At 38.0% G+C, this 72,089-nt stretch overlaps 2 protein-coding genes across 2 annotated transcripts; one reads left to right on the top strand and one right to left on the bottom strand.

Moving 5' to 3' along the window:
• The first annotated feature begins 7,900 nt into the window (after positions 1 to 7,900).
• Positions 7,901 to 26,802, top strand: Cldn16 (claudin 16). Its single transcript, XM_052159076.1, has 5 exons — positions 7,901 to 8,029; positions 18,788 to 18,890; positions 22,186 to 22,350; positions 25,492 to 25,683; positions 26,669 to 26,802. Exons 1-5 carry the CDS (start codon positions 7,916 to 7,918, stop codon positions 26,800 to 26,802), a joined length of 708 nt encoding a protein of 235 aa, XP_052015036.1. The 5' UTR covers positions 7,901 to 7,915.
• A 19,093-nt stretch (positions 26,803 to 45,895) lies between these two features.
• Positions 45,896 to 66,338, bottom strand: Tmem207 (transmembrane protein 207). Its single transcript, XM_052158237.1, has 5 exons — positions 66,264 to 66,338; positions 64,419 to 64,456; positions 56,644 to 56,688; positions 55,485 to 55,627; positions 45,896 to 46,026 (listed from the first exon to the last, which is right to left on the bottom strand). The coding sequence occupies exons 1-5, from the start codon at positions 66,336 to 66,338 to the stop codon at positions 45,896 to 45,898; spliced, it is 432 nt and encodes a 143-aa protein (XP_052014197.1).
• Positions 66,339 to 72,089: the final 5,751 nt, after the last annotated feature.

Raw genomic sequence — 72,089 nt, 5'->3', positions numbered from 1 at the left:
AATAAAGTATACATTACATACTAGATTTTTTTCTTATGGAAGAATGCTTGATATTATATATATATTCAATTTTTTACCTTTTTCCTCTCTATCAGGTACTAGAATTTGACTTTGGGACCTGCTAATGGCATCTGTCAGGGAAAAGTTGAGGCAAATGATGTAGTACTGATATCCCCTCTCCCGCAGCTTAGTTTAGAATCTTCAAGTTTCAGCTCTGGAATGTAGTGTGCTTGCTACATTGCTGCTGCTTGGTTTGTTTCTCTGAACCAGTCTCTGAAAGCATGAAGAGTTTATATTAAGCACTGATAAAACATGCATTCCTGGCACCCACTTCTAATTTCCTGAATCCAGGTCTCCGGGTGTGATACTTCCTGGTCTGTATTTATAGCCACTGGCCCTGGAGATTCCAGTGTCCACTGAAGCTGAAGAACCACTGCCCTAGGGAATGCAGTTAGCAGGAGAAATACCCTGTGAAAAGTCCCCAGGCAGGAAGCTAGCAGCTGAAGCCAGGCCTTTCCTGTACGGGGCACACATTTTTGGAATTAGTTTACTCCCTCAGATCAGTAGAGCATGAGCATTCAAGATTTTGGGGCACAAGGAAAGATTCATTTGTGACTCACCAAAGCTGCATGGTTTGTTGTATTACACAATAGGCAATCCCTTCCTGTTTGGTTGTTAAATGAAATAAAACAAATAAAATAAATAGCATGCAATAAGTAGAATAAACGACAGCTATAATGCACTTAGGGATGTGTGAAAATCACCATGCACACTTCCTATTTATGACAAAGAACTATATTCTGTTAGGTCTTCACATCGAGCTTTGCATTTAAATTAAAATGTTATAAAACAGAGTAAGAAGAATTAAATTAGAAATAATAGTGTTTAGTGTTGAGTTTATCATTCATATACCTTTTCTGTCTATCTTTTATTTTTTATTGAAAATTGTTTTGTTCATATACTATATTCTGGTTATGGTTGCCTCTGTCCCAAATATTCCCAAATTGTCTCCACCTTTTTTTAATTTGATATATTTTTTATTTACATTTCAAATGATTTCCCCTTTTCTGGCCCCCACTCCTCCAAAGTCACATAAGCCCCTTTCCCTCCCCCTGTTCTCCCATCCACCAGTTCCCACTTCCCTGCTCTGGTTTTGCCCTATACTGCTACAATGAGTCTTTCCAGAACCAGGGGCCACTCCTCCATTCTTCTTGTACCTCATATGATGTGTGGATTATGTTTTGGGTATTCCAGTTTTCTAGGTTAATATCCACTTATTAGTGAGTGCATACCATGATTGATCTTTTGAGACTGGGTTATCTCACTTAGTATGATGTTCTCCAGCTCCATCCATTTGTCTAAGAATTTCATGAATTCATTGTTTCTAATGGCTGAATAGTACTCCATTGTGTATACATACCACAGTTTTTGCATCCATTCTTCCATTGAGGGACATCTGGGTTCTTTTCAGCTTCTGGCTATTATAAATAGGGCTGTTATGAACATAGTGGAGCACGGATCCTTATTACATGCTGGGGAATTCTCTGGGTATATGCCCAGGAATGGTATAGCAGGATCCTCCGGAAGTGACGTGCCCAGTTTTCTGAGGAACCGCCAGACTGATTTCCAGAGTGGTTGCACCAATTTGCAACCCCACCAGCAGTTGTCTCCACCTTTCAATCCACCTAAAATCATATCCTTTCATGGTCTGTCTAATTAGAAAACCAAAAATAAATAAATAAATAAAAGAAACAATAAAATAAGACAAAAATAAAAACAAGCAAACCTAAATAACACAAAACAAGGTATTTCTTGTGCATTTTCTTTGTTTCTTTGTTTTTTTTCTTTTCATTTTTCTCTTTTGTACATTTACTTTTTTAAAAATAAATTTTTTTCAGACAGAACCCCATCTATCACAGACTGGCATCCAACTCTCCCAGTAGTGAGGATTACCTTGAACTCCAGATCTTGTCTCTGCCTCCTAAGCCCTACAATGACAGGTGTGTGTCACTATGAACAGTTTATGTGGATGGGCATCGTACCCAGAGTTCTGTATATATTAAGCAAGAGCTCCACCATCTGAGCTATCACCCTAGACCTATTTTAACATATTCTTGAAGACCTTTCTCACCAATTCTTGTTTTCCCTTTTAGCCTTTTAGTTTTTACGGAATTAACACTATTAAATGAGAAATAAGGTAATCCAGCCTTGAGGTGTTATCTCAATATTCTGGCATCTCAGTGACTGTTTACATGACCTGTTGAGAATCATTCTCCACCCTTCCTTCACTATCTCTTTCCAAGTCTCACTTACAATTGCAGTGTAACTATATATAATACAGCTTCCCTATCATAACTCAGAATAGAATTATGAAATGTTTCTAAAGTTATTTTTAAAACATAATGACTATAAATCACTGAAAACCATATAGGCTACCCACTCAGATACAGGTAAAACTCCACTTGTCCCCACCTCAGCAGAATGCTTTTCAAAAAACAAACAGACATTGTTCTTCTGTGGTTGATTCAGTAGACACATTTTCTAACATCAATACATGAGATATTATAAGGAATTTTTACCACTATTGTTATCAATCTCTATTCCTTTTTGGATTTATCATCTGAATGAGAAGAGACAAAATCATTGTAAATTCCCTTCTCTGTGTGTGGGTATTCTGCCTGGTATGTTTGTTTACCAAGTATACATCTGGTGTTGGAGGAAGTCAGAATCGAACTTCGCATCACCTGGGACTGGAATCATTGTACGCTACCATGTAGTTGCTGCGAATTAAACCCTTATCCTCTGGAAAACCAGCCAGTGCTCTTACCCTCTGGGTAATCTCTCTAGGCACCTGTAAAACAATCATTTACTCTTAATTACCGTGCATATTATCATGTGTGCTTTATTTTTTAAAAACAGGCTCTCACTCTATAGCCCTAGCTGGCCTGCCCTGCAAAGTACAAAGTTCTTCCTGCTTCTGCCTCCTGCATGTTGGGATTAAAGGTGTGTGCCACCACACCTAGTCCAAACAGTAATTCCCCCCCAAAACTTAAAAATATAGAGCAAGATATAAACCTGTTATTGGTACAAGTAATATGGGATGGGGAATACAATATTTCTTCAGGATTTATATAAGTCAGTATTTATCCCTAAATATCTTAATGGGTATGGCTGGAAGTATGGCTCTTATGGAGAAAAAATGAGATTAGGAATGAGAACAGAAGAGGATTCTTGCAAATATATTTTGGTGGTATTGTTTATATTGTCTTTCCAATTTGGCTTTCTGAAAGTCAAATTTCAATGAGACAAATTCAAACCATCCCTAAAGAACTGATTAATGAAAGATAAGAAAAGGTGTATTTATCACATTAACTTTATCATTGCAAATACATATGTCTGTCAAAAAGATTTAAACCTTAAAAAGGTTTAAAGAGAAAAACTCTCAATTATGAGGGCAAAAGTCAAATAGATTTCGGGGAGTGGGGGGGCTAGAAAAGGGGAAATCATTTGAAATGTAAATAAATTATATCGAATAAAAAAAAGAAAAGAAAAAAATAAATTAAACAAAACAAACAAACAAACAAACAAACAAACAAAAAAGAACTCAAGAAGTTAGACTCCAGAGAACCAAATAACCCTATTTAAAAATGGTGAACAGAGCAAATGAGAGAATTCTCAACTGAGAAAACTCAAAGGGCTGAGAAGCATCAAAAGAAATGTTCAACCTCCTTAGTCATCAGGGAAATTAAAATCAAAACAACCCTGAGATTCCACCTCACACCCATCAGAATGGCTAAGATCAAAAAACTCAGATGACAGCAGATGCTGGCAAGGCTGTGAAGAAAGTAGAACACTCCTCCATTGCTGGTGGGATTGCAAGGTGGTACAACCACTCTGGAAATTGGAAAATTGGACATAGTACTACCTGAGGACCCAGCTATGCCATATACCCACAAGATGCTCCAACATGTAAAAGGACACATACTCCATATTCATGGCAGCTTTAGTTATAACAGCCAGAAGCTGGAAACAACCCAGGTATCCCTCAACAGAAGAATGGATCCAGAAAATGTGGTACATTTACACAATAGATTACTACTTAGCTATTAAAAGAAATGACTTCATGAAATTCAAAAGCAAATGGATGGCTCTAGAAAATATCATCCTGAGTGAGGTAACCCAGTCACGAAAGAACACACATGGTATACACTCACTGAGAAGTAGATATTGGGCAAAGAGCGATGAATACCCATGATACAACTCGTGGACCACATGAAGCTCAAGAGGAAGGAAGACCAAAGAGTAGATGCTTCAGTCCTATTTAGAAATGGGAACAAAATAATCAAGGGAAAAAGGGTGGGAGGGACTTTGGAGAAGTGAAGAGGGAGGGGGGAAAGAGGTGAAGAATCAGGTATGAGAGGAGATGGAGGAGATGTACAGAGGGTCAGGAAATTGAAAAGAGGTATGTAGCAATGAGGGTAAGGATTTGGGGGTAGCATTCAGAAAGTCCCAGATGCTAGGAAAGCAAGAGCCTCCCAGGACCCTATGGGGATAACATTAGGTGACAAATACCCTACAAAGTGGAGGGAGAACCTGTGGAGACCTTACCTAGAGGGTAGGCATGGCTCTCCACTGAACAGTTGGGGGATGGGGCCACCCACACATCTCTAAAATTTTACTCCTAAAGGAAATACAGGGACAAAGAGTGGAGCAGAGACTGAAGGAAAGGCCATCCACAGACTGCCTCACCTAGGTATCCATCCCATATACAGACACCAAACCTAGACACTATTGAGGAAGCCAAGAAGTGCTTGCTGACAGGAGTCTGATACAGCTGTCTCCTGAGAAGCTCTGACAGATCCTGACCAATACAGATGCAAATACTCACAGCCAACCATCAGACTGAGCACAGGAACCCCAATGGAAGACTTAGGGAAAGGACTGAAGGAGCTGAAGGGATATTATCTGGTATCAATGGGAGGGGAGGCCCATGGTCTATGAAGGCTTGATGCCCCAGTGTAGAGGAATGCTAGGACAGTGAGGCAGGAGTGGGTAGGTGGGTGGGGGAGCACCCTCATAGAAGAAGGGTAAGGGGGATGAGTTGAAGGGTTTGCAGAGAGGAAACCAGGAAGGGGAACAGCATTTGAAATGTAAATAAATAAAATATCCAATTTAAAAAAAAGGAAAGAAATGTCACAGGACAAGCAGGATGGCTCAGGAGGTAAGAGCAGTTGCAGGGTGAGTATGGATACCTGAATCCCACCCTTAGGAAACCCATGTTTGATGGTGGAATTGGCTCCTGAAAATTATCTACTAACTTGCACACACACACACTCAAACCTAACCATGCACACATACATACAGCACACACACATAGATACACAACAAACAACACACACACATATACACACAAACACAATCATATACAACACACATACATACATACACACAAACCACACATACATGCATAGACCCGACACACATAGATACTATACAAATATACATACAACACATACCTATACTGAACACACACAGACCCAACAAACAATGCACATAGAGACACATACAAACAGAGACAACACACATGGACACATACAATAAATAACATGCACAGAGATACATAGAATATACACGCTCAAAAATAGACATATGCACACCACACACATAGAGACACATACACACTCATATATACATATACACCTCACACACATACACACACAAAATCACATACACACAATAAACAACACAGAGACACATATAACACACACATGAACACATATGCTCAAACATGTACATACACACACCACACACACATATACACAATTCTCAAACATGTGCATACACACGCATACACAGAGAGACATACACATACAACGTAGACACACATGCACTCACACACACTATTAAAAGTAAAATATTTGAAAGAAAAGTTAAAATAACCTCTAATGCTCACATCTGAGTAAGTACCACGGGCACGATACTCAACAGTCATCATTTTTCTGTGACAAGAACCCTAAAACAACTCATTTCTAGGTATTTTGAAATATGTGTTACTATAGCTGTAGTCACTCTGCTGTACAATAGACAACCAGAATTTATTCCAACTGTTTGAAGCCTTGTCTTAAACTCTTGCAAACTTCCCTGCTGCGTTGCCAAGCCTGGATTACTACCCATCCACTTCTCCCATCTTTGAAAGCCACTGTTTTGGATCCCTCGAACAAATGTCATGCCGCGTCATGACACTTCTCCTTCTGAACCAGGATTATTTCACTCAATGCCCTCCTGTTCTATCCGTGCCACTGCAAATGGTAGGATTTCATCGTTTTTGGGCCCGAGGGGTAGCACATTGTATGTGGATAGCACAGTTTCTCTACGTAGTCACAAGCTAGTGAACACTTAGGCTTTATCCATCTCAACCAAAATGAAGGAGCAAGTGCAAAAGTCAGTTCAAGATCTTGACCAAATATTTTTTTGATTGTATACCTAGGAGTGAGGGTACAGGATTATAGTCTTATACTATCAGTTTTTGAGGAACCTCCATTGTCTCCCACAGTGTCTGTACTGACTTATAACTGAGCATTTAAGCTAGACAAAAAACATGTAAATTTTCTAAGGCAACAGCTCTCACCAGTTCCTCACACTGCAGTGAGCCCCAACCATAAAACTATTTTCATTGGTGCCCCATAACTCTAGTTTAGCTACTGCTATGAATTACTTAATGTAAATATCTATGAGGAATACTTCTGAGGAAGAAAAGATTATTTGATAACGCTCCCCCTTGGGTCCTGACCCACGGGTTGAGAGTCGCCACTCTAAGGTTTCCAGACTAGGAGCCCCCAGCTATGGATCTGAGTACAATGGGAACTTTAATGTTTTCTTAAGATTTGATGGCCTGGTATCATATCTGTGAGTCATTTAATATGACTTTATGACTATATTTTAGGGTAAGTAAAGAGTAGACCAGTAAAACCAAACACACACACACACTCACACACAACTCACACTTACTCAGGAAGACCCTATCTTGCATTAAGAAAGAAAATCCTGAAATACTTCAATTTTGTATTCATTGTACATTTGGGAGTTACAGAAAATTGTTAGGGCTTTACTTCTCGTGATTTACACATGTGCTTGAGGTTTCATTTAGCTGACAAGTTAATGAGCCACGCTCTTCTCCATAATTATGTTCAAATGTTATATGTCAATAAAAAATAAAACAATAATTCACATATGCACACTTGTTCCCAGCCTGGATCTGAAAGGTTAGGGTCCTTGGCCCTGCCTCCTGCCAAGTGTTCTGCCCAACACTTTGGAATGTGAACTTGCTTGAGCTAGTACTAGTTTAGCATAATTTCACTGGTGGCTTGTCTGTCTAAGGTAGTCAGGGGATATTAAAATAGTCTAACAATAAAATCGCAACCAGTCAACCATACAACCACCTTCCAAGGGGGAGGAGAACAGCTCCCTCTCCCAAGGGCCTGAGAGAGATCAGTTTACAGGCTCCAGCCCTGCCTAGGATCCTTCCCCCGTCCTCCATCTTGTTACAGCCACAGGCCTCTGCGACTATCATTTCACATTAGCACACAGCCAGGGCTGTTTCTCCCACGCACCATGATATGCTCAGTTCATGCCCTGCCCTGGCTCCCGATTGGGAGCCTGGCCGCTGGGTAGTGACCTCCAGGACCCTCGCTCTGGTACAACCTGCTTATATAATTCTTTTTGCAATTTAAGGTGCCTGCAAGAGGTGTGCGAGGAAACGTAAAAGACTGGGCACTATCATCCCCAGGTACCAGCAACTGAGGCCGATAGCAACAGAAGCCAATAGCATCAGAAGCCAATAGCATCAGAAGCCAATAGCATTCCAGCTGAACTGGCATCTGCCCATGTGTCCCTTCCCAACAGGCTGCTAGTTACCATGAAGAATCTTCTTCAGTACGCTGCCTGCTTCTTGGCCCTTTTCTCCACTGGGTTTTTGATCTTGGCTACCTGGACGGACTGTTGGATGGTGAACGCCGATGACTCTCTGGAGGTAAGAGGCCAGAAACCTCAATTTTGCTGTGAGATTTACAGCCAAACACAGACTTCAGTGCTGCCGGACAATGGCAGCAAAGATAGCCAGCAAGGGAGTAAACTGATCCTTAATGAATCTTAACACTGTTAGCTTATTTAACCCTGACACTAATCTATGAAGTGAGTACTGTTGTCCCATTTCACAGATGAGGTAATTAAATTATCTATTTTTCTAAGGTAACATTTTCAAAATTATGTAATGCCTGCCACAGAATGTTCCAGGAGTTCACTGCTTCCCTTACTACATATCATGCAGAGTCTTGGTAGAGTCATAACCTTTCTTTTTAACATAAGTGTGTTAACCTTGATGGCAGAATCCAGAGTTCTGTTAGACATTTTAAAGCTAATCAGCTGAGGAGTGTTGAGCAGTTGGACTCTGGGAAAGCCGTTCTAAAAGACAGCTAATAATCCCAGGCCTTAGGGAGAGTGAAATCAAAAGTATATAGAACCTACAGGGCTGGTGTGTCAATGGGGGATGTATGACTGTAAATGGGAGAAAACACTCAGGCCAAAAGTCTTCCAAGAGCACCTCAGCGCTCAGGAACCGGCATGGACTTAAGAACTCCAGTTTTAATAACGGGTTATACAGCAGGACTGCTGCTCATGAGGGAGGGACACTGGGTGAACTTACACTTGAGAATGCAATGCAAGTCAATGATAAAAATTTAAAAGGTGAAGTTCATAATCTTTTGCTGTGGAAATAATAGAGATAGGAGTCAGACAGAGCTGAACAAGATTCAAATCTTCAGAATTATCTGCTGTTCCTATGTAAGGCTGAGAAAAATGCAAGTCAGATAAAGATCATGGAGTGAGCAATTCAGAGGAGTCAAAGACAGCTCTATCTCTTCGAAATAGCTTGAGTGAATGGTCTCCACACACTAACGCTGTAGTATCTAGGAAGGTTAAGGAAGATCTGAGGAGGCAGGAAGCTTGCCATCTTTATTATAACTCTGTTTACAAATTCCCAAGTTGTAGTAGAAGTGAAACTCACAATTTTAGTATCTTGTTCTGGAATCTTTTGCAATTTCTGTGTGTGTGTGTGTGTGTGTGTGTGTGTGTGTGCTTAAATTTCCTCTGACTCCTACATAACATTTTAAAGGTAATGGAGTTATAAATTCCTTTGTAATGCTGAGAGTTTATATTTCTAAAAACTGTTACTGAATGGAAGTACTCTGGATTATCTGTTTTGCAGTGAGTCTGGGGATGGGACTCATCTAAGCAATAATGCATATATATATTCATTATATTATTATTTATATATAAATCTAAAACTGTGCCCCTTGCACAGTGCTCAGGGAAAGTGTGGCTCAAACCCTGTGAAGCCATTAGTTTCTCATTATCCAGGCTGCCAGTCAGAAGTGATCAATATAAAATAATGTTGCACTTGAGCACACTTTAAATTGAGTTTTCAAAAATGTTTTTTTAAAAAAATATGTAAAAACCTATCCAATGTCATTGGTTAAATATTTTCTAAGACAGCTTGAAAGTCTTCTTGCTTCAAGTGACAGTTGTCACTCAGTCAAGGAATAGAGTTTTAAGAAGAGCCGGGCTTGCTGAGAGGGTAGGAACCTCAGCCTGAAGCACCATGTTCCTTTTATTTTAGCTTCTCAATCAATTTGCTTCCAAACAGCACAAGAAAATCACTAGTTGAGATGAATGAAATGAATACTAAAAATTATTCACTTTAAATAAATTCTTCCTAACCTCACACAGATATTTTCTTTGTCCATTTTCTTTGGTTAGTCGGTTATTCTCAATACATCCCAACTGCAGTTTGCCTTCTCTCAGCTCCTCCCAGTCTACCACACCCTGTCTCCTAAACCCACTGATCCTTTTCCTCCCTTCAGAAAAGAGCAAGCCTCCTAGAGATATTAACTGGACATAGCAAAACAAGATGCAGTCAGACTAGACATAAACTCTCATATTAAGGCTGGATGAGGCAATTGGAATAGGAGAAAAAGAGCCCCAAGAACAGGCAAAAGAATCAGAGACAGTCCCACTCCCACTGCTAGGAGTCTCACAGAAACACCAAGCTCAGCAAACACAGCCTGCTTGCAGAAGAGCTAGGTCACGCCAATGCAGACTCTGTGATTGCAGCTTCACTCTCTGATTCCCTATGATCCCTACTTAGTTGATTCTGTGGGCCATGTTCTTCTGGCCAAGCCCTCTGGCTCCTACAATTTTCCTCTTCCTCAGGGGTTCCCTGAACAACAAGTGGAGAGAATCAATAAAGGCCTCCAATTTGGGTGCTCTCTCTGCCTAAGGTTTGGCTATGAGTCTCCTCACCTGTAATACCTTGTCTATTTCATCTCGGTGAAATGTGTTCTCCAAAAAGCCTGCTTGTGGAAACTATCCTGTAAGCATTAACCCCCTCCTGCCACTTCTCTTTGAACAATCTCCATCAATATGTTTTAAAAGGACATCAATCTGTTATAATAATTTCTTTAATTAGGATAAAAATTTATTATTTTGTGCAAAAGATTGAAGGTTTTCATAATCACTGGCCCTTTTTTAGGCTCTTTTGCATGTCACCCCTATCTACATTAGCAATTCACTTTCCTTAAACAATTGTTGGGGGAAAAGTAAATGAAATAAAAATGTGTAAATAACAACATTTGAAGAGGCAGAATTATTCTGGCTCAGATCTTTGTTAATATAAGCATATAGGTTGGAAAATTGGTTCTTTGGTTGAGTTCCACTTGGCAAATATGTAGAATGTAGGTCACAAAGAAACACTGTGCCTACAACACTAAAAGAGGCAAGGAAAAAGAAGGAGTGCATCTTGTCATTCAGGAAGGGACATTGAGTGCATAAAAAAATGATGAGCATGAACTATAACAAATGACACAGATCAGTTCATATTTGAGGAGTAAATGAGCAGAATATCACTAGAGCAGAGATGATAAAGCTGTCATTCTCCATTAGGCGTATTGAAATAGGTCTCATCGAAGAAAGGGCTGTCAAGCTAAGCCTCCAAATGATGCAATTTCAAAGGGTAGAAATGGCAGCAGGGAGTTTGGATGAAAAGACACTGAGTCAGAGAGAGAGAGAGAGAGAGAGAGAGAGAGAGAGAGAGAGAGAGAGAGAGAGGTTCTTGGGTTTTTAAAAGGATATAACTCAAAGGAAGAGGAATAAAGAATTCAGATACTCTAGCATTTCACTTTCTTTGAACAATTCTTGGGAAAAGCAACTGCAATAAAAATACATAAATAAAGCATTCTTAGGTTTTACTACCATATACCTGCCTTGAGGAGTAAAATCCTTTGTATTTAGTAGGGGTATTGAAAGAGAAAGACACACACACACACACACACACACACACAGAGAGAGAGAGAGAGAGAGAGAGAGAGAGAGAGAGAGAGAGAGAGCACCTTGAGAGCACCCTTAGTGGGCATGACCCTAAATAATAGGCTGAGCAGCTCTCCTGTCCTCACTGTCCTTGAGTCTGTTGCTCCTGGGAAGATTTGGGTGCTCAAGAGAATGGGTTGGACGTTTTTAAAGACAGTGGGTAATCAGCTCTTAGTCCATGTTAACTGACTTCTCTGGGGGTGGTGGAGGGGGCTCACATCCTATGTCTTCTATTCTCTTCCCTCAAGTGTAAGAAGGAATTTGATTCAGTTGCACTTTTATCACCTCTAACTTTACCATCAGGGTGCTCTGAGTGCCTCAAACCCCTGAGCAATGGCTACTTGTTGAGGGATCAAGGACGCTCACAGCTTCCCAAGAGAAAAACTTCCACTGGGAGTTTCATAGGAATGTGCATTCACTTCATTCTTGTTCCGTATACTCACCCTCCTGTCCTCAAGCTTGTCACCATCTCCCTTTACCTCCCCCTTTACCTCTCCCTCCCTCCTTCCTCCTTTCCTTTATGTTCTTATTCTTCTCTTCCAACCCCCTTCTCTTTGTTCTTCTCTCCTCTCACCCCACAAACACTCCTTAGCACCCACAGTATGGCTGTCACAATGGTGGGTTCCTGGTTATGTGAGTTGTATATTCTGAAACATCTTGAGGTGATTCTCAGTATAGTAAAGGATGCAAATTGGTGAACACACAGCCACAGTTCAGTGTCTCAAGTCCTATGCCTGCAGGTGAGCAATCATAAGTAGACATCTTACTCTGTCTTTGGTAACTAGTGGAGTCTTCCTAGAAGTTACTGCTAGACTAAGATTTGAAAATCAAGTGAATAAACAGAAGCAAAGAACCAAACTAATAAGTGTACAGAGATATAGGCATGATTGTGCTGTATGTTCACTGTATTATAGATATTTTCTGATGTAGACAGGAAATTATAGGGGCTAGGTAATCAAAGGCTTAAAGTATTATGCAAAATATAGGTCCAACCCCATAGGCAAGAATGAGACAAATACATACATGCCTTTTAGAAATTTCAGCCTTTCTGGCTGCTCTTGGTGGGTGGCTCAAGGGGGTAAAATGATATGAAGAGACATTTTAAAGGACATTTGCATAAACGAGGAGGAAAAATGCTCGTGTAAATGATAGTGTTAGTAAGCCTAGAACAGTGCAGATAGAAATGGGAAACTAACTCAGATGGGTGGGGGTGAGTGATTGCCTGCATCCAGAAGGTTATAGGGAGAGGGAAGCCAAGAATAAAGCCACCTCACTGACTTGGGGTGACTTGTGAAATCACTCATCCAGTGGTCAAATGGAAATGGGAATTTCTATACTAAACTCCCTGGAGCATGCTCCCTGGAACAGTTTAGTAGTAGTAGTAGTAGTAGTAGTAGTAGTAGTAGTAGTAGTAGTAGCAGTAGCAGTAGTAGTAGTAGTAGTAGTAGTAGTTTTGTTTGTCTATTTTTCCTAGTTTAGCTTAGCAAGGTGGCAGAAACTGTTCGTCAGTGAGGAAGTATATAGACTATACCTTAATCCAGAGGCTCCTGGCTAAATTTCATTTGTCTCCCCTATACAAGGAGAATGGTAATGCATATGACCTAGCTTTCTGTGAGAATTGAATGATCTTGTGTACACCAAGTATTAACCACAGCACCTGGTGAACAGGAATCAGCCAATAAATGTCAGATATATTATGATTAATTCATAGTCCATTGTTTTGTTTTGTTCTGGGGGAGGAAGTGACATTTTGTATAATGCACACCAATTTGAGAGATTGACGAATGAAGTTCCGGTCTTATTTTTGCTATCGATCCTCTTAGAGAAATGTTGTTTATTTCTCTGGGCAATGATTTGACCAGCTTTGTACTCGTGAGTGATTATTGCTTGACTCAAGGAGCAGAAAATGGAGTCCCAGAGCAGGAGTTATCTATCTACCAGTGGACTCTCACAATGCACTAGGGTTAGGAGGCTTAATCACATTATTATGACACTAACTAGCTTGTAGGATATGTAGTTATTTATTTTTCTTGCAGGGGTAGAAACAATACTTACTTATGAGCGTTGCTGGCCTCTCCATTATTAGAAGGGAAAAAATGTTTGCTTAGGATGATTCAATTTCCAGTTAATTTTTTGTTAATTATTTCCTGGAAATTGCTATACTCTGAGCACCATTATGATTAAATTTTTATTACCTCAAAAGAAGGTTGTTCACAGTAGAATTTATTTTATCCTCATAATCAGGTTTTCTCCTAGGATTTCTATTTGCCTTACTCATGCTATAATTCTCTCAGACATAGAGTATGTATTAAGATTATTGTGTATAATATGTGCTCTGATTATTTATGTACCAATTTTTGGTTCTGTTTGATTTTAAGTTCTTTTAGCAAACATTTGAGACTGTGAGTGGACTCCAATTTGTCTCATGATTTCTTACTGCACCGAGGTCCATGTCACAGGAGCTTAGGATGCATTCAGGCACATGAATTCATGGAGAAGTTGTTACAGTATTTTCCATGCTGCTGAAAGAATGAACAAAAGATGATCTTTGAAGATTCATGTTAAACCCTGAATAAGAAGTATGATATAGTGACATAAGTGACCATCTTTTAAAAGGCCTGATCTCATACCTTGCTACAATATAAAGAATTAATACATGCATTTGACCATCTTTTTAATTAGAAAAAAATTAAAAAAATATCTAACCCCCTAAAGTGTTTAATAAAACTAGTGAAAATGTGCACTTGGTCTAAATGGTGAGGCTTTTCTGCTTTGTTCTTTAAAGAGAAAAGCTTTTATAAAGAAAGGCAAAGGCATATGATCATTATTGAAATACAATTTGTGACCTCTGACCTGGGTCAGTTAGCACTACTGACTGTGATGCTCTGCTCTCTTATGACAGCATTGTAATGCATTCAACAAGAGAATTATATCAAAATCTAAGTGTTTACATAGGTTCTGCAGTGTATGTCAAGTCCTTTAGCCACAAGAGTTCTGGTGGCCAGTGTTGTAGAAGACAGAAGTCTTAAGGGGCAACTGCTTTGAGATTCCAAATAGACAATTCCAGGATTAAGTACTAGTTTATGACACTACAGCTCCCTGAGGAGAGTCTTTATTGATATGACTTCTAAGAGATTTTAGAGTGATGTCAGGGCAGTATAAACTCTCCATTTTGAATAGTTATTCCAGCTCATGGAATTTGTAATTGTTTGATTCTGCTTAAAAGCACATGCGCACGCAGGCATTATGGTCCATCTTTGTAACGCCAGAGCTCATGAGTTTGAGACCTGAGAATTGATACAGGTTCTAGGGTAGTTTGGGCTACTGATTCTCTGTTGCATGTAACCAGGAGAAAAAAATTAATTAATAACTGAACATACAGACATTTGAAGCAAAAATTCATAGTGTCATATTGACCACATTACACTTCAAATCAAAGCAGAGTTTATGTGGATTGACAAAAAATCTATAGACTTTGTCTCCAATAAGTAACTTTTGAGCATCTATTGTTTATCAAGATGGGGGATGATGAAATCCTTAAAGCAGAGAGCCATATCTACCCTGCTTGCTGCTGTATTCTCAGCATTAATTGGCATACAATTTAAAACTCGACAAGCATTCAGTGACACAGATAAGAATATAGTGTTGAAGACAAATTCCTGTCGCATCACACGTTGGAGAAGACAAACTTCTGCTAGAAAGAGTGTAGAGAGATGTCTTACAGAAGAAGGAATGCCTTTGAAATGAGTTCCAGGTAGAAATTTAACAAGTTAAGAGCAAGAACATTGTTTTTAGTAGACAAGGTTTGAATAGCTCAGTGACCTGTATGTGCATGTATGAAGTGGTCTTTGCAGGGGTAGTGAGTGATATAGTGAAAACATCCACATCTAGATGCAAGCAGACACTCTGTGGCTAAGGGTTATCATCCATTAAGAGATCAGGAGACAAAGGTGACTAAGTAGACAAGGGAAGAAGGAAAGCCAGGTGTCTGGATTGTCTGTGTTATCTCTCTACTTGGAGTATCAGCGAGCAGTCAGGAGATGTGCTTTAGGCTTTGTTGATGTTTTGGAAAACTTGTGTGGGGAATGATCCATGTCTCACTCTCTGGTGAAATGACATCACTGGAATATAAATCCCTTCAATATTGCTGGCTGTGTTATTCATACACATCCCAATTGCATGCTAAAAAACAAACAAGCAAAAACCTCAAAATTAGAATTTTCTATTTTAAATGGCTCTGTGAGATTAAAATTATGAGTTCTCGTTTTACAGTTTTTGCCCTTTCAGAAAGGTTAGCCACACTGCTTAAGCACTAGTTAGCCTTTAAAGAACCTTATTAAGACTTCCAAGAACTTCCGTTGGCTTGCCTTGCAAAACAGTTCCTAATAAGCCATTTTTATCACAGGCAGCAAGGTTGACCAAAAGCAATAGATTATAACATGGGGGACTTTCCGAAAATGACAACTTAAAAATCTTTTAACCTTGTATTTTGTGCACAAAGGCACCTTTAAGGGTGTCTACAGTAAGTGCTGTATTAAACACAGAAGTTGAGTTAATTACAGCCACTCGTCTCACGTATCTTAGCTGAGTGTGAATACCAAGCGATTTAATAGTGTGCCCCTGGGCATTAATACCTAATGAAATTGGATTCCTTGTTTCCTCTAATGACCTCATTGCTTTTTGAAATATGGTCATGGCAGGTAAATGATCAATAGCCTTGAAATTGACACCCATTTCGTCTGGACCATAGCGGAATATCCTTGTTATTAAGGACTGTGTATGAGTTACATCATGTATAGCAGGAATGGTCACTGATTGTAATGTAACAAGAACAAGAAAATATGAACCATCATTGTTTGATTAGAGAGCCACGGTGCACCATTCTAACTAGGATAAACTGGATTTATGAGCTGAGAGACCGAGGACATGGGTACTAACCAACCCTGCTTTTCTTCATAGTATAGTGGATCTATATGTACCCTAAGTTTATCAGTTTCCTAAGACTGCCATATCAAATGACCAGAAGAAAATTATTCTCTCATAGTCCTGAAGGCCCGAACTTTAAGATCAAGATCTCTGCAAGGTTCCATTCATTGTCTCTGATGCTCCAGGAAGAACTGCTCTGCTCCTTCCAGATTCTCGTGACTGTGGGTTGTCCATGACTTGTGACTGTGTGACTCCCAACACTCCAGTGGACCTATGGCCCCATTCCCATCTGCCTGTGCTTTTTCCTTGTGAAAATATCATGATCTATTAGTTCAGAATCCCCTTGTACAGCTGATGTGATGCCCTCTTCTCAGGCCTGTAACTCAGGTGTATCTACAAACAGGGCCATAGCCACAGGTTCTGGAGATTAAGATGGGCTTGAGACTTTCAGAAGGCTGTCATTCATTTCATTTTGTCCTTAATTTTTATCACCATCACTTTTAGTGAAATCCAGTGTGCCAGTACTTAAGTCATGGTATTTAGAAAGTTACCATCATTTTCATTTAAACTAATAATTTATAGTATAATAGCAATTTTTAATATTTTAAACCACCCTGTCATTTTCTTCCTTATACAGATGAGGAGACTGAAATTCAAATCAGGGAAGATCTTGCCAAAGGTTATTACATAGCCATTAAAAATGTCAATCCGTGTTTTAAATTATGATCACATGTGTGTATGTATGTGCATATCTTGCTTTGAAAATCAATGTGTCAGGCAGGTTATATAAGATGGATTTTCCTCATTAGAGTTTTGACCTCTGTATTTTTCTAGGGCTGATAATCTTCCATAAAATCAAGAGCATTATTTTCAGATTTAACAGTAGGGATAGTCCGCCAAAGTGGTGATTTAAATAATAAGAGCCTAGGCATGAGAATTGAGTTAGGACCACGTCACTGAAGGTTGTCTTCCAACATCCAAGTACCAAGTACAAGATACCTTAGCCTGAGATAGAGTTCTGAAATGAGTTGTAAGTACACCATGAGCAAGACTTGGGGATACACACATGGATGGCTTCGTTGGAGCCTTGTCTTCTGCATTATTATTGACTGTGCTGTAATAGTATTTTTCCTTCCTCATGCCTCTGTTTTCTTGTTTGTAAATAGATGATAGCAGTTCATGAATGATCTCTAAGAAACAAATGACATAATAACATACTTAGATGGCAGGTAGTTCAAAGTATAGACTCAATATAATGGGTAATAATTACCAATTGCAAATATTTTACATGCAAGGCAATGATGAGAGTATCAGGAGCGAGTCGGCAAGCCCCAAATATAGCATAAGGGATTCGGAGCACTCATGTTACTATGTTCATGTTAATATGATTTTCTCTTTGAAAAGTGTTTTATTCTCCTTCCCCCTCCCTCTGGACAATGATGTAACACCTCTCCCTTTGCAACTCTTTCCTACTCTACTATCTTATTTTTTCTTTGGGTATGGGGTTTAAAAATTGACTTTCCACAATAACTGGGAAGATTTTCTAAGCTAGCTTCAGATTTCCAAGGTAATGAAATCTGTCATTGAGTCTGAAGAAACAATGATATTGCCTCCGCTCCATATTCATGAGCTCTGTCAAAAATATTTGAAACTATTGTTTTCTGAGATGTTTACTATTGCTTTTAAAAAGGTTGTAGTGACTTACAGCCCACCAATAAAGGATTAGAATGATCAAGACACTGGTACCTTTTTAGCTCTAAGTGGACATCGTCATCTGCATGCCAATTCCAAGCTTTCCAACTGTCTAATTATATTAGATTACTTCTCAGTCCCTTTACGCTCCTGTCATAACTTAAAGGTTTGTAATATGTCAGTATAGCAGAGAGAAAGACAATTGGAGATGCTCCGTCATTTATTGCTGCCCCTTTTCATTTATTGGTTTTCTTTGCTAATTTTAAATTTATGAACCTCATATAAAACAGCATTTTTCTTCATGAAAGTCAATGTCTGTAATGAAGATGAATTAATGTGCACTGCTGATAGACTTGAGACATTAACATTATCATCTATTGTTTTATAGATTTATTTATGAGTAAATGTTAGCACAGGGAAGTGAAATGGATCGCCTTTCTGTTGAAGCATGACTCAATGACAGAAGAATACATTCAGTTCTGGTTTTATCCCTCTCAACAATGACTTATTTTTCCACAAGCCCCTTCCAATCATGAAGTAAATTTACTTCTTGGCCCAGAAAGCCTTTAATTGTCAGTGTCTAAGAGAATGTATCCTACTGTCATTGCTTTATATAAGTAGACTTCTATCTATGCTTGTAACCACTATACTTTATCAAAACAAAACAAACATAGCTGAGTGTTCATTTGACTAAGAGGAAATGGAGTCGATTTTGCAAGGTGTTTTACATGGTGTCTTTTCCAACTTCCAGGTGAGCACTAAATGCAGAGGCCTGTGGTGGGAGTGTGTCACAAACGCTTTTGATGGGATTCGAACCTGTGATGAGTATGACTCCATATATGCAGAACATCCCTGTATGTATACTGTAAACCTTTCTGTTTGCCAGGAAGAGTGTGCCAAGATATACTGAGCTCAGATATCCATTTGTCTGTTGTGTGGTGTTAAGGTTTTTAATGTGAAGTGTTGGCAATTAGAATTGGGTATCATTTTTGAAATGTGAATTGAAATATATTGTATTATATTTCACCTTTCCTCCTGATTTTTCAAATTCCTTTATAGTAAAAGTATTGTCACAAGGGACCGTACAAAATACCTTATTCATAGTAGGCTAATAGTAAATATTTCAATAATTGGAAACTTACCCTTTGGTATTGTGATTTTATCAATAGAATTGATAGGCTACACGAATAGCATTCATTGATGTGTTTCAACTGTGACTTAGCTAAAGTAGAAAGGTTACTACTCTTTTTTCATTTGAAGATTTCCTAAGATAGAGTAACAAAGGCAGAGAGGGAGAGAGAGAGAGAGAGAGAGAGAGAGAGAGAGAGAGAGAGAGAGAGAGAGAGAGAGAGAGAGAGAGAGAATATGGGATCCATAGGTGAGAACGCCCGCACATGTGAGGAATCATTAGCCTCAATGTTGGAGACAACTCCTTCATCTTTCTCTCATTTAGCTCTCAATCCCACCTAGATATTAGCAAAGCCATGTGCCTTTAAATAAGGCAATCTTTTAAATTAACAATCCATTGTTAATACCCTCAACCCTTCTTCACAGCACTGACTTATTTATTTACTTAGACCTTTGAACCATACCAAGAAATACCAGTCATGCTATTAAAAGAAAATGCTTTTATGCTTTTCAAAGCCAGTGATGGGTGCTAGTGCCACACAGCATCAAGATAAATTAAAAGGGGGTCCTGTGGAATGTGCCTTTCCCCCAAGACATCTATTTTTAGTTCAGAAAAAAACACACTATAAAACAAAAACAATCTTCAAATCATCTTCATCTGCAATTTGGGAGTTCGGTGTCTGAGATAATTTTTGCCAAAATTTATAAGGACTTTTAATTAAATTTTTGCTTAGAAATTTTTACAACTTTCCATTTTCCTCACTATATTCAGCTCATTCTATCTACACACACACACACACACACACACACACACAAGATATCCTGATTTGATGAAAAGGATAAAATATATGCCTGGTTCTCATTGTCTTTTATAAATGTAATGTGTAGACCAAGCTAGAAAATAAACTTTATTTATTTATTTTCTTATTTCTTTGTTTACTTATTTCTGTATGTATATGTGCGGGCATGGCATGCCCAGGTGCAATTGTGGAAGTCAGAAAATCAGTTCTTTCCTTCTTCCTGGGTTCTGGAATTTGAACTCAGATCTTCTGGCTTGGGAACAGAACTTTTTGTGCTGAGTCATCTTCTGGGTTTAGGAAGTCAAACAAAAGTTAAAGTTTTTGAAATGTAAATATTGCTATACACAGTCACAGAAGAAGAACTGGAACTATTCGTTAGGGAAACAAATGTCGATATTTTAATATGCTCCTGTTAAGGCTTCACCTGTACTATCCCATTTGTCCATTGTTTTTACATATTGCTTTCAAATAGTAAAGAACTTTCTTTTGTATGTAAACATACATTTAGAGACAACAATAATAAGGATGTGTTCTAGAAAACAATATATCTCTAGGTCCTCTTAGTTACAAGGCTAGTTCCAAGGTGTAGAGATTTCAGTTTATTTTCTACTAAATTCATAGAACCAATGTAGATAACATTTGCGATTTCTCCTGTATACCCAGGGTGTGTGGCATCTAATAGATATTTGTGCTATGGAGCTTCTTTTCTTAAAAGTAGTTTGAGCAACTCCAAGTAAGGATGCCAACTCTGTTCTGAAGTCAGAATTCAACCCTTGGAAAGAAGAAATTCTTCTATAAGTTACTTGAGCATTTTGCTTGTAACAGATCTGCCCTCCTGGAACCAGTCTGAAAATGGGGCTCAAGTCCTAGGGCTTCATAGAAACCGTCCATCTGAAACAGAACATGTAAGCCTCTATAGGAAGAGGAAAGCAGCGCCAACATAGATATGCATGAGTATCTCATCCTGACAGCATTAATGACTTTGGGTGTGCCAAAGTTTGCTCATTAGTAGAAATCCCACTTATGTATTGAATATTGAATTAAAGAAAAATTAAAACAATCTAGTATATAAAGTTTAATCTTCATAATGTTTCTTTTATATTATTTTTGGAAAATATATGTATACATTTGATTTTTTAGAAATAATGACAATTTTTAGATAGATATTCCAAGACTTAGGATAAATACATACTCATGTATTGATAATTGTCTTGGTTTCTATTATAGTTGCTGTGAGAACAAGTTCTGAAAAAAATACTGTAGAGGAGAAAAAGCTTTCTTTCGGCTCACAGTTAAAGGGTTCAGCCCATGGTGGCAGGAAAGTCAAAGTAACAGGGACTTGAAGCAGCTGCTCACATTGGGAAGCAGAGAAGGGTGAATGCTGCGGTCAGACCACTTTATCCTTTCTAATATAGACCATGACCCAAGCCCAGGGAACAGCACTACACACTTTTAGCATGGGATTTTCCATCTCAATTTATTTAATTGATGAATGCTTCACAGGCATGCCTAGAAGTCTAACAATCCCTTGAAGATATGTCTAGGGTCTGTATCCTAGGTGCTTCTCGATCCTATCATATGGACAATTAGCAGTAACATCATAATAATACATGGACCTATACAGTGTATTCACCTGCTGATAAGATAGGAAGAATTTCAAACATTAAATTATTTTCTTCTGCAAGTGTATCATAAATCTTAACATTTTGAACAGGAAAAATTGCCTATATTTCTCACAAACATAAGCCAGAATTTTATCTTCTCATTGAAAAAAAAAACATAAAACCAAGAATGTCCCAGACTATTATGAAAATAAAATATAATTAGTATATAATGAAAGAAAGATACATCAATATTTTCTATGACCTAGGTAATATAACAGTAGTTCATACTCTATGATATAATTTTCTTTCTTTTTAGTATTTTGTGTCAAACCCCAATCCTTCTTCTGTAGAACTCTGTGTAACTGCCATTCGGAGTTTTAATTTCACAACTATAGTTGCATTATGATAGTTTTGAATTTCATGAGAAATTATAGCCACCCATATTGAAGCTTGTATAGATATAAATTGTGAATTCTATGTATGGCCTTATGTTGTTGTGTCTAATCTTGTCTTCTCTGACCTTCCTGAGGGAGTTAACATGTCTGTTCCTCCTCCTTTCCCCATTCCTCCTCTGTCTCATCCTCCTCCACCCCTGCTCTGACTCCATGGTCTCGCAGTGAAGCTGGTGGTGACACGAGCACTGATGATCACAGCTGACATTCTAGCTGGCTTTGGATTCATCACGCTTCTCCTTGGTCTTGACTGTGTGAAGTTCCTACCCGATGAGCCACACATTAAAGTCCGCCTCTGCTTTGTTGCAGGGACCACGTTACTCATTGCAGGTACTGGGCTTGCTTTATTTTATTCAATAACCCTGAGTCCCTAATCATCCTCAGGTTGTGCTGCACAAATTTATCATGTCTCCTCATTTAAGACAGTCTATCCACATCCTTCTTCCTAACAGTGTACGGCTCTTATATATACCAATGAGTTTATTTAACGAGCAATATATACATTTTTATAGAAAAGATCTTGAAGATCACAGAATACTTTTTTATAAATCAATAAACAAAAATTTAAATTACTGAAGGAAAAAAATCCTTGTGGGTCTTACAAAAGAGATCATCAAATTAAGTGACTTAAGATACCTAAAGGCTGAAACCATTATCTGCAATTACTCTGCCATACACAGAATTTTAAAACATGCATTCTGTTTTGTAGTTTTTTTAAAAAAAAGGTTTTGCCAAATTAGTTGGTAAATGTAACAATGTTATAAAAAGGGATGGTAACATATCTTTTTTTGTAATGGTTACATGTTTGAATACCTTAGATGAACAATTAGACTTATAAATCCAAATAATATTTAAAATAGATATTACCAATTCTCCAGAAATTGGTGACATACACTGTCCTGAGAGCATAAATATTTTTCAAGACACCCTCTCAACATATTTTATTGTCTCCTGGTTTTCACTTTTCTCTTTTAGATCTGGCCTATGTTATACAATATTTTACTTAAAATAGTGGAACCAATGTGTTATCATTACAAGTGAGTCAATCTTTGCAGAGGGTAAGCTGTGGGCTTCAGTCAAATTGTGAAAGGAATGTCACTTCTTGGCCTATGCTCAAATGCTGTGGAACATGGTATAATGAGTGTTAGAAAAGACACAGTTTTTACATAAGATTTATCTCCCTTCCCCTGACCCCAGCATACTGAATTGCACTGTACTGGACACAATTTACATGTAGATACTGACCTCATTCATAAGATAACCCAATTTACATGTGAATGTTGACTGTATGTCTGAGACAGCATGTATCGCCGCAGTTAGGCTTGCTATTGTCATGATGAAACACCACAACCGAAAGCAAGTTGGAGAGGAAAGTGTTTATTCGACTTACACTTCCATATTATAATCCATCACTGAAGGAATTCAGGACAGGAGCTCAAACAGGGCAGGGAGTTGAATCAGGAGCTTATGCAGTGATTTGTTCATAATGGCTTACTTAGTCTGTTTTCTTAGAGAACCCAGGTCCACCAGTACAGAGAGGGCACCCCCACAATTGACTGGCTCCTCCTCTGTCACTCACTAAGAAAATCCCCCAATGGAGGAGTTAGGGAAAAGACGGAAGGAGCTGAAGGGGTTTGCAACCCCAAAGGAAGGACAACAGTATCAACCAAACAGACTCCCCAGAACTCCTAGGGACTAAACCACCAACCAAAGAGTACACATGGAGGTACCATGGCTCCAGGTGCATATGTAGCAGACAACTGCCTTATGTGGCATCAATGGGAGGGGAGGCCCTTGGCCCAATGGCAGTATCAATGCCCCGGTACAGGGGGATGCTAGGGCAGTGAGGCAGGAGTATGTGGGGGGGGGAGGGGGTGGTGAGCACTCTCAGAGAAATATGGAGGTGGGAGGATGGGATAGGGGATTTGTGGAGGGGAAACTGGGAAGGGGATGACATTTGAAATGTAAATAAATAAAATAACCAATAAAAATAAAAGAAAATAAAAAGGAGATGCCCCACAGATCTTATGGAGGAATTTTCTCATTTAAGTTTCTCACTTTCAGATGACTCTAGTTTCTGTAAAATTGACATAAAACTATTTAGCATAGCATCATTACATGTTGGAATTGATTTTGTATCTAGAACAGCATAGTGCACATGTGAGTGTTAACTGTGTATTCAGGACAACATTGTATGTGGCTATTGGCCATTTATCTGGGACAGCAGCACTTATATGAAAGTATCTGGGAAACACAAAATAGTTGTGTTCTTGGAACACAAAATAGTTTTAAACATCATGTACTTTGGATAAAAAAATTAATGGAGAAAGCCCAGTCTGTGGGGGTACATGCCTTTAATCTCAGCACGCAGGATGTAGGTGGATCTCACCAACCTAATCTACATAGTAAGTTCCAGGACTGACAGTGCTATGTAAAGAAACCCTATCTCAACAAAACAAACCAAGACAAGACAAAAATGAAAAAAATAAAACAAGACTGCCCCACAAAACTTAAAATAGAAGAAGATTAATGTAGGATAAAAAAAATGTTCTATGTTACTCATGTTTCCAAGGTACTTTGTTTTCAAATTTGTTTTCAATATTTTCACTTATAAAACTGTCATGAGCCATGTACGACATTCTGTTGAGGGGCAAGCCATATATATGATGGGAACCTCATGACATCATAATGGAGCTGATGATTTCTTTTACCTGGTAAGGCAGCAACTGTCATACCATTATAACATAAGGCATTACTCATAAATTTGTGGCAATGGTGACTCAGATAAAGACACACAACTTCAGCACATGCTTTATAATGGCAATGGATGGTATGTTGCAAGAGAGTATATTAAATAGAATATATTTTATCATTTTACTTTGCATTTGATCTCATCCAAAAGGCCGAGAAGTGGTATCATTTCACTTTAAAAAGCTGTTTTCTGTAAAGCATTGTACCCTATTACAGCAGACTCCTGTTGCTCATTGGTGCTACATTTCTTAACTGCATTGTTTTTCTCTTGATATTGACCTTAATTTCATATTGTTTTGTTCACTATAGCCTTGGGAGAAATGAGCCATGCTATTTTTATATGTGTGTGTGCGCATGTGCATGCCATGTAGCTCAGGTGTACAGCATGTCAACCACACGTATTTCTCTGTTAAGTGATAAATGGCTGTACAAAAATAACTTTGGAAAAATGGGAAAGGTGTAAAGAGATATATCATAGCGATTGTTTTAAAGTTTTACAAACAGATGAACACTGTGTTGTTTCATCTCAGGGCTTTGTTTTGTGGAGAAAAGCTGGAAGGCAATGGTAGAAGCTGTCCAAATGTCTATTGTCTATGAATCACCATAGCAATATTGCTGATTTATCTGGCACCGTGCACCTTTAACAGTAAGCAGATCCTTGTGACTTAAGCTTGGAGAATGCTCTGCATCATTCCTGACCCACCCCCATGTTTCCTTCAGGTACCCCAGGAATCATTGGTTCTGTGTGGTATGCTGTGGATGTTTATGTCGAACGCTCCTCTCTGATTTTACACAATATATTTCTCGGAATCCAATATAAATTTGGTTGGTCCTGCTGGCTTGGAATGTCTGGGTCTTTGGGTTGCTTTTTGTCAGGAGCACTCCTCACCTGCTGTTTGTACCTCTTCAAAGGTAAGGACAAAAGAGAAGACGGGTCCCTTTTTTACTGTCATCTTTCCCAATCCAAAGGTAACATGTCACAACAGACCAAGTAGCTCTGACACCCTTCGCATTTTCAGTTGTTCAAAGACAACTAAATGATCAACTTGGGAGCATTTACTCAGACTGATTCTTTAGTAATAGATATCAGTGGAAAAGGAAAGCCAGAGCTGCCTTTGTCCAGTATTCCAACATGCACTTGTAGTTTATGTACAATGATCATTGTCATGCATCTAAGTTCACTAAATCAACTAAGTTTATGTTTAGGGTTAAATGAACAACTTGGCTGAGAGCCACTCAATATTTGGTGGTAAAGAATGTAACATATGGTATTAGTTTTCTAAAAATCTACCTAAAATACTAAGATCTCTTCATAATAAAACAAAGGAAATTATTCACCACAATTTCAGTATAAAGATAATTTTCAGGTTGAAATACTCAGAACTTCATCTGAGATTTAGGAATCCTACATAATTCCAACAGAGATGCCTCTGTGTGCTGTGTGTGTGTGTCTGTGTCTGTGTGTGTGCACATGCATATATGTGAAAAAGAGAGTATGTATGTGCATGTGTGTGACTCTGGGTGCATGTATACAGGTCTTTGTGTGTATGAATGTATATATGCATCTGTATGTATTTGCATCCATATACACATGCATGTGAGAGTGTGTATGTGTCTGTGTGTGTGAAAAAAGAGTGCATGTGTCCATGTATATGACAGCATGTCTTTGTGTGTGTCAATGTGTGTTTATGTATATATATATGTGTATATATATATATATATGCATTCATGCATTTGTATGAATGTGTGTGTGCACATGCATGAACATGTCTGTGTACATTGGTGCATGCATATCCTTTTCTGTCTTGGAGAAGAATATATAAAAAGACTACTTTTTTCATTGTTGAAAGTTAGCTATGTTATATGTATTTTTTCTGCATTTATCTCTTTCAAACAGATATTGGGCCTGAGAGGAACTACCCTTATGCCATGAGGAAGCCCTATTCAACTGCAGGTGTATCCATGGCCAAGTCCTACAAGGCCCCTCGGACAGAGACAGCCAAAATGTATGCTGTAGACACCAGAGTATAAAATCTGCCAAGTATTAATCTGTGTTCCTGTATGTTTAATTACTCAATCAATATGTTCAAGTTAAAAAAATAAATGATCAACTTTGGAGCATTTATTTACATTTCTGATTCAAATTAATTAATTGCTGGTTCAATCAAAATGTTAGATTCTGCTGTCTTGTCTCCCACGACTCTCTCTCCTGCATCCCCAACAGTCTCCCTGTATTTTAAGTTGACACTGATAAAATTTAGAAACATGTTTTAGGTGTCTTTATTGCTTTTGGAGATTATGGCATAGTAATATTAAAGTGAAGTGATGCTTCAGAAACACAAAGCAATTTTAAGCAAGTCCAAGGTCCTAATTTTGAAGGGATAGAGAGGCTCTTAGCTCTCCGTGACTCAAAGCACAATTTTTTATTCTCTCAGGGAATTCATCAATAACTTGAAAGAAGGTTATTGTTCTAGATTTAAACTTGTATATCAAAATCTAACCTACTCAAATATTATTAAAATGGAAAAAAGAAAATATCAGTCTCGTGTACTCACTTCCAGTGGAAAGCTGCAAATGGGAACTTCCCCTTCACACTCTAAATGTCAATGGTGAATGCTAAATTAACATTGGAGTCATGGGCGATTTCTCCTCACTAATGCAAGAGATCAGGATATAATTTTTATTGCACTCCAAATCTGCCCATGCACTGATAGATTCTTGTTTTATTGTATAATAACTTGACCAGGGAGTCACTCACAGGTAGATTGAAAGTCCAAAATGCACTACATTAGAATTTACCTGTTAAGATGCCCACACATCTCCAGATGCTCAGAATCCAGCTGCTTAACACCAAGCATATTACAAAACAGAAAACAAATATTTATTCTAATATACCAGAGTTGTTCCTCAAATCTACTGAAGAAATTTCTCATAAAATATACACAGTCTGTTTTTAGGAAAATAAAGAAGAATATAAAAACATAAATTAGCCAGTGTAGACTCTAAGTGAGACACATGCGTACAATCAACTTGAATATTCTAACTTGTTGAGTTCTTGAAAAACCTAAAAAAAAAAAATAAATCTCAAATCACCCGATTTCTTCTAATTTAGGCAGATAGCATTAATACTCTTGTACTATCCTAAAAAATATAAAATAAACTAAAATTTATCTCTTTGTAGAAAAAAAGGGGAAGGGAAGTTGTGAATTTCTGGACCCCTCCATAGAAGTGTGAGAATTCTAGGTACTACACATCTGTATAACCAAAGGCCAGAGGAAGATGTCAGTTAGAATAGTTAATTCTCAAGCTGACATAATTTAAGATCATCTGGGAGTGGTTCTCAAAGAGGGGTGGTGTAGATCAGGTTGGCCTATGGGCAGGTCTGTTGGGGTTATGCTGACTCTATTGATGGAGATGGGAAGACCACTCACTGTGGGTGACTTCATTCCCTCAGCTGGGGCTCCTGGACTGCAAAAGAGATGAGAACCAAACTGAGCTCAAGCACGCATGCACTGATTGATTGGCTTCTGCTCTTGACTATGGATATCCTGTTTCTAGCTACTCCATGATCCTCAGTCTTTCTTTCCCTACAGTGATGCACAGCAAACTTGAATTTGGAGCCAAATAAACCCTCTAATAAACTCTTTTTTTTCAGGATACTTAATGACAGTAACAGAAATTGAAGCTATGGTATCAGGTGTTCTTTCTCCATCCTATTGCATTGGAGCAGGGTCTCTTGCAGAACTTGAAGCTGGTAACCAGAAAGTCTCATCAATCTCCCCATCTCCACCTCACACTACAACACTTCCTCACTGGGGATATAGACCTGTGCGACCAGTCCCAACCTTTTACTTGGATATTGAGGACTCAAACTCAGGTCCTCATGTTTGAGCAGCAAGTGCTCTTAGCCACTGAGCAGTCAGTCTCTCAGGCCTTCAACCTTGTCATTTTTGTTTTACTTTAATTTCTTTCACACTATCTATTGTGCTTTAGATGGTGTAAGAAGTATCCTGCAAGTCTTCTGAGGAAAGAACTGGAAATTAAAGAATTCTCTAGATTATGTATGGTTTTGAATTTTACGAATTTCATTTGTATGAAACTATTTCAGAGACTGGTCATAATTCATATGCATAATTATTTTAAATTTTTTTATTAATTAAAATCTTTTGTATGGCCTAGAAGTAATATCTGCATTTTGAATTTTGAAAGTTATTAGAAATATGTGTTCTTAATATACTACACTTAAGAAAACATCACAAAACTGAACATAAATTATTTTGTGTAGTTACAAAATTAACACACACATTAAATAGTTAAGTATTAATGTGACAGATTGGTTCCTCAAAATGCCAAGAAAGAAAAGGATAACATAGGCCTTTGTGTACATACATGATACTAATGACTCAGGCATGAAAACAGTCAAGAAGATGCTGAATTCTAGCATTCAGTTGTGGCTGCTCATCACAGTAGAAAGACTGGGATAAAACTGCAGTGCTTTTCACTTCTCTCTCCACAGCCACACACACTGAAAGTAGCCTTTTATCATTATACACTTATATATATATATATATATATATATATATATATATATATATACACTATAAGACAATGTAAACTACATAAAAATTGAGGATACATTTTATTTAAATTCTGTTTTGGAATTACTTTCATTATAACCAAATAACTGAGAAAAACCACAAAGAGAGGAGCATTGTTTATCTTGGTGTTGCTCCGTGTTTATAGGTGTCAGTCTATCCTCACAGTGAAAGCAAGTCAGAGCACAGAGCCTTCATCCTGACCAGTAAGCAAACACTAGAAGGAAGGATCCAAGACAAGATGTAGATGCCAAGGAAACTCCCCGAGGGACACAATCTCTGAGACACGCCCCTTGTGATCTTCCAACAACTCATCATCCAAATTGGTACACTTTGACAGGAAACATGAATGTTGCTTATACTCAGGTGAGGATGACATGGGTAACACAGGAAAATTTGTTCTTTCATCATCTGAAAAGAGGGATGTGTATGGGGTTTCAATAATATCCATTTTAAAATATCACTGGGCACACAGAGTTTTTTTGATTGAGTCTATTTGAATTATTTTTTCTTAAATTATTATTCTTTAGTTAGTAGGAGCTTCATGAGCTACCTCAAATTTTTCTATTTATATTCCAGTTATTGATTTTTTTCAATAGGGTTAATACTGGATCACACACATAAAGAATACTTAATGGCCAGATAATCACATGTGAGTTTTCCTGTGTAGTCAAGATGATATTATGTTAGTCACTTTCATCTGAACAACAAAATACCTGAAAACATCTGTGTGCAGGAGGGTTCATTTTTGACTTTCAGTTTCAGTCCCTCCTTGTGTGGGAAGCTTCCTGGAGTGGAGTAGCTCTGGAAAGGGTAGACAGACACGTAGGGGGCAATTGCAGTATCTAGCTTTCTCCTTTCTCACCTATAGAGTAAGCCTGCCCAGATCCAGGGCAGGGTCTCCCTCCCAGTGAACCCTCTTAGAAAAACATCCTCACAGGCACACCCAGAGATGGGCCTCATGATGTCCTTGGTGCTTCTCAGTCTGATCCAGTTTCCATCAAGATAAACCATCAAGGGCCCGAGAAGAGACAATTACCCAACAAGGGGTTCTGACTCTGCCCTCCAGTCATTACAGTCTTCATTCCTGGGGTAACAATTAACCAGTTTCAAACACTGTAGAATAGTTTTATCAGTTTTTAAATAATTGTCTATCTATCACTCCTTTCTGGCTTCTTTCCCTCACTATCATACTGTGAAGTTTACAATAAATCCACATGGTTGCATGTAGCTATGTACCTAATGTAGTTTAGGCTGTTAGTTTAAAGTTGTACATTGCTACATGAACATGCTCACAAACTCCATTTTAGTAGTGAAAGATATTTGATGTGCTACCAGTATTTTCCTTCTACAAATGACGCTTGCAATGAGCATTCACAAATATAGTTTTGGCAGATGTCTGCATTCACTGTTCTTGGACACATACCTGGGAGGGAGGTTGCTCTAGCACAGGTATGTTGCATGTGCATCTATAATAAGTGAAGTAGTTTTCTAAAGTGCTGGTACCAACCTCAATTTGACAAGGTGTGAGAATTCTAGCTGCTACACATCACTATGAACACCACTGCTATCGCTTCCTATAGCCATTCTAGTGATTATTTAGTGCCACTGAAAATTAAAATTAACATTATACCTAATTTTAGTCTCCCTAGTAAGTAGTGGATTGCTGTATGTATACTTTGTAAATTTATTGGTCACTTGGCTATCATATAAATTAATTTAGTATTTAATATGTTTCCAAGTCTTTCTATTGTGTTTCTGGGTTTTGTTTCTTTCTTTAGCAGCTATTAATTTTTTGTGTTCTACTTAATTATTCTTGACTTTCTGAGGCCATTCTCCTCTGCTTTTGGATAGTCTATCTTAATAATTTTTTACTTTTTATTTAATCAAACTGCAACATGTATATAAATGTGTATAAGTCTGAAGTTCATTAAATATTACTTTTAATAAACCTGGCATACTATATAATTAGCTTTGAGATATAAAAACAATAATAGCATAAAGCTCCTGGCTTATTATTTATATATATTCTGCATAATTACTCTGTAATGTGGTTAACATCTGACTTAAATTTGAAAACTGTGTTAAATAGTTGAGAGAAGATAATTTTCATAAAATTGCATTATGCTGTACATAATGCACACTTTTCTTCTTATATTCATTGCTTTTAATTTCTGTGTTTATAGATTTATGAACATTACATTTTCAAATAATCTGAATTACAATGTAATGATGACATATATTTCACCTAAACATATTATTTAAAAAGGTGATTGACTATAAATGCATACATGCAAATGTATAAACATGCCTGTGTTACTTATTTATAATAATATTTTAAAGTATTAAGACTATACTATGAAGACAATTTCTTCAGTGTCCAGTGTTAATGCATTGATACTTTGCATTGGAGAACTTCATACATCATAGGGTCAATGTTTTATATTGTTTGAAAACACAGCTGTTTGATTTTTAAATTTTCCTTGCTATTATTACTATTAAAGGAGGAAGCATGCCATGCCACATATATGAAGGTCAGAAGACAACTTCGTAAAATCCATTTTCTCTGCCCAATTTTATGTAGGTTCTGGGTCCAAACTCAGACTGTAATTTTGCCAGTGCTGTCTCTGTTTAAGTATAGTATAAATCTCAACCATGTATTCTTTTTAACACTCAAGTATTCTGCTTGATTTCAGCATGAGTACATTTTAAAAACTTTATTTAAAGAAGAAAATGAGTGTTTCTGTGGTGGTTTGAATCATTATAGCCCCCCCATAAGCTTCTGTATTTGAATGCTTAATCATCAGGGAGTAGCACTACTTTAGAAGGATTAGGGGTGTCCATGTTGGGAGAGATGTGTCATTGGAGAGTGGGCTTTGAGGTTTCAAAGCGCACAGTAGGCCAGTGCTGCTCTGTTTATTGATAATGATGTAATTCTCAGCTTACTGTTTGGTGCCTCGAGTGCTACCATGTCCCGATATGCCCCCATGAAGATGTAAATGAACTAACCCTTGAAAACTTCACCTTAGCCCCAATTAAATTGTTTTTTTTTTTTTTGTTGTTGTTGTTTTTTTTAAAAGAGTTGCCTAGGGCATCGTGTCTCTTCACAGCAATAGAACAGTGACAAGGACAGGTTCTATAGCTGAGAGTATAGATTCTAAAATTACCTTAATCTTTTAGCTTACAAGATGGAAAAAATAAGAACATAGAAATATATAAAAAGGAAGGCACAGTTATTCTAAAACTTTTCTAATAAAAATGTAAAGGCTGAGGAACATGTGATGTGTTTATTGTCTGTTGTGAGATAGCTTAGCATCATGGCGCCTATTGTATTAAATATTTATAGCACATTCACATGATGCTTACTTAGGAAAGAAGTGATCTTCAGAGTAGGAACAAGCATCATAGGGTGCTTAACGTTCTCTTCACCGATAAACAAACAAACAAATAAACACAAATTATTAATATACATATTAATAGCATAAACAATAATAGCCAGAAATACAACTTAGAAGTATTAAATAATATTAATACAGTGGTGGGCAGAGGTTTGAGGTTCTCTTATTTAATACCCTGATTTTATAAAGGTACATTCTTGATATTTTTACAATACGATAAAATTATACACAAGATTTAAAAATCAGTAATATTATATACAATAATACTATGTCTAAATGTATATGAATCTGAATATTATAAATGAGTTACATCATTCTGTAGGCTAGAGTGCAGATACATTGTGATCAATTGGGAAAATCCAGATGTACTTCTGAATTCTGCTCTGACCTTCGTTGTCATTAACCAACAATATGGTACTATGGTGGTTTGACTATGCTTGTTAGAGGAAGTGTGTCACTGTGGGCATGGGCTTTAAGAACCTCATGCTAGCTTCCCAGAAGCCAGTCTGCTTCTGGTTTCCTTTGGATGAAGATGTAGAACTCTTAGCTCCTTCTCCCCTGCTATGCCTGCCTGGATGCTGCCATTCTCCAAACTTGATAATAATGGACTGAACTTTTGAAAACTGTAAGCCAGCCCCAATAAAATGTTGTCTTTTATAAGGGGTGCCTTGGTCATGGTGTCTGTTCACAGCACTAAAACCTTAACTAAGACAGCTATAGATTCTAACTCTATAAAATACCTACTAAATCATTTCCTAAACTCATGTCATGTTATTATTTGCATACAAACCCCAATCTTTTTCTCTTTTGTGATTGTATGCAGTAGCCTCTTTTTTCTCCCTTCCTCCAACATGCTAAATGTTGCATACAGGTTGCGTTCCATTTTTTTCTTGGCGTAAGGTAACAAAACAATAGCCTGTTCCCTTGCCTGGTCAGAAGTGGTTTAGGAGCCTCATCTGCTTCTCCCTTGACCTCTCAGTACCATTTTGCATTCCAAATGGGAGGTATATCTTCTGCTTTCCTTGTTTCTTGCTCCAGAACACCTCTCCCATTTATCTTCCATCTAACATCTGACTCATTTTTTAGTGAGTTTGCCTTCACTGGACTTGGTTAAGCAGCCACCTCTAATGGCCAAAGGCTCTCTTTGAACTTATGAGTAGCTTATTTGTGTTATATTTCAACTCTGTAATATTGTGTGAGTTTCAAGAGGACAAATCACTTTCCTTATCACTCTGTTTCATACTGTGTCTGGCATGATGCTTAATAGGCTTTCAAAACATATTTAGAATAAATGGGTAAATGAATCAATAATATACTGACTGGGATCATCTACTCTATGCATAATGACTTATTTGTTTAACGGATCATTCCTTTACCCATACATATACTTGTGAAATTGAATTGAAGCATCTATTTCTGTGTTTTCAAGCAGCCTAAACTATTGATAGAACAGAGGCACAAGCTGATTGTCATAAAGTAATTGTACTTAGATATATACAAGCTGCCACAAGACTATTCTACATGTGCTTATGTAGAAGAAGGCTTCAGAAGAAAGAGGGCTTTTATTGAACAAAGGAAGATTATAAATGTTTTCAAGGAAAAGAAGATATAGGGAAGAATTCTATGCTGAAATAACAATGCACACAAAGACACAGAAACAACAGAGGCAACTTAAAACTTATAAAACTGCCAGCAGGTCTTTTTTCTCAGAGTACGGGTAAGGGGAATGGGCTTGCCATGCACAATTAATTTGCAATGAAGACTGTGACAAAATAGTATTCCCATTCCTTCCAAAAATAAGAAAATTGAGTATTTATGTAAAACAGATCAATATCACTACCTGAATACAATCTAGAATATGTGTCTGTATTATCCATGTAGCAAATTCTTCTTAAGCCAGGCTTTCCATCAAGGATGAAACTCTGATTCTCTAGTGCCTCACTTCACTATATCCATTCCTTTCCAATTTAATCTTCTTAGAAATCAATTGTTTTATTTTTTTGTTTGTTTGTTTAACTTAACATTCTCCCAGTAAGTGAATAGCCTTGGGATTCGGCATCAAACCACCCCTGGAGTAAATTTTGAAGCCCTTTAGCTCATCAATTATTGTTCTTGTATAAGATGGACCATGGGAGTCAGTATTATACACAATCAGCATTGTTCATATTCTTATTTTTTTAAGGCTGGTGATTTAGTCATTATTAGACTTTTCTTAAGTTCTATTTATTTCCCTAAAGTAGAAAATGATAAAACACAAAGTAAATTAATCCCACCATATCAGCCTCATTAACAGGAGAAAAAATACAAACATAAGGTTGCTTAATGAGGATTGGGGCACTACAGGAGGATTATCTCTTTTACCCATGCCAAGTTTCTCCCTACACCTCTCTCTTAAGAGGTTTGCCTAGTTCTATTTTCTTCTATCCTCCCAAGAAATTGAATAAAATTACAGGACTATAGACTCTTTGAAATTGCAAATACCATATTATTACTCTATATTACCTTTAATGATGAAACTCCTAATTAAACACTTACTGAGGTCTTTTCTATTATCTTCTTTGGGGTGTGAGGATCTCTCACTTCACCTTTATTACCATTACCTATTCTGTCTACTCAGTATCTCCATCACTGAAGGATTTTACTGCTGCAAGTAATGTCACAGCAAATGTAATTTTTAATATATTCCTTCTCTTTTAAACATGAACTATGGGTCACATATTATTATATTATAATTTTTATATTTTCCATTGGAACAAATCTTTCTGAAGATCGAAAACATATATATATTGTCTTAGTCTGTGTTCTTTTGCTGTAAAGATACACTATTCCCATGCCAATTCTTATCAAAGAAAGCACTTAAATGGGGCTGATCTACAGTTCATAGGTTTAATAAATTATCCTCATATCATGCAGAGCGTAGGGTGGCCTGCAGGAAGACATGGTATCTGAGAGTTCTACATCTGGATCCAAAGACAGCAGAAAGGGAGAACAAGCCATTGGGATTTGAAGTAGAAATTTCTGGTTTCCTTGGCGACTTAGTTGTGTCATGTGATGTCTGCCTGGAAGCTGTCTTATGAGACAATGTTTTGCTGAGGCAAATATTGAGAGGATGTGTGATCTTTGGAAAGACTATCAGTAGAACCCAACAAAGAATGAACAACACTCTTGCTTGGTTCTCCTTGCAAAGCTTTGCTTGTCTTTGCTTATCTTTTAATGTTGTGACTTTGTAGAAAGAAAAGCACCAAAGAACTTCTCATGGTATTCCATATGTTCTTGGCACTTCTGTGGACTCATGCCAATTTAGCAGATTCTAGCCAGTTCTGGATTGAGGTGCTGCTACTGACTCTGGTTTGGTGATTGCAAATTAGACTGGACTGCAGCTACTGATTCATTGTTGGAATTGGCTTGAGAACTTCTTCCAAGCAGGTTCACATCCCCCTGTCCTATTAACCACCTTCCTCCACTACCTTTGGTCAGTGAGCTGGAATATAAGTTGAAGCATTTGAGAACCCTTATTAAAAATGGATATTAGCCTGGAAAACTGGAATACCCAAAACATAATCCACACATCAAATGAAGTACAAGAAGAACAGAGGAGTGGCCCCTGGTTCTGGAAAGACTCGGTGTAGCAGTATAAGGCAAAATCAGAACAGGAAAGTGGGAAGGGGTGGGTGGGAGAACAGGGGGAAGGAAGGAGGCTTATGTGACTTTTGGGGAATGGGGGGACAGAAAAAGGGGAAATCATTTGAAATGTAAATAAAAAATATATTGAATAAAAAATAATAAAAAAAGAATATAAATGAAAAAAAGAACCCTTCTTAAAGTGGGCTTTAAAAAAAATCTAAGCCTTTATAGGGCTTGACTTGATTTTCTGAAATCCCAAAGCCCAGCACCAGGAACACACTTCCTTCTACAAAGCCACATCTACTCCATTAAGACCACATGTCCTAATCTTTTCAAATAATGTCAGTGCCTATGGGCCTAGGGGAGCATCAAATCACCACATTTTTCCTATTTTTATTTCTACTCATTGCTGTGTGTTTAGTTTTAAAACATTGATCACTGAACTCTGAAAACATGTATGGGTACGGTGTTTAAAACATGTTCAGGTTGTGAGGTGTTTGGATTTTATATTCACCTATTTATTTCTATGTAATCTGAAAGAACTGCCAGGGTTTTCTTTATGATATGGCTTAGAGTCTATCTTGAAATGTATTAAAAATTGAAATGTATTAAGATATCTTTCAGTTTGCTTATGAGCACCTGAATGATGAATGTTTATTGGGTTATTTCATACTATTCTTATAAAATAACCTCTCTACAAAAATTAAGAGAGTTCATTAATTTCCATTGCTCAAATAAAGAAATACACATTAAGATTAGTATTAAAAAGTATAAAAGAGATTTATGCTGAAATTCAATGCATATCAATTATTAAGAGCCAAGAAGTAGAAAAATAAGAATATTTATTTGGTTACTTAAATCTGTTCTCAGAAAGTGTTTCATATCACACATAAATATGCCCCTCTCTTGTAGGAAGTAATAACATAGCTAGAACTTCATTGTCACTGTTAATAATGCTAACATTTAGCATTTCCTTACAAGCACTCATTTTCTCTCTTTTGTTTTTCCAAGACAGGGTTTCTCTGTGTAGCCCTGGCTGTCTTGAACTCACTCTGTAGACCAGGCTGGCCTCAAACTCAGAAATCTGCCTGCCTCTGCCTCCCAAGTGCTGTGATTAAAGGCGTGCACCACCACCGCCTAGATAAGCATTCATTTTCTCAAGTGTTTGTTCTAATCTTGGTATCTGAAAAGTACCCTTTTCATTGTATGGAAAAGTCTAATATCTAACATGGCCCATTCTTTGGAATTGATTGTATTCAAACAGTACATTATAATTTTAATCTCTGTGATTTAATTGAACTGAGACATAGTTAGCCAATTTAATGAATGCAGTGGAAAGTGAAATTTACTGAAAATAGTCACAAAAAAAGGTGAGGAAAACTAGGGATCTGTGTAGAAGAGGATGCAGAAAGATCCTAAGAGCCGAGGTGGTTGTGCAGGAATCAGCTTCTTCCAGGCATCACAGGACTGATGTACACATGAACTCACAGACTGTGGCTGCATGTATAAGACCTGTACAGGGTCAAACCAGTCAGAAGCCCAGCACAGCAAAGAGGACATTTTCCCAAAATCTCACTCTTGATAACACAATTATTTGCAACTACAAACTGCTATGAAAGAGAAACTCAGTTTTCTCCAATGGATGGCACTGCAGGCGGACAACCATGCTCCTGGAGGCACCATGCTCAGGCATTGTCGGCCAGCACAAGATGGACTCCGGTTTTTTAACATGCGTTTCTTCTTTTCTTTTGATATTTTTGTCTTACTGTCTTTGTGTGCTTACTTGCTTACATTTCTTTATCTTTCTTCTTTTTTTTCCTTTGGAGATATCTATCATATATAGATAGAGATAGAGATAGAGATAGAGATAGAGATAGAGATAGAGATAGAGATAGAGATAGAGATAGATATAGATTAGATATAGATATAGATATAGATATAGATATAGATATAGATATAGAGAGATAGAGATAGAGATAGAGATAGAGATAGAGATAGATATAGATATAGATATAGATAGATATAGATTAGATAGAGATAGATAGAGATATAGATATAGATATAGAATCTTGGTATATATATATATATATATAATATATATATATATATATTCTAGTACGACAAACTGAAAGTCTTAGACATTTGGACGCACCCTCAAGTCTGCACACAGTGTTCAGACTTGCCCTTATCAGCAATCATCTATTGTTAACCTAGAGTGTCTGTGGATGGCTATCCCTTCCTTTAGCAAATTAGCAAAATATACCTTTTATCTTCATACTCTCCTTAAGGCAACAAAACTACCATTCTAGTGTTATATACTTTTGGCACTAAAGAGCTTGGCAGAACTCTCCTAACCCATATTGCCTCATTAGTATACTTTGTTGTCCACTTTACAGATGACAATCACCACACAGACAGGTAAACACACAGTTGTCCATTACTTATTTTGGATGAAGCACTGAACGTTCCTACATTTGTCTCTCAAGATCTTATTATGGAGCATACTAGTGACAGAACTGAATGCAGAAGGCAATTTGTATAAGCTAAGACTTTGAACATCATAAATTTATCTGGATATGCATGCTTATTTTCCTACCCAGGAAAGGAAGAAACCAAGTACCATCACCACTCTTTAGTTAATATAAGTATATATTAATTGTGAGAGAAGATAAAAGTATATGACTTTGCTTTCGTACTCTCTAAATAGATTTTCAGAGTAAGACCTTCCCAACAAATGCAAAACGAAAAACAAAAAACAAAAACAAACAAGCAAACAAAATCCAAGCAACATGCATGCATTGATGAGTTCAGCAGTCCTGAGCATTGTTACTCTTCAGCTTGCTATTTCAAGATCTAACATCTTTACTGATAGGCAGTGGTTCTAAATCATCAGGCCTACTGATGTAATGGGGAAAGGCAAGAACTATTTTCCAAATCCACAAATAAATAAGTACTTTGTGTTTATCATGAAACCAACCTATTTTGTAAAGGGAAACTATTTTTATTACATTTTCTTAGAATTTCAGTAAGTGGAATCTCATGAAAAATGATATTATATTACCAAGACATAACATTGAAAATTTTTAAGTGCCAGTTCGGAGGTATTTTATATATAACCACAGAGCAAAGTTAATTTCCAAGTGAAAGTTTGTCTTGTAACATGAATTCTATCTCCTTCTTTTGTTCCTATAGAAAAAACAAAATCTCTACCACGACTAGAGTCTCGCAGCAACATGTTTTTCATTGTTTCCTTAGCTCTTACGCAATTCTAAAGGATTCCACACATTGCTTTAATGTGAGATTTGAGGCGACATTCATTTCTCAGCCCACACAAATGCTATCCAGTGCAATCAGGTCTCTATTTTATTTCCGTGAAAAATATTGAATTTTAAGGTTGCCTTTTACAAAAAGTTGCACTTCTAATACAAGTGACACAAACATGAAATTACAGAATGGAAAATGAGGAGAGTGTGTGGTCAAGTGAAGGAGGAAGGGGCGGACCCACAGTCTCATGCTGTGGTTATTGCACTGCATGGGCAGCGTACCGAGCAGTTACCCAGCCTAGGCTGGAAGCCCACACTCTGGGTCTGGCCCTCTGTGACTATTTCGAATTCTTTACTCTCTCAGCTGGCAAGCACCCACCCATACTTATTCTCAGTTTGGTATTACTCAATGTATGGCATACCTCTTATTAAATCTGAGCTTCAATGCTATTCCATTCTTTGCAAGTGTTAAGTTCATTGTTGATTCATTTTTCTTAGACTTATTAAAAGTTTTGTATCACAGCAGAATGAATGGAAATAGTAACCTAACTTCAAACTTACCGGAAAATTAAATCCAGCTAATTGGCTGCTGATTGCATGCACAGATTTTTGCCCTCTGGTGGATGCTTAAGGAACAAGTTAAACCCTTTAAGCAAAAAGAAAAACTTAACATGGGAAGAAAAGCTAAAAATATAATTCTATCCAAATTAATTATATTAATAATTAATTTAAAACGTCTATTACTGTATGTCTCAAATTAATATCTAAGACATATAGTAAATAGGCATTTTAAGGAGGCATCAAGCAATCACAATACACGGACAGATAAGACAACAGAAAAGCAATGGGGTTTTCTTTTTGAATGCTTATTTCAGGTGTTATCCCTGGTTCTAAATTAACATTATCATTTTAATGGACACCACTTTTCTATGGATCATAGAGAATATCCATCTGGAAGTTAGAATAATTTCCACTAAACCATTTGTTGTTGAAAGGAGCAGGTTCCTTCAAATTGCATTATTATGATTATACAAAGTAGTAATATTCACTGCAGATCTACTTGGAGAAAATTTGAGGCTTAACACATAGTGGGCATTCGATATCTTATACAAGTGAAAATGCCCTCCAGTATTTGTTGAGAGATTTTTATTGGAAACAAAAGCACAAAACAAACAAACAAAACCAAAAACGCCTTCTCGGAAAATAACCTTTTTTCTACCACCACAGCCCACCTGCATATGCCTAGTCTCCCACCTCCTCCCTAACTATGCCTACTCAACAATATTATAGGCCAAGCAACTCTATACCTAGTATGCATTTTGATTAAACTTGAATTGACACACATGTGTGATAGATGTGGAGCAGATTTGATAACTTCAGCGCTGGTGTTTGCTCTTAGACAAAATCCAGCTGCTGAATCATAATGTCTTATCTTCAGATCCTTCCACTATTGTCTAGATGTGATTTAACAACATTCCCTGAGATTCACACGGAATGTATTTTAAGATCCTTCTTACATAGGATATAAATAAGAATTCTTTTTCCTGAAGTTATTTACTTGAGACAAATTTATTACTCACATCCTCTGGCTTAAGTGGTAATGAATTGGTATATTATTTGTACTTGATACATCGAATTATACACATTAAAAAGATACAGAGTACCTTAACCCATGTATGACATACAGTAACCATACAGAGTCGTTGGCATGCCCATCTCTCCACATATTTCAAAGAGAACATAGAGCTTCTATTTTTTCTTCCTTTCTGTCTTCCCCTTTTGTCATTTTACGTATTTTTTTAGACAGAGGTTTGGGCTGTAGCCACGGCTGGCCTCATACCCTCTGTTGGTAATCCTGCCTTAAATGCCCAGTATCCAATTTACTGGCATGTATGATCGTATCTGCTTAAGATTTTCAATGGTATAAGTAATTATCTAGGCAATCAAACTCTTAGACAGTCCTGATGTGTGTGTAAAAGGTGGAATCGCCTATATTCCCACCTCGTAAGCTCCTGTAACATTTTGTGTTTCCGTGTATTCTGACCTCCTCTTGTGGGCTTGCAGGTGAGAATTATCACTATCCAGCTGCTTAATTCTATGTCTAAGTAAGTCAGCACATACATTTAAGTCAAATAACACCATAGACTGTAAATTAAAACCTACTAGTACTCTCTGTTCCCTGTTATCTCACACACCGTTACACTGGAGGACCATTTCTAGAAACCACAGTTTACAGTTCCCAGTGTTTTGCTGTAGATGCCCATGGCTTTACAGATGATGGGAGTGCTTTAATAATTTCATTCTGAATGCTTGTTCTTTCTCTCATGTGATACCCAGGATTAGTTCTGATGCTATAGTCTGCCACTTTATCTGAATTTCCTGTCCTTATATGGCAACTTACAGCACGCTTTAAAATACTAATAATTCTAACTTTTCTAAACGGTGTCAGTTATTTATCTATAGTCAATCATTTTAAAGTGGTATCATTTATATTAGTCATGGATTAACCATTTTTTACTTAATTCAACTTCTAGGTTTTGTGGTTTTAATAATTTTTTTTTCGTTGTTGGTTTTTGAAGACAGGGATTCTCTGTGTAGCTCTGGCTGTCCAGGAACTCTCTCTGTAGACCAGGCTGGCCTCTTAATAATTTTATACTGTTTATTTCTTATTTCCATTTTTTTTTCAGTCAGCTGCATAAGGACAGCTTTGCAGCCTATTTCTCTCCCTATCATGCCTCCAAGGTCCTTGCTGTGTGTTGCCGCCGTGCCGTGCATGTTCTCAGTGATCAGGCTGGCTGCAATGATACATCTCTTAATTATGTTAATTATAATATGTGGATGAGTGCCACACTCCTGCCTGGGTGCTTCTGTGTGACTTCAGCTGAGAGTTTGCTCACCTGCTCTCAGTTTCTTCTCTGAAGATACTGTGCAAGTGGAACATTGTGGAAGCCACAGTCAGCTCTGTGGACGGTTCTGTAGTCTTCTTTCTTATTTTCAGATACAACTATCCTATAGCCAACCCCCAACCATCATATTTTTCACTATTACTAAATTTTTCTTTTGATTTAAATACTTATTTATATATTTTTTTACACCTTACCAAATTCATAATGCATTTCTAATCACAGGCATATCTAATCTACCATGTATCACCTGAGGTTAGAAATAGGCAGGTTATAAGATTACATGGACCATAAAATGTGATGATACAAAGACAAGAGGTTCATACAGTGTGAAGTTCTCCAGATCCACTGGCCCAATCATAGGACACTGATACTTTTCTCTAGACTTGCTTTGTTAGTGGATGCAGAGGAGAGTTAGTTTATGGCACCAGATTAGTAGAGCCTGATTTCTGCCCATGCTCACACCAGTAAGATCTTGTCTCTATCACATGCCTATGCAGTTATTTCTGAGAATTTCTAGAAGCAGGAAACAAAAATTGTGCATTTTGTTAAAAATATATAGTAAGTTTCCAATAATCTGCTTTTGAAACAGTGCAAATCAGTGTTTTCCTCCATTAAGAACTTCCATTCTAGCAATAGAACAGAAGACACACATCTGTCAACTGATGTTCACTCTTAGAATGCTATTAAAATCTAGAATGTATTTGGGATGAAGAGATGTTGCTTGCCTAGGTAGAATATGGCTTCTATTAAAAGTGGGTTAATCAATGGTCGCTATTGAGGGGGTGACATTATTAAAGACAAAAAACAGTATGGGGTTGTACTCATTTTGGTATTTTGGGATGGTCAAGTCAAGCATTAGAGCCAAAAGGAGTACTTCTCAACCTCTCTAATGCTGCCACCCTTTAATACAGTTTTCCTCATGTTGTGTTTTGATCTCCAAGCATAAAATTATTATTGCTACTGCATCATAACTATAATTTTGTGACAGTTATAAACTGTAACGTAAATATCTGTGTTTTTCAATGATCTTATATGACCCCAGGTTGAGAACCTCTGGAAAAAAAGGCACAAAGAAATAGATTAACACAGCATAGCATTCATAATTGAGAACATCCAAAGGAGGGAATAGCAAGATGGGGTCAGATCTCATGGAGCATGGACTCAAAGACCTCAAGTACTTTGGCCCTATTCCCTCACTGAGTTGTGGACCAGGAAAGAATCTGATTGCTGACATTGTAAAAGATCCCTTTGTATCAAGACATGATATGAAGACCATGGATGCGTACATAAAACAATGGCACTTCCAGACACTACTACTAGTAGTACTGCTACTCTGACATACTACGCTGGCAACAAAAAAAAATGAGACAGCCATCAAGCCAGGAAAGACACAAAAGAAACTTATGAACATTTTAAAATTCCAATGAGGCAAGCTTAAAGGCCTACAACTGTATGATTTTAAATATATGCTCCATGGACAAAGCAACACAAGACCCATTAAAAAGATCACTGGTGGTCAGGAATTAGAATGGAGGACTGGGTAAAGAGAGAAAGAAGATTCTCATGAGAGTGAGTCTGCAAGGTCTCGGGAGAGAATGAGGATTTCCATGACAGTGAATCTGTAAGGTTTCAAGAGAGAATGAGGATTCTCATGACAGTGAGTCTGTAAGGTCTCCCAATGGTAGGATTTGATGCCAGAACAAATCCATCAAGCCAACAGAATATACAACAGAGCATTGAGAGGTGATGATGTACTTCTGTAGGCTCATCAGGTGAAGATTACAACCTCAGGTGAAGGGGGTTATACTATAAGACCCTGTACATGTGTGGGAACATGGAATGTGTTTCTAAATCTTTGAAAGATGACTACTGTGCTGTCAATAGAATACCTGAGAACTAAGGTAGGCCTAGTGGACCAGTTTAGATCTATCATTTGGACTCTAGAAAGGGCTGCCAGTAGTGTGTTATACCAGAGATGTGCTAATAGGAAACCTTCAGAGTCTGGAAATTCTGAAAGTAGGAACAACAACCTTTTCAGATGACATAGTAGCACAAAGACATACAAACAGAAGGCACAAGTCCATGACTGAGCTGTAGAAAATTTGGGAACTCTTTGGTAAGGCAATTGAGAAAAGACTGACACTAGATTTAGTCAAGTTAAATTGACAATCAAGTGGATATGTCTGATTTTAGGAAGCAAACTCAATAGCCAGTGTGAAATCTGGCATGGATTTTTTTTTCTTCTTTTCCCTGCCTCTGCCCCTGCCAAGGGATGCTTGGAAATCTCTCATTGCTACTTCTCCTGCCAGAGTCTTCAAGCTTAAAAAGGCATCTGTTATGGTTTGTCTATGCTCAACCGGTGTGGTACTATTAGGTGTGGCCTGTGGGAGTAGGTATACTCTTGTTAGATTAAGTATCACTGTGGGTGTGAGCTTCCTAGCTGTCTGGAAGCCTGTATTCTGCCAGGGGCCTTCAGATGAAGATGTAGAACTCTCAGCTCCTCCTGCACCGTGCCTGCCTGGGTGCTGCCGTGTTCCTGTCTTGATGATAACGGACTGAACCTCTGAACCTGTAATCCAGCCCCAATTAAATGTTGTCCTTAGACAAAGAGCATCTAAAACAGAACTTTTTCTTATGTTGGTCCAATAAATGCAGATCCTGAGGGACCTGGGATCTAGAGATCACATTCAACAAGGACAATGAGGTCCTTCCCCCTTTTTCCTCCCCACAGCATCATTTCCTACAGTTTATATCTTTAGCAGTCTTCTGATTCCAGGTACCCTTCTCTCTACTCTAGTTGGGAAATGAAACTTCTTGTGTTGTGTCTTGTGATCTTTCCTCTTTGTTTTCATTTCTTTTCCTCCATCAATTTCAAACAGGATTTTCTTCCTCTTCTCTCATTTCAACTTCAACTCAAATATTCTCCCTCTTAGCCATACACAAATCTTTGTGTGAGCCATTGTTAAATTATTTATTTTACACTGACTCTCTGGTAGAGGCTGGATGAGGGTAGAGATGTCAGGGCATCAAATAATATGATGTGAAAGACAGTGTGAGACCAGACCAATCCAAGTGTTTTCACCTATTTCTGCCTCCTTAAGAAATAAAATGACAATGTTGTCTAGTCTAAAAGTGTAGCAAAGCAATACTCCAGAATCTACTCACTCACTATTAAAACATCACGAGGGCAAATATTTCTTCCTGCCATCCACTCCATTCTTTTGTCTGCTTGCAAGTGTTCAGACATTATAGCAGGTCTCCAGGAATTTCAACTAAGCCAAAGAATTGTGCCCAAATTTGACTGTATATACAAATATAGCTACTGATTCAGCATAAAATCAGTCTGCTTTTAGAATTTCTTCATATGGAGGTGGAGGACCTAATGCACCAAAACACGGAGCAGGGCAGAGTTCAGTGTTTTGAGTAGGACGGCAGATTCCAGATGTTGGACTTCGAGCCATTTCTGCACCTAGAAAAAAAGAGCGGGGGGGGGGGGGGAGAGTGTCATCTCTCAGGTGACAGGCAGTGCACAGAGATAAAATCTGTCCTTTCTTGGATCACTGGAGCAACAGAGATTTATTTGTGCCCTTGAGAAAAAACATTTACAGCCACCTTTCCCGCCACAATGATCGCTGAGTCACTGTAAGGAGCAAATTTCCCAGAATGATCAGCTTATGCCATTACTGATTAATCTGCCTGGAAACAGTTACACTGTAGCAACTGAAACCAGAAAGGAGTATTATCTGATAGGGACCATGAATATGATTCTTCTACATATTAATGCTGTCTTTGCTGAAGGTCTCTCTCATAGGAAACCCAAGTGTCACTAGGAACATTAGGCTATTCTTAAAGCCCTGTGTCATGTTTAGATTCTCAAAATGCCATAGGACAAATAGTGCAGTGTTTCATTGCAGTAAGTAGTAAGCATGTTGAGATAAGGTGTAACAAGTTTGCACTTAAAATGCACACATACTAAAGACAAGACATTATAAATTAAAGAAAAACTTTTAAATAGATGTTCTTACAACTAGATTATATATAATACAGCCATTAAACAAGCATTTCTTTTCCTAAGTTGTAACCTTGAGAGACCTTGAATTTTTTCCAGTGGCTGTTTCAGAAATCAGTATTTCCTTGAAGGACTATTTTTGAGTCACTGGGAAAAAAGAATCAATAGTAATATTTTATAGCTCTCTCTTTTTGCATACTTATTCTTTTTATTCTGGGTATTTGTCTAACTCTGAATTTCATTGACATTTTTATATATTAACTTTAAAGGAAACACAAGCATTCCCACATATTTACATATTGATTATATCTGCTTTTGAATTATAATGGCAAGGTCATTATTTCCCCCTTGAAACTGTATAGGCTATTGAGTCAAAATTGCTTCCTCCTGTCCTCTCCCAGAAGAGGTTCACTCATCTTCCTTGAAGGCCTCAGACTTGTTAGCATCCAGAAGATGACAAAGAACATAGCATAGTTATCAATAGATTCAGAGTGCTCCACATTAGCTCACTGATAAAATCCATATGTACATTACCAAAAAGGTTACTTTGTATGGATTATGAAAACTGAAATGTATTAAATATGTGTCACTTCTTTCTCCAGTATTTTAAGAATGAATTTTTAATTAACAATCCACCCCATGCTGATATTATTATATTATATTATATTATATTATATTATATTATATTATATTATATTATATTTATTATATTTACTTAGCTCACTTTTCTCTTCTTTAGCAAAAAGGATAAGAATGATATCTATCTCTGAAAAATGAACATTAGTTATCTGAAAAAAGAAACTTAAAAGAAGTTTCTTTTTTTCTGATGTAAAAAAAAATGGTAAATAATGCATAGCGTCTAAAATGAGCCAGGGATACGGCAAAGGGTTACTTCTCTTTTGTAGCATCAAATACAGCACCATGCTAAGAACATATAGCAATTTAAATCTGTAACATTATCTTCTTATCAATGCAACTTTAATGCTTATGTAATGATTTATTAGATATGATAAAAATCACTAAGTAAAAATATAGTGAGACAAAACCTTTTGAAGAACATAAGCTTGGACGTACGTCAGCTAAACCAGTGTATGCCATCAAACAGAATTAAAGCTGTTCTCCTTACCTCAGTAATTACCTCCATGCAGAACACATGTGTGAACAGTGGTTATTTCCCTGGTAGACTGCTGCAGACTTAGCCTGCTGCCTGGGAACATTTGGCCAGTGGCTTGGCACAGGTATTATTCCCTTTAGTTTTAATTGATTTATCCTGCTGACATCAATATTGTGATCTGGGTGATGGGATTCTGACAATTGGTCCCTGTGGTGAAGAAATTGGATCTCTATACTACAATTTCCCTCTTGCTTTTATGGTTGCTATCAAAACCATAGGTGTTTTATTGATAAGCTAATTAAACCTTAGAGAACCTCAAAACCGTGTTTAAATACAAGTTCTTGTGGTTAGAAGTGGTTGGAGCAAGGGGTTATTTATTTGTTTGTGTGTGTATGCATTTGTTTATAAGGCAAGTAGGGAGGTCAGAGGACAATTTGCAGAAGTTAACTTCTTTCCCTTCCACCATGTGGATCCCCAGGGACTGAACTGGGGTCTTCAGGCTTGTCAGCAATTGCCTTTACCCAACAAGCCATCTTAGTAGCCTTATGTTCACCTTTTAACAACTTAACTCGGTTTAAATGTACTGGGAAAACCCTATGGCTTCACCAGAAAACTTGTTGGTTGAAGACTCACTTATTATTCAATTTTGTAAAACCCACACATTTATCAATGAGTTACTATAATTAGACTCCAGATTTCTTATGTGATTGATAATAATTGCAACAGATTTGACTTACTTTAACATACTTTTCATGTCTTTCTTTTCTGTCCTCATTGGGGCACTGGGAAATGGGGAAGGAGGAGATCTCACTGTCTAGCGCCCACTCTCTTAACTACTCTGTCTCCTGCTTATGTCTCCTGAGTGCTGGAATTTACAGATAGGAATCACCAGGCCTGGTCATCTTTGCCTGCTTTATCGCTCTCTCCTCACGCAGAGGAAAAGCTAGAAAACCTGAATGTGAGTTATAGCTCTCTGGTACACTAATTGGGAGGCTTCATCTTCAAATGTCTCTGTTTCTGCATCTTCAGCGTGTTGAGAATGGTAGCAACAGTTTCTCAGAGAGCTCTCTGTGTGAACAAATGGAGGAGGTGTGCACACCTGCACAGTGCTGACTCATCCGCCCGCCATTAGCAGAATTGTTCGGATGAGGTATGCTGTCATCCCTTCCTAGCATGCCATAGGGTATTTGCATGTGGTCTATAAATCGTACACAGAAACTCTAACATCCTGTAATAAAAGAACCGCCAGCCACCTACAGGGAGAAAGAGTAGGCTATGTAAAGGCTTGCTACTTGTCCAGGTCTGCACACACACACACACACACACACACACACACACACACACCACACACACACCCCTTGCTCTTCCCAACTGAAGGAACTCACATTTAATCACTGCTGGAAAAACCAGCACTTGTTTGTTTTTTGGTTTTTTTTTTTTTCCTTCTGAAAGAGGAAAAAAAAAATCTGTGAAACTGCAGAAAAGGATGAAGTCAGAGAAACTGCATAACTGGAAGGCAGGAACCTGGACCATTAGCCCTGAGGGGCTGAGGCAGAGTGAGCATCCCCGGAGGAAGCAGAGTTGGAGGTCTTTATCAGGGATGCTACATAGACTTCGTAGTAAACTAGCAATGCTCATTAACGTGTGGACAAACAGAGGTACGGTGTCTCCTCCCATCTCTTTTAATGAATGTTAGGCTCTTATCTACCCCCAGCCTTAACTGTTTTCCATTCACCATTCAATCCTCCCATTCACTTCCCATCATAACATTAAATGCTTACTTCCTTATTAAAATGGGCTTCTATTCAGCCTTTCTGCTCTACAGTCATTATTTCCCATTAGGTCACAATTTTACCCCTATTTTTAGTGAATTAATTTTGGTGTTAATACACTGTAAAACTCACTTGACATTACTTTTCAAATATAAACTAAAACAGAATCTGACAAACTAAATATATATATATATATAATTTTAAATATATTTTAAAATACGTAATTTTGAAATCACTGCAATGTCTATGTCACTGTTTTACGGTCCTCACTCTACATTATGGGTGTACTAACCATAACAGATGGGATCCTTGTCCTGCCCTTAGTTAAAACTTGCATGGATTCCTTTAAGAAGTGACTCACTGTGTGTTGTTGTTCTCCACATTTGCTGGGAAGGGGGAAAGGGAATGAGGAGAAGGAAATGGTTGCAAATCTTCTGTACTTTCTGTAGAATTACCAATTAGAGTCAAGCTTCCAAAAGATTATTAAAATAACAGGTAACATTCTGAAGCTGACAAGGAGCTCAAATAAGGTGTCATTTTACTCCTAATTCAAGTGGTAGAGGAAAAAACAAACAAACAAACAAACAAAAAACAACAACTCCATAGCACTAGGATTAAAGCCTGAGGGAAAGGGACTAGAGCAAAGGAGAAGCTGGCTCCCAGATGATCACACTTAAGAAGACCTAAGGGGCTGAATGCATTTTGTCCTGGTTTGTAGGAGAGATGTGATGCAGAGCTAGACATGGAAGGCAGTGTGGTGTAGGGATGAGAATGACAAAGAAAGGAAAACTGCCTATGCGACTCTAGCTGGATCCTGGGACAGGAGGTGAGCACGCAGCTGAACGGAAAGGGATGGTTTAAAATCTCTATAAAATGAACCGACGGGACGGCCAGGAATCTTCACACATCTCCAATACCAAACAAGATTCTGGCTCCTTATCGTCTACTTCCTTAACTCTTGACCTTCTTGAATTCCTCCTATTCTTAGGCAACCCTTCTCCTGCTGAGATTGTGAATGAGTTTGCTAGGGCTGCTGCAGAAATGTACCACAGACTGGGTGGCTTTATCAGCAGAATTCTTTGCTCATGACTCTGGAGGACATATTCAGAATCAAGAGTCAGCAGGGCTCCTGTCTCCTGAGACCGCCCTCCTTAGCTTACAGATGGTCATCTTCCCCTCCTGTCTTCACAGCAACTTCCCTCTGTTCTGTTCCTGTAACAGTCTCCATGTTAATCTCTTTTCCTGAGGAGTACCCGTCAGACTCTATTAAGAGCCTCACTGCTTACATAATTTTAATTGAGTTGGCTTTCTAAAGGCTGTAACTCCAAAGACTTTCAAGCAGTTGGACTTGATAAGATGAACTCAGTGGATACAGCACGTGACCCACAGCAGGATGTGCCAGAGGGATTATGTCTTCCTGTCCCATGAATAATAAACTTTACATTGTAAGCATGACCACCACAGGGAAGACTGATTGCATTCAATGTCAAGGTCTTCTCTGTTGGATCCACACAGGGAGGCGTCTGACTCTAGAACACCTCATGCACGTGCAAAGGTCCTAAGAAAGAAGTAGGATCCATTTATCTGAGCACTGAGTCAGCAGAGGACTGTGAAGAGATGCCTTTGCTACACCAGGCTTCTTCCACCTCATGCGTTTGGATGAGATCCCAGGGACCTTTCTCAGAGCTAAGGTCTCATCAGACATTGAGAACACCTTCCCTGTGCATGCTTTATAAGGATGCAAAGCCCTGCTCCTACTTTTTTCCTCTTTCATATTTCCAATCTAATAAATTGGTAACCCAAGCAATATTGGGTTGTAATATTGTAATATTGGCAGGAAATGCTACACATATATAAAATTGCCTATTTTATACATTTTAGTAATAGCAAAGTTCAAACAGTTCTAGCCTTTAATCATCAGTTAAAATTTTCCTCTTGGCTTTTAGTTTTTGAGGGCAATGTTTTCGAGCTCCTGAGTGTCAAATCTTTGACCCTTCATGTCAGAATAACAGAGCAATTTCAATTAATATATGCAATAAGTAGTGGTATTAAAGTGAAATAACTTTTGAAGAAATAAAGTAAAGGTCCAGGAGTAAGTGAGGGTTCATACATCAAATGGATTGCATCCACTAAGATGCTTCCAATGACCCACTTTCTGCATCCTGTGTCCTAGGGTAGGGGAACTTCCTCTGTGTGTCTGAGATCGAAGCTAGTCGGGAGCCCTATCCTATATTCTCATAGCTCATCAGTGTCACTCCAGCGATTTCTATCTATTTATTCTCCTTTCTTAACAGAAGATGTGTATACAGTTCACACATCAAACTTGCTGTGAGCACATCCTTTGGAGATGTGGAGGGAGATATAGTTCATTTTGTCTTTACAATGTTTTTCGGGAACTAGAAGATCAGGGAAGGCTCTTACTTCCTGGGATAATAAATACTTAAAAAGGAAAAGGATATGTTCAGAGTGTGTACATATAATGAAATTCTCATCTAGTATGTAAATACAGTGTGGGTCTAGGATGTGAATTGTCTTAAAATAATCTCTGGAATTTACTTCTTGAAATTATTAGCTAGCAAACCCTAAGAAGATAGAGTTTACCACTGTCTAAATTGCTCTCCTGTATTTTGTCCTAGCAAAGAGAAATAAGAATACCAAAAGGCAGGCATGCCTCTAGGTCAACATTTGCATTACAGATTGCCTTCTCTGCAGGGTAAACACCCCCAGACAGGATAGGAGAGGAGAAACAGAAGGCGGGGCTGCCTTCTGCCCTCTCCAAGTTGGTAAGGGAAGTATAGATGAGAAGAAGCACTTGAGTCACTGTCCTCCAAGATGTAGAGAAATAGAAAAGACTCTGCAAGAGGGCTAAATGGTTCTTTAAAAGTAAGAACCAGAACCTTTAACTCTAGGCTTGGAAGACAGGATGGAAAATGGCAGGAATTCAGCTCCTAGAATGAAATCCCTATTATCAGGGGTGGCCCTTTAAATATTTTAATGTTCCTAAGCAGTGCTCTGTATCATGGGACAAGGGGTCTAGGATATGAGTAGTCGCACCAGACTTTAAAAGCTCCCTACCTCCATTTAGTAGCAAAGGTCTAGTAATACATTCACTAGGGGAGAGAGGGGAGAGCCCCTGAGAGAACTGAGGAGCACTTTCCAAAGCTGACATTTATGAACTAGAGATAAGATCTGAAACATCTCAAATTATTGCTTAGGACTTGATAGATTTGAAATAAACATTACCTTTTTTTTTAAAGAAAGACAATGCCTTTCTTGCCTTTCTTATTTATTTCTTTATCTATCTATCTATCTATCTATCTATCTATCTATCTATCTATCTATCTATCTATTTATTTTATAATGGCTTCAGCCTAACTAGAGGCTGTAATTTTAAGGCCTGGATCTTAGGGCCATCTCAGCATGTTATTGATGCAATGTGTTAGATTTAATGTCTGTTTTCCCCACTCTGAGGCTATTCAGGCAAGTTTAATATCAGGTATGTGAACCACAATGCAGCAAGTAGAAAAATATTACACAACCATGGCTATAACAAGTCTTAAAATAAAATTGTAACAGAATAGTCAGGAAGTATGATATTTAAAACATAGCAAGAAACTTCTCTTAATATTTAAGGTAGCCTAGTGGAAGAATTTTCCTCACAAAGAAAGAAAGGCCAAGAAAATAAGGCTATGTGTTCTCCTTTAGAAATAAAAGGTTACTCAGAAGAAAGAAAATCACATTTTTAAGTAAGTATTTAAATAAAAAAGGAGATCAATATTTCCATGAATATCTCTTTGACAAACATGTTGTTAGGCTTAGTGACCATAATTCTCTTGATACTACATGAAAAGTGGTTTTTATTTTAGGAGAAATATCTATTTGTTGTTGAAGAATTTAATTATCCTTTCCAAACAACCATTTCTCAAATTGATAGTGGCTTATCATTGTTTAAGTAATGACTTCAAGCTGGGAACAGTATAGAAAGTAAGAATCATTATATATTTCTCTTTTTAATATATTTTTGTTAATTCTTTCAGAATCTCATTCATGTGTAAGTGATCATAATTACTTCAGTTCCTTCTGGAAACTACTTCCAGGTCCACCCCCAAATCCCCCCATTCCCAGGTCCACCTCCACTTCCCACCATTGCCAGGTCCGCCCCTACCTCCCACCATTCCCAGGTCCATCCACACCTCTCACCATTCCCAGGTCCACCTCCACCACCCACCATTCCCAGGTCCACACCCACCTCCCACCCATTCCCAGGTCCACCCCACCTCCCCTATTCCCAGATCCACTCCCACCTCCCACCATTCCCAGGTCCACCTTCACCTCCCCTAATTCCAAGATCCACCTGTACTTCCCACCCATTCCCAGCTCCATCCCCACCTCCCACCATTCCCAGCTCCACCCCCAACTCCCACCATTCCCAGATCCACCCCCACCTCCCACCATTCCCAGGTCCACCCCCACCTCCCCATCATTCCTAGGTCCACTCCCACCTCCTCACCATTCCCAGATCCACCTCTACCTCCCTACCTACTCCAAACTTCCTGTCCTCTTTGTTTACTTTTAATAACCCACTGAGTCTCATTTCTGAAGCATTGGTAGGGACCATCCATCAGAACATACTTAACCTATCAGGGGCTATAACATTAAGGAAATTTTACTCAGCCATTAATTGTCAATAGCTCCTCATCTAGGAATGGGATCTTGCATACCTCTCCCCTTTCTGTGCTGGAGTGCTAACTGCTCAGCCATAGCTGTTCCGATTCCTGGGTGCAACATCCTGTCATTTCTAAAAGACATGGTTTGTGCCATTTTCTCCCTGGCCTTTGGCTCTTACAATCTTTTGGCTCTCTCTTCTACAATGCCCCCTGAGCATTGTAAAGGGTTTGGGATAATGGTATATTTCTACCTTTTGTGACCGAATATCCCATAGACCCTTAATAGTATGTGTGGAAGTTAAACTCTCTTAAATTTTTGCTTTTGTTTTTGTTTTTTCCCCCATTAACTTAGTTGTTTACTTCTCTGTTTTAGATACTGAAAATTCCACACTGGCTCAAGTTTCTGAAAGGTAGCCAAGTTAATTTTTAATCAAGAACTCTTTGGTCAGCTGTGTGATAACATAAAACCTGGCAGGGGAAAATCTCACTATCTCTAGATAAAAGGGCAAAGCTTACAGGTGAAGAAATGATGACCAACCATAGCCACACAGAAACCCTCAAGTGTTTTTCACTCTGCTTACCCATAAGACTGACTGCTACAACCAACTCTCCCCTCCCTGTTTTCTTCCCTCCCCATTTTCTTCTCGGTGTGAAAACTGGAAAATGATGACCAGGCCATAATTTTGGATAGAACAAGCCCGAAAGAGTAAAGAGACCGCGGAAATAACATATGCCTCATGGACTTGTCATAGAGAATGACTAAATAGTCTATGCAGTTTGCTCAATCAACAAACAAATAGAAATGGGCAGAGGCAAACACTCCAAACGAGTGCGAGCTCTTTTTTGAGGATGGGCACTGGCAGAATCAGGACTCCTTAGAGGTGTTACAGGGAAAGTACTTTAGAGCTGACTGTCTTGCGCCCAATCCTTGTGGTTTCAGACTCTCCAGTGGCAACTGTTACTTCAGAAAAAGTGGTTCAGTGTTATTTGAGATGAGTTAAATGAGTTGGCAAAGGCTTAGTAATTAAGACTCTAACTACAGGGTAGGAAAGAGTGATATCAAAGCCAAGAGACACTCTTCTGAACTGTAAGAGCTCCCACTCATTTGGAGTGTTTACCTCCCCACATTTCTACTCATTTGTTGATTGAATAAACTGCTTAGGCTCTTTCACCGTTCTCTTTGATGAGTCCACGAGGCCTATGTTCTCTTTGCTGTCTTTTCAGGCTTGATCTTGTATGCTCTCTCTATAATACATACCGTTGAGTTTCCCAATAGTTACGCATTTTCTAAGTGTGTAAATCTGCTTTGCAACGATAGCTTTTCCTGATTTTGTAGAGGAACCCAGTAGGATATCAAAAACTCACCATAAACTGGATCCAAGTCTCCAACAGCATAAACAGCTATGGTGCGTCTGGGAGGATCGATTCTGCACCTTTTCAGCCAGCAGTGCAGACAGAAAAGCACTACTCCACAAAGGAGAACCACTAAGAAAATCAGCAAGAAGAACCTGGCACCAAAAGTAAGAGAGGAAAAATGAGGTGGAGCATGTAGAAGTGTATCGTCTGTCACTGTCTGGGAAGTACACAGGGTCTCAGCTATACTTAAGCTAACGAATGCAAATGAGAAGGTCAAGTTCTTAGAGGAATCTGCTATCATGTCCATTGCAGTGTCCTCAGGGAGGGCTGGTGCTGATAGCTGATGCCAATCATTTTTTTCTTGAAAACTGGAGGGGTTAATCTAAAAAGTGAAGTCACCCTGTCTTTCTCCCATTCTTTCCCCCATCTTTTCCTTCTTTTATTCAACATTCTAATCATTTGATTAGTATTTAAGCAAATGTACCTGTGTGAGATGTTGGAATTGCGGATTCAAGATAAAGAAGACAGGGTCTCTGCCTTTGAGGAATTGAATGTTGTATTAACAGAATTGTTAATGTTAAGTTTGGAAAATATGCAAGTTTTGATTTAGGGAATTAGAAGGACTGTTTTAAATTTTCTGGAGGAATATCTCATTAAAGACACATTTGGCTATGTTGGATGGCTTTTACAACCAGAAGAGGAAGAATCATTTGGAAAGTTTTCAAGAGGGAATAATTATTTTATCCTTAACAAACTTTAGTTATAGAATAAATTCTGAGTCTTACAAACAATAGATTCTTTATCGTAGGAGGCATTTAGCAAACACTGCCCTGAAACTGATATTTCTATAGCTATTGACTCATACTCACCCAGTTTTCTTTCAGCTGTGTTTCCCCAGGATGGTGATGTTAGTCTTAAACTAATTATTCATCAACTTGTAAAAAGAGAGACTGTAGAGTGTGCAGATCTGAGTTGGGGGCATATATCATACCTGTGTCCCTAAGGCTCAGGGATCCTTATGGAAGGGGAGAGACAGAAGAAATGCCAGAGACAGAAGGAGTGAGTGTTTGTAATGAGATACAATTTGAGGGGCTTGGCTGTTTCAAATTACCCAGATGTGTGGATAGATAGCCACATGTTTTATATAACAGTTTGAAGAGAGCCTTACCAGATATACCAGCCATCAGGATACTGCTCATCGTAATTTACACACCTAGTAATACAGAAAGAGCAGTAAGTATCTAATTTTAGACAACTGAAGACTATTCTTTGGGCCTTAAACTTTATATACAACGCATCTATTTCCCCAGAATATCCACCCACTCATTCTCCTACAGATCAGTTTCGATATACTAAGAAATAGTTACTCTCTAGGTATCATTCAAGGCACCAAGAAGACAAGTAGATTTGCACTAGATGTGTAAATAAAATTTTCCATTGTGATAGCTTTGAATCTAGAAGTAGGTATTCTGAAGCCTGGAGATGTTAGCTAGGAACATTTTAAGGACAAAATGTCAGAAGCATCAGATGATAATCACCCCACCATTCTTATTCTGCTTTTTTAGCTGTCCAGATGGAGCCCTTTGTAATTCTAATTCTTCAAGGTGGGTTTAGAATCAGGGGGACTAACTTCTTAGGTGTGAACAAACATGTGTTGTTCAACTCAGAGTTGGTATCAGGGACGAGGGTATTGCTGGAATAGACCTTACCCTGCTTTTGTTTGGAAGAATGTAGATTTTGAGACTGAGGATTTGGAAAGCAGTGGAATGCTTTAAGTGAGGCTTAAAGGGCTATTCTAGTAAGAATATGGAAAAATTTGTTGCTGAGAGTAATTTGAACTGTGCAGACTTGGTCCAAGTGAAACAGAATTTCAGCATGTGGCCCAGAGACTGTTTTGTAGCATTTTGGTAAAGACTGTGGTTGCTTTTTGCCCTTGTCTGTGCTGGGAGGCATAGTGTGCTGAACATAGAGGGTCTTTGGATATATCGACACTGTCATGTCGTCCTGGAAGTACACAGTGGTACTGGTCACTAGAGTCTGGGCAGTTTCTGAAATGGAGACATTTATAGCCATACTGTCTTCAGGCAACCTTAAAGTGATGCTGAGCATGTTATAGCTTGAAAGCATTCATAATATATGCCTGCCAGCACTCTTCAGGAGGTGGTGCACTGGAGTTCCAGGACAAAAGTCAGAAATCATATTTGACACATCATAGCTTTTGTTTGTTTGTTTGTATCTGGTTTTTTGTTTTGTGCCAAACATAGCAGACATAGAAGACAAAAAAAATCGTTTACTATAGCAAAATTTGATTTAACTTTTATTTTTTTTTTGAGCTTTGGATTTGGGGTATGTTTTTATTTGGGGATACCTACAGAGGCTAGCAATGTTCATAAATACACATAGCTGAGAGAAAACTGGACACTTGAAATTAACTTTAGAAAGGATTCTAAGAAAAGTGAGCATCAGAGAAGGAGCTTGAAAATAACCAGTGACAAATCTTATAAGGGACATGGTGTCATTGTCACCAGTTCTGAGGACCGAGCCCAGGTGCTGATGCCTGTACAAGTGGACATTTTACCAGCTGAGCACAGTGAATGACTCAGTGAGTGAGTGCACACAGAGGGTGCAGTGTGCATGTTTAAGATCAAGTAGTCAAACCATCCCAGTAAAGCAGGAACCATTGGACAAACAAGGGGCTTCATTGTTCTTGTAGAGCCTCATCTGAGTTAGTGTCATACTTTTATAATTTGAAATCATATATATATATATATATGTATGTATGAAATCATATATATATATGTATATATATATGTCTGTCTATACACATATATATGACTTGTAGTCGTGTGTGTGTGTGTGTGTGTGTGTGTATGACAAAATTCTAAAGTACTAAAATGCAAAAATCTTAAAAACATACTCTACTACTTAAGCTATGAAGAAACCAGGAACTCTTGCTTTAGATCCTTCACCTCTAAACTCTTGGCTTGGCATATGGAGCATTTCTTATTCAAATAGAAATCTCTGCCAGTATCCTTTTCCATTTTAGATGGTCCATATAACATAGTCAACCATAAAGACTGAGTACCTCATTTTGTTTGTTATTTGAAAGTGTTGAGCCATTTAACACAGATTTAAGGGTTAACACATACCCAATCTCATTTTGTTTTCTCCTTTGAGCCCTTTGCACCCCCTTGTGGAGGTTCTGTGCATTTCATTCTAATCATTCACACCTGCCATCCAGAGAATTAGGGACATCAATTCCAGCACTTGAATTCAGGAAGAACCTCCAGAGCTATTCAGAAGCTAGTCTTAAGCTAGAAGATGGGTCTTCCGACTAGAGGGACATCCTTCCTTTTTCCTGGATTTCAGTTCTTTCTCAATTGTGTTTTTCAAAAGTAACTTTTGAGCTTTTAAATACTCTAACAACATTATAATGGCTCCAATTTTAAATATTTTCAAAGTAGAGAAAGATTGTAGTCTTAAAAATAAAGTTATCATTGAATAATAGTCATCCTAGGATGCTGATGTTAATCTTAAACCAGCTACCCATCAAGTTAAAAACAAAGAGGGTGCAATGTGCACGTTTAAATATGGAGGGCAGGCAGAAAGAGAGCAAGATCAATGGTGGAACATACCTCTAGTCCCAGCACTCGGGAAGCAGAGGCAGATGGATCTCTGAGTTTGAGGTCAGCTTGGTCCACACAGTAAGTCCCAGAACAGCCTGGTCTACACGGAGAAACTCTGTCTTGAAAAACAAACAAAGACCAAAGCCAAACCAACCAACCAACCAACAACAACAAAAAGAATGTAAGAGCTAGCCGGAGTGAACATCTGTAATGTAATAGTATTTGATAGAAGTGGCAGTTGGATACAAGAACTCACAATAGCTGGGACCACATGTACAAAACCTACAAAATACTAAAACCAAACAAATTTTCGCCATGGTTAGGGAATGAGCTCATGCTGTCCCACATTGTGTGAGGAGCTATTGACTGTTGTTAGCTTTTGTTTTCTTCGCTAGAGAGGAAGAGCTATTTTTCTTGAAGCATACAAGCTGTGAGAGACAGCTCACTCCCCAGGAAATAAAGTCCCACACCCAGGCACATCAAGGCAGCACTAACTCAACTCACTGGGTATGAAAGAGTCAGGGAAACAACTAGAGGGGTAAGAGAAGTGTAAGAAGGTGGAAGAGGAAAAGGTGGGAGAAGCATTGGCAGGGGAGGCTGGAGTCAAATACATTGTATGTGTGTATGAATGCTAAAGAGATTATCTATGTGCTTCTCAAACACTTAGATGTGTAGCTTGTTCTTCTTGGGGATCCGCAACAACGGGAACAGAAGCTGTCCAGGGCTCTGCTGCCCTTCTATGGCTCCTATTCCCCTAACCGGGCTGCCTTGACTAGCTTCAGTGGAAGAGGGTGTGCACAGTCCTGCAGTGACTTGATGTGCCAGGGTGGGTTGGTACCCAGAGGGGGCCTCCCCCTTCTTAGAGGAAAAAGGGGATAGTGGGATGGGGGAGGGGTCATGTGAGTTTGGGGAGACTGGGCGGAGGATGGGCTGAGATTGGGATGTAAAGTTAATAAATAATTTAAAATTTTAATTTCAAATTTTCAAGTAAAAAGGAAAAGATGTAGAAAAAAAGAGTTACTAGTTTTTAAAATTTAAGGCTGCTGGGCAGTGGTGGCACATGCCTTTAATCCCAGCAGAGGTAGGTAGATTTCTGAGTTGGAGGCCAGCCTGGTCTACAGAGTGATTTCCAGGACAGCCAGGGCTACACAGAGAAACGCTGTCTCAAAAAACAAAACAAAGCAAAAAACAAACAAACAAAAAAAAAAGATTTAAGGAAACACTCGAAATGATTAGAAGTCTCTATGAGTAGATGTCAAAGGAAATACACTGTACACCGGAGCCCCTAGGCTCTATTTCATTTGGATGTTGTGGAATGATTCCCGCTTGCACAGATGGCTAGACTGACCCTTGTTGTTCTCCCTGGGCTGTAAATCTCTGAAGTGAAGTTGCAAATTTGTTCATATGGTGACTTCAAGAGGCACCGGGAGAGCTGCTGGGCTGCTCCTCTGTTTCCATCACTCAGTGTCTCCCACAGCAGAAACTGTTCTCGACCAGGTGCATAGCTGCATGTGAAATAATTTACTTTCAACCATCAGTGACATAAGGAGGGAGTATATTACTCTGCTTCTCTATAAAATTGAGAAACCCAGATATAGGTGAAATGAGTTGTATGGCTTAACTCTTTTATTTTGGAAGATGCAAGAGGGTAAATAAAAATAAACTAGCGATGGCCTCTTGTCCCTTAGCACTCTGTGATACTGCAACTGGGGATGGCATGCTCCGTATCTCCATATGGAGTCTACACCCAGTATTCTGTTCCAAAACACTTTAAAGAAATGCTGGAAAAGAATTAAGAAGCAAGTTCAGGGCGAGTATCTGAAAAGAAAATAGGCAAAAGTTGATATCCGTTTGCTGGCTGAATGCTGAAACTATGATGTACAACAGTGGAGCTGATTTATGCCTCTGGCCTCCTCCCCCTCCTCCTCCTCCTCCCCCTCCTCCCCCTCCTCTCCATCCTCCCCCTCCTCTTCCTCCTCCTCCTCCTCCCCCTCCTCCCTGCAGTTAACAGAAGAAAAGAAAAGTCATGTGGAAAGGAGTAGAGGAAGAAGCATTGCTCACTCATCGGAGAGCCATTACTTATATAACAACCAGTAGGAAATTCTGCTAACAAGGGAAAAAAACCCTCAGAATATTTTTAGAATAAATGAAATAACAAATTTCATGGGCTACATTTTTTGGAACAATCATTTCTCAACATGAGCCAATGTGCAATTCATCTGTAATAATTTGGAAGTGAGAGAGGAGCAACTCATGTCAGCTAGAACTTGACTGTAAATTGCATGGTCTCTACAAAAAGCACAGACTGCTTCTCGCGCAAATACTTAACCAAGTATACAAGGAACTGAATTACAAATTGGATAGGAATATGCCTTTTTTGTAGAAATACTGAGCACTGTATTCTCAGTTCTGGGCACAAGTCTAAATTTTGTCTGTTATTTGCTTTCCTATGTTATTTAGTTATGTCCTTATATCCTATGACATGGTTTTACTTCTTACCCCAAGATGGGGTATGAAGCCCAAGCCTTGAACTTGTTATGTAGCCCAAGCTGTCCTTTACTTGAGATCTTTATGCCTTCCCTCAGAGTTCTGAGATATAAGTATGTACCATAACACTTTGACTTTTCCCTAATGTTAAACAAAATGTTCAACCTACTGTGCCAAACAGATTGTTGACATCTCATTAGGAAATTTATTCTGGCAATTAATTTACAAAGTCATTTATATTTATATATCATATTCATAATTTGTTAATTACTATGTACTCTTTGACAGCATAATTGGTTATTATAGGGAGAGGAGTGAATTAAAAGTATAACTAATTAAAATGAAAGGGGGCACCAATATGTTTTATTTAATACATCAATAATAATATTTAGATGATATAAACCAGAACAATGTATTATTATTTTTTTATTTTTTAAGAGTTTTAAAAGCTGTTTATTACTATGTTCATTTATTTTTAAAATTTTTTATTCTATATATTCTTTATTTACATTTCACATGATTTCCCCTTTCCTGGATCCCCGTTCCCCGAAAGTCCCATAAGCCCTCTTCCCTCCTACATTAAACATTACACTAAAAATCCATCTAGGATTACAAAAAGAGTAATTCAAACAAAATTGCAAAAATATCCAGTGGTTAAAAGGAAATTTAAGAGGAACTAATAGTAGATCATTTTATAATGTATATAAACTGCTTGCGAAAGTCTTGAAACATAGATGATGTACTAAAACATGGCTGCCAGGTACCCAGAATGCATTTCATTTTAATCAGGCCTTCACCAGACTGATTCTGCCCCACCCCTTCCAGTTATTATCTCTCCTGGCATCCAAATATGGGTGTCCTTCTTTGTTTTCACATGAACTTTGTGCCAGTTCTTTCTCTCTTATGTTTTTTCATTTCTAAAGAATATTTAGAGTTGACCAGGTCTATGGATCTTTTTCATGAGTGGATTTGTGTTACTCTTTCACTGAAAAACTAGTAATGGATGATTCTTTTCTTTTGGTCTGTTATTTAAAACAAGGGTCTTAGATTAAAGAAATAATCCTAAATTAACTCTCCAATATATGCAGGTAGACAAAGAGAATCTTGTTTGGATGTGGCACTTCTGGTTTTTCCTAATTGTTTCCTAGCCAATAGTACATCTTTTATTACAGACTCATCAGCTAACACCATCTTGAGCATGGTATATGCCTTTTATATTATTTACCTTGAATATGGGTCATTTTTTTTTAATATTCTCTACCTCTCTTCCTTACTATTTTGAATGTTACTTGAGGCGATTTTTAAAAATTTTTACTCAGCAGAAAATAAAGGTGATGAAGGTAAATATAACAGAGATGTAAAATGGCTTCCCAAAGAAAGCTCACACCGAACCATCAGTTAAAACCAGGCTATGCACTGATTATCTCCCTTCTCTTCGCAGGCCCTTCAATATCAAGGGAAAGTAATAGCCCTTCTGTGTCTCTTTTGATGACTTTAGGCTGAAAGTCAATTTTATCTGATATTAGAATGGCTACTTCGGCTCGTTTCCCTCATTGGCTTGTAAAATTGTCTTCCAGCCTTTTATTCTAAGGTAGTTTTTGTCTTTGACACTGAGGTGTGTTTCCTGTATGCAACAAAATGTAGGGTCCTGTTTCCTTATCCAGTCTGTTAGTCTATGTCTTTTTATTGGGGAATTGAGTCCATTGATGTTAAGAGATATTAAGGAATAGTGATTATTGCTTCCTAGCCCGGAAGCTCTGTCAGGCTTCCCACTACCTTCCTTCCTCATTGTAATGATTGGAGAGTAGATTCAACATTGAAGGCTCATCTCAGGCATCAAGTGTCTATTATTCTCTGTCAAAGGGAGAAAATAAGGACACTATATGTGGGTAGCCTTGAAGCCCAGAGTCCAGTAAACACTATGAAGAATCACTCAGTCATGGCACAGAAGAGATAGAACAATGGTAGATCCAGAAATTAATACAAAGAAGCAGCAATGAAGGGGCATGCAGATGCTGAAAAGAGCAATGCTCTTTTCTGAAGAGAGCACCGCCAAGAGGATCGGAAATTGTGAATGGTTCCAGGGCTGAGGACAGCTCCCTCTTGGCCTGCTCCTGCTTCTGAAGGACTGCCCACTCACAGATAGAGGCTGAGGCAATGATAATTGAAAACAGCTGGCTGGCAGAGGACCCCACCCAGAGCACAGCGCTTGGCAGAAGCGCTTTCCTGACACTTGCGCTCAGTCACACTGCATTACAGTTCCCATTCATCATCATCAGCATTATTAATGGCAGCTCCTCATCTCCTGAATAGAATTCTGAGAACCATTAAGTCTCAAAAAGTAATGAAATGAATCAATTATTCACACAATTCGCATCCGATGCCCTTTGAAATGCACGCATCAAGCAGGATAAAATGTGGGCTCATTTAGTTACGTTTGAAAATGAACTGCTTTGAAACTGTTCATTGAAATCACCATACGTATCACTTTGGGGGTCAAGGAAGAGAACATCCCGGTTCTTCTGTGCCCTAACAGCCATGGAAACATCACACGAGGAGAAACCAAGAGAACAGAAGGGTCTGCAGATCCATGAGCACCTTCTTTATTCAATAAAGTGATCACAATGATGATTACCTTTCCTAGTGGTTTTTGTTGTTGTTGTTGTTGTTGTTTTTGGTTTGTTTGGTATTGTTTGTTTTGCTTTGATTTTAGAAATTGTGAATTTTTAAACATGATTATCTTTAGGGCTTTCAAATGACTTGAGTCTGCTGATTCTTTGAATTTTTCAAATGGTAAATGAAAACGGAGAATATTTCGTTATTTACTTACATTTTATTTTCTTCACAGGATAGATCCGAGAGCACTAGCTGAAACACATATTTAGAACAATAAAATTCAAGCAGCATTGTATTGGTCTAATCCTTTAATGAAAGTCGGGCTTGGAGACAATTTGATTTTACATCTTTTTCTTTCTTTTTTTTTTTTAATTAAAAGTTTTGCAGCATCGTTTATTGTTGGTACACAGAGCTTTAATTGAAAAGAAAATAGTCTCTGGGTGGATTCTTAAATTCAGCAGGAGCAGGAAATCTGAGATTCCTCTGCATACTACAGGAGATGGATTTGAAGAGTATATTGTTTTCTCTGTAGACTTTGCTTGATCTACAGAGCCATTGGGACCCTTGAATTTTTTTCATTATAGTGAGAGGCAGAAGGGTCATTACTTAGGTATTATTTTCATGTTAAGGAAAAACATTCCTTGTCAATGGAAACAGAACCGAATCCTATAACTTTTAATAGTAGTTAACTATACATATAAAGGGAGTGCTTCTATTTCTGAAGTAAATTTATGGTCACATGATATTCCTGTTTGGGTGAAAATAAAATAAAACCTTTTAACCTATTTATCAAAGAAAAAAAGAAATAACCTTTAAGATGTCCAAAATCCTTAGCAATCTAAGAAAATTATCTTAGGTCTAGGTGCTAAACCTTAGAGGTGACAACACTGCACACCCACAATCACAAGAAAAGATTTGTTTCTTTTTAGAGACTGTTTTTGTATGCTACTTTGACTCTATGAATTGACACTCTTTTGTACAATGAGAAGACTTTTCAAACATCACTTACAAGTAGCACTGAGGGTTGGTAAGGTCAGTTGAAGCATTTATTTTCCGGACTATCACATGTAAATATAAGCACAAATAAATTGTTACAAAATTCCGAGAGATAAGCTTGGGGATTTTGTGTTTAATATGTGCTTTCCCTTTCATTGCAAACCTGCCTTTTTTTTAGCACCTAGTATTTATGCCATATGGAGCAATGGATTGGCCATCAGAGAGCATGATAATGAACAATTTATAAGCACAGAAAATGAGTTGTATTCTCTTTTGCTAGAATGCTGCAAAGAGATTTGCATACTAACCGGGAGGAAAATGAGCATTCAAATTCTGTCTATAAAGAAACTTTGTTTATGATTAGATGTAAACCATTTGGGATCTAGCTTAACAGATAAAACAAATTAAGCCAGTCTTTCCCTTTCAAGTCACTTCCTAGTCTTCTCTGTCTGTTGTACCCTAGTAAGAAGTGTATGGTATCTCATTATCACCTCCGAAGGGCCAGTGCATGAGCTGCCAGGCCCCCAAGTTGTTATGAAATAGAGAAAGGAGATCTTAATATGCTGTATGCTTCAATCTCTCAGATGCCTTGCAATCAAGTAACAGAGATACAAGGATGCCATTATTGACTAAAAAAAGATGCTGTCACAGACTAGCCACATAAACCTAAAAATGGTTCTTTCTGCAGCAGTCAGCACTGAAAAACTGTCAAGAATCCAGGGAGTTTCAGAGATTGGTAGACATTTTAGAAATTAATACAGCCATAGATTTCTGTGTTGATAGCATTTCTGAGTTTGAAAACATACCAAAGCATAACAAAGTAAGGTATACATTTACATCACATATTTCAACAGCATTGCAGCTAGTAACAAAGAAATGAGAGTTGAGATCATGAATGTACTAGCTTTCATTTTTGGAAAATAACTAATATAAATCCTGGAGTGCTAGGAACATCTTGAAGAGAATCCTTTATATGCAGTTGTTAAATCACACAAAGGACAAATTGTCAGAGTATCAACCCCGAAGAGACCTTTAAAAGCTACCAAAAGTTATCAGTGGTTACCTGGAATAGTGGCAAACACAGGCATCCCATAGTTGGGATTTTGGAAGCGACACGGAAAGGACTGGATCTTGACATACTAAAAAGAATGATGCACCCAGATACTGTGACTCACTCACTCTTATTAACTCTCTCAGAATGTGTTAGCTGCTCAGTGCCATGTGTCCCGCTGCAGTGTGCATTAATGATGGGGTAGGTGGCCAATAAAGGGCATCCAGGGACGGAATGTTAGCTGCATGCTCACAGGAACTTGGAGCTCAAGGAGGTTAAGGTCAGAACCCAGGGACTGTTTGTTGAGGCTTTAAAATGCTGACCTGCAAAGCCAGCTGGCTGTTTGAACAACTTTCAGTATTCAAGTTCATATTTTATTCCAGGGAACAGGTGAGGGTTTTCTTTCTTTCTTTCTTTCTTTCTTTCTTTCTTTCTTTCTTTCTTTCTTTCTTTCTTTCTTTCTTTCTTTCTTCCTTCCTTCCTTCCTTCCTTCCTTCCTTCCTTCCTTTCTTTCTTTCTTTCTTTCTTTCTTTCTTTCTTTCTTTCTTTCTTTCTTTCTTTCTTTCTTTCTTTCTTTCTTTTTCTTTCTTCCTTCCTTCCTTCCTTCCTTTCTTCCTTTCTTCCTTCCTTCCTTTTCTTTCTTCCTTCTTTCTTTCTTCTTTTAATTTATTTATTGTTTAAATAACATCTTGTTCTGTAAACAGTAATTCAATCCTCAATGCTTTGAAGGCCATCTTTGCTCTTCTTTTCCTACGTATCATTTTGAGTAAGACGTTATCTTGTGTCTCCAGTGTTCAGATTAGCAAATTTAAAATTTAAAAATACAGTGGGAAGAGGTGGATAAGTAAATACACCCTTTCATATATAACTAAAAATATTAGAAGGTAATTTTTGAACAAGATCTACTAAATTAAAAAGCACCCTTTGGACACAGTTTTACTTTTCTAGAATGTATATCTTTACATTATTTAAACCCAAAAATGGTACATATAATAATTTGCAGTACTGCTCACTAAAACACCAAATGTCCAACAACATGATCAAATACAAAATGGCTACATCCATGCAGCAGAATAGGAGAAGGCTAATATGGTTATTTCCAGGAATTACTAAGGAGGAGGACAGACACAGATAGTGATGCAGAAAGGCTTTTAGTGCTATTTTTAAATACCAGGAACAAATGATAGAAGTCAGTCTATAGCATGTTACAGTTTTTATATATAAAAAAGGAAGGCATAGTTAGTGGGGTTTTCTTTTTCTGTGTAAAATATACTGCATATGTTTGTATATTTACAGAATGTGGCATAGATTGTCTAAAGTGTTTGTAAAAGAGAACTGGAAACTAAGAAAAGAAGTGTGGAAGAGAAAAGTTTTATTTTCAGTTTCTTGTCCATTTGCTACATGTACATATTGTCTACATGTCACTCAGATGTTTTATGCATTCATATTTAAAAGGCCAAATTTGAAATCAAATATCTAGAATTCAGAAGCGTGTTGCAACCTACAAGCCACAGTGGTTTACCAAATTCAATTTTAATTATTGTATAGGAACCTATTTATGATGTCATATATAGATTATGCTAGAAACAAAACTCCAGCTCTGAACTTGGAATTAAGGCTTCTGGATTATTTGCACTACATCTGGACAGGCGAAGCAGGCTCAGTGACAGCCATGGTCTGTTTAGTATGCAGACACAGACACAGCCATGAATTTCAAAGCAGAGGAAGGGCTCAGTGCCAACACCAACAGGAGAAAAGTAAACCAAGCCTACAGTATTATTTGTGCCTCAGACAGCCTCCATTTTGAGTGTCTTTGAAGCCTGTAATTAAACAGAATGAAAAATAGGCTTTTCACTGGTGAACTTATTTATTAGTCGGTCAGAAGCCTGACTTCCGTCAGCGAAGTCAATGATCTTAAGAATTTCTGGGAAGGAAGGGAAGGCCAGATGATGAGAAAAGAAATGGAATGGAAACAGGGCCTCAATGCTTGGGTTAGCTGTAGAAACTGGCACAATGACCAACCAGCTACGAGGAATAAGTAATTCTTGAAGAATGGTGCATGACTGTGCAGCAGGGGACTAGTTAGAGGCATAGCTACTGAATGGAGATGCAATCTATGGGCACAGAGATGCTGAGTACCACAGCTCCGTTTCTGCTGACATTAAAACCACGCTCATTACTCCTTTTATCTGCTTTCTCCATGAGACTCTTGAGGTCTGCATGGTCCAGGGATGGACCACGGTACTTTCTTGTGTATTTCCTCATAAGCATCAACACAGAGGTGTCTCTTGTGGAAAAATGTTGATAATGAATGACAGTTGTCCTGAATTCTTCTTAGACGTTCTATTGGAAGGTAATTGCAGAGCCATGTATTTTAAGAATCAGTATGGAGCCTGCATCTCCTTTTCACCCAGTTTCCCTAGTGGCAGCATCTCACATAACAATCTGTGGTACCACAAATATGAAACTCACTGGATCAGAATAGCCATGCACAGATTTTTTTCTTTACTATTTATGCTATATCATTAAAACATCTAACTGTGCTTATGAGCATGGACATGTATTAGGGAACTAATCACAGGGAACTCTAGTTGAACATGGACAATTGATTTTGCTACTAATGAGGTCACTTAGGTTCATATGCACTCACATTTGCATATAAGGATCCAGAAAGCAAAGATCTTGAGAAGAATGGGAGAGAAGAAAAAAGGGACACAGTGTTATTGTAAAAACAGAGGCAATTGTGCCCTTTGGAATTCCTGAGTGCTTGCATGGTGAGCTTTACTTAGATCTTTAAGTTTGTAACAAGAACACAGGCACACAGACATTTTTCTGTTTGGTTGTTTTGATTTGCCCAGGCCTTCTCTTGCTAGGGAGAATAAAAGTACACCAAAATAGGTGGAGACTATTGACTGTGAAAACCATGGCTCAAAGATTCTGAACCTAGCAAATGCCCAAATTCCCTGAAGCTCAAAAGCCATATTGATGTTTGTCTTTAAAGGGCATAGAATCCCAGCTGTTTAAAGGGAGCGAGGGACCAAAACTCAAAGGATCAAGTGGGAATAAATAAAGGGTATGAGCTCAAGTCACGTGAATAAAGGAAGGTCCAGACAACCAAAAATGGAGACACCAGCTGTTTACGTTGTTCATGGGAAGCGGGGCGTAGAGCAAGGCTCTAGCAGTAGAAACCTCAGTGGAAGTCAGCACTAACCATTGGTCTAACAGGGAAACAGTTATGTGTTTTTTAATGAGATGCTTCATCAATTTGCCAGTCATCCCTACGTGGGGGTCCCTCCAACCTTCTCTGTGTCCTTCCACATGCTTAAGCATAGGACAAAAGAGTTATTAATCTTTGTGTTTAGCTTTTACTTTCTTTCAATATATCTGATATTCCCTAGCCCTCTTGCTTTGGTTTCATGTTTATTTGATTCTTTATTGTTTGTTTGTTTTGGAAATATACCTCTTTATACCCTAAAGTGACTGACTCCCCGGTCTCTTTTGAGTGGTACTGTATCATCTACTAATGTGTCTTGGTCACTCTATGTGACATGGCAATGACATGCTAGCCAATAATCCAGATTCTTTCTGTGATCCTTATTTTCCAGAGAATTTTTGAGAACGCCAAGTCATAATACCAAAATAGATGACAATTCTTTGTTGTTTTTCTCTCTGCTCTGGAGTAGAAACTTGATAAGTGAAGGGGTGTTTTCTTGTTTTACTCAGTGTTTCTGGAGTACCTAGACAATATTAGACATGCAAAAATATTTGGTGACTATATTAACTACTTCACTGATTGTCAGTGGAATTTCCTAGAAACTGGGAGAAAGGGAGAAGAGATCCCTACTCACGTGATATCACCTTCAAGTTGATGTGAGAGGGCCAAAGGGAGCTTTAATTTTTAGGTCCCTTGTGTTGAAGTTTTATGATGCTAAAGCGATATAAATATGAGAAGATGTCAGGCATATCACACTGAAGTGCAGTAGACAACAGGGCATTGGGCTGCTATGAAGGAAAATGAGTTAGAGGAATTAAACAGCAGCTTGGGACACTGTGTGTCTCCTGCTTTTTGAGTGGAAAAGCTTGACATTGGTTTGTTCTACACTCATTACTAGATTGTACCAGCAACTCAGAGAGCATGTCTGAAATGAACCATTAAATGTAGTCCTCTGCAGATTTAACACAAATTATATCACTTTGAGAAGTGCTCTGACATAACTTAGAGTTAAACATTTGCTTCAAGTGCTGATGTTTATGGTAATAATTGACAAGCTGTGCTTAGTCTCATGGGTAAGGGTGCTTTAGTAACTCAGGACATCATTGAGTTCCTGAAAAAAAGTAAATTCTGGTTATGTTTTAAAAGCCATTGGATAAGCCTTGCTGTTGTTAAGTAGCTGAGCTGATTGATGTATTACATATTATGTGACCAACAGTAATCTCTAACTTCGAGTTCCTTGCACAGATTTCAGGGGACTTTCCTTTTTGATCAGTTATTTGAAGGATTCTAAGTTCCAAAATCGTTTTTTCACAAAACACTCCCAAAACCTTTGTGAGATCATGCTCTTGGCTTTTCACTCCTTTATCACATGGTTTTCCCCTTTAATCTCAGTTAGAGTGTTGTGTTCCTTTTTCCTCTGAAATTGTAGAGTCCCTGTTAAAGAAATATCCTGGGATAGTTTGTGACTTCTACATTGGAAGAGATAATGGATGAGTGTAGAGTTTAACAATGTTATTGTTTCCATGACACTTAGTAATGACGACACATGACTTGCTATTGACATCTATTGTTATAAAACTACCTATACTTAGATTGTGGATAAGACACAACTCCAGGAAAGTTAATTTATTTCTTGGCCCAAATTGATCTAAATAACCATGCTTTTCTGATCCAAGCAGGTCATGTTATCTACACTGGCTGTGTACTGAGTCTCTGCCACTGGGCTATGGAATTTTTTCATGCCAATTCACATGGGCTTTTCTGTTACTGATTTATGTACAGTCATTCCTATTACAGGTTGAGTGGATGCATCATGGATCTTAGACAGTGTGCCAACATTCCAGAGGTAAGGAAAAAATAGACATGGAATATATAGAAAAGACTGTATCTGTCAGAATTTATATAACAAAACATTGTCTCTTTAATTTCAACTTATTGCCTCCCACATATGGGATATACTTTGAACCATCATTTGCTTCCTGAGGATATATGGGATAAATCAATAGATTTATAGACAATTTTGGTTCCTATTGTGTATCAGATCCTAAGGATCAAGAGATGAAGTCTTATGAAGTAGTAACTGCCAGAAGTCTTCTAAGGGGATATTGAGTGTTTTAAGTGTTATTCCTATTTTACAGTGGATTTTGTAGAAGAGACAATATTGGAGATAAATTCTGAAGGACACATAAAGTTAAGAACCAGAGCAAAGTCTAGAAATATAAGACTGTTTGAAGATTGCATCCAGAGGCTATCATGTAGATATGAGTAGGGCATAAGGCTAGCTCTTGAGAACTTGCATTATCAGAATAAAAGATCAGGCACATTTTCACTTCACAAAAGACATTGTTCAGGGCATATTTTGTCTATATACTCTCTAGTTATGATTCATGCTGAAGAAAATACCTTGAAGGGTTTGCCATTATTAGCATCTCAACCAGAAAGTGGTTGACGATACTTCAGACATTATTAATAACTGATTGATAACCATTAACAATGAACAATCACATAAACAATTTAAGTAGTTAACGGATAATTAATAATGATAATCAGAATTAGTAATCAATCATAGAGTCACTTAGTATTTATTCAGATGTTAGACATACTCGTAGCTGGTCTGATTAGAT

Source organism: Apodemus sylvaticus, chromosome 15, assembly GCF_947179515.1.
Source record: "Apodemus sylvaticus chromosome 15, mApoSyl1.1, whole genome shotgun sequence".
Classification (NCBI taxonomy): Eukaryota; Metazoa; Chordata; class Mammalia; order Rodentia; family Muridae; genus Apodemus; species Apodemus sylvaticus.
Note: the sequence above shows the minus strand (reverse complement) of the source record. Positions and strands in the feature narration are given on the sequence as shown.

What these genes read in the sequence shown, in the direction of transcription:
- Cldn16 (XM_052159076.1), top strand. Translation starts at nt 7,916, where the DNA reads ATGAAGAATCTTCTTCAGTACGCTGCCTGCTTCTTGGCCCTTTTCTCC. An exon ending in GACCACGTTACTCATTGCAG is followed by an intron (nt 22,351 to 25,491) that starts GTACTGGGCTTG and finishes TGTTTCCTTCAG; the next exon opens with GTACCCCAGGAATCATTGGT. An exon ending in CTGTTTGTACCTCTTCAAAG is followed by an intron (nt 25,684 to 26,668) that starts GTAAGGACAAAA and finishes TCTTTCAAACAG; the next exon opens with ATATTGGGCCTGAGAGGAAC.
- Tmem207 (XM_052158237.1), bottom strand. Translation starts at nt 66,338, where the DNA reads ATGTCAAGATCCAGTCCTTTCCGTGTCGCTTCCAAAATCCCAACTATG. An exon ending in TCCTGTGAAGAAAATAAAAT is followed by an intron (nt 56,689 to 64,418) that starts GTAAGTAAATAA and finishes CTGTATTACTAG; the next exon opens with GTGTGTAAATTACGATGAGC. An exon ending in AGACTTGGATCCAGTTTATG is followed by an intron (nt 46,027 to 55,484) that starts GTGAGTTTTTGA and finishes CTTTTTTTCTAG; the next exon opens with GTGCAGAAATGGCTCGAAGT.